The sequence below is a fragment of the Trichoplusia ni genome, chromosome 7, assembly GCF_003590095.1.
Source record: "Trichoplusia ni isolate ovarian cell line Hi5 chromosome 7, tn1, whole genome shotgun sequence".
Classification (NCBI taxonomy): domain Eukaryota; kingdom Metazoa; phylum Arthropoda; class Insecta; order Lepidoptera; family Noctuidae; genus Trichoplusia; species Trichoplusia ni.
The window spans coordinates 11,518,086-11,590,174 of NC_039484.1; the positions used below are offsets into that span (position 1 = coordinate 11,518,086).

At 33.6% G+C, this 72,089-nt stretch overlaps 1 protein-coding gene across 3 annotated transcripts; it reads left to right on the forward strand.

The window, feature by feature from the left end:
• The first annotated feature begins 21,087 nt into the window (after positions 1 to 21,087).
• LOC113495783 (ammonium transporter Rh type B) lies at positions 21,088 to 57,625 on the forward strand. 3 transcript variants are annotated; one of them, XM_026874717.1, is made up of 10 exons: positions 21,088 to 21,169; positions 25,778 to 25,925; positions 43,804 to 43,995; positions 45,275 to 45,417; positions 46,412 to 46,568; positions 49,261 to 49,373; positions 49,955 to 50,149; positions 51,115 to 51,273; positions 51,640 to 51,730; positions 56,563 to 57,625. In XM_026874717.1, exons 2-10 carry the CDS (start codon positions 25,808 to 25,810, stop codon positions 56,643 to 56,645), a joined length of 1,251 nt encoding a protein of 416 aa, XP_026730518.1. In that variant the 5' UTR covers positions 21,088 to 21,169; positions 25,778 to 25,807; the 3' UTR covers positions 56,646 to 57,625. The 3 variants fall into 3 exon arrangements, with proteins under 3 accessions (XP_026730518.1, XP_026730521.1, XP_026730520.1); XM_026874720.1 differs by lacking the exon at positions 21,088 to 21,169 and adding an exon at positions 21,213 to 21,231; XM_026874719.1 differs by lacking the exon at positions 21,088 to 21,169 and adding an exon at positions 25,578 to 25,670.
• The last annotated feature ends 14,464 nt before the right edge of the window (positions 57,626 to 72,089 follow it).

Here is a 72,089-nt window from a genome sequence, read left to right on the forward strand (position 1 = left end):
ACCTACTAGTTGGATGCAGGTGGCAATGAACCGGTCGCGCAGGAGAACGTATGGAGAGGCCTATGTCCAGCAGTGGACAACTACAGGCTGTGATGATGAGACCTACTAGTTCATGATGGCAGTAGTCACACTTTGAAACAAATCAAAATTCAATTATTTGCTTTTTGAGTTCAAAAACTATACATGCCAATTTATTGAGGTTTTAAATATATTATTTTTTATAATACACATTAAATCATACTCAATCATTTAAAACTTAAAATAATTATTATCATTTATGACCATATCTGCGTTGAACTGTTTCAAAGAATGCTCAATTCTCAACTAGTTCTATATTTCACTTGAAACTAATATTTCAATTTGTTTTCTTCCGCAGGTCCTCGTAAATTGGGCAGATTCATAGGTGTATAAGCTCCATTCATGGTTTCGAACACAAAGCCTTTTGCTTTTACGATTTTTACTCTTATTTTCATACGAAAGTAAACATGAGCAGCGCTTTTGATCAGGTTCACTGGAACAAAACGAACGTGTATAAAATCAAAGCCGAAATGCACGTAATGAAGCTGTATTTGAAATAGCCGCACAAAAAGATTGGATTGATAATGAGTGGGCTGTATGTACTTTTGAATTACACGTTTTGTTATTTTAAGGATGACAGAAATATATACAGAATTTTCTTTATTGGACCATAAGACCATTATTCCACATAAGAACAGGATTGGATATAGGATATAATCGTAGTTACATGGTGCCACAATGGGCAGTTTTATCGCTATATATGGAGCATCATATAATTTTGCATCAATTATTTTTGTCATATTTTCAGAAAAATAGAAGTCATTTTAGTAGTCGCACGTATTCGTTATGGCCACGATTTAAATTTAAAGTTATGATTATATTAAAATCAAATATTTTGACAGATGTACTACTTGGTTTATCTATTCGCGTGTGAACTTCGTGCGTAAAGTTAAAACAATGAAAATCGTAACAATGAAAATATAGTGCATGCCCCCATACTTGCATCACCATTACACAATATAGCTAACCTATTTTGAAAGGTGAAGGTTTAATACACCCGAGCGTCAATTGTCAGATTCGTTGAAAGGGATAAGAATAATAATATTCTCCACAAAATAATACTACTTTATTACGAAAAAGTGGATAACTACTATCAGACCACCAATCACCCTTTACTCCCAGCAATTCCTTAGAAGCCTTTGTTGCTAAAAAATATAGAACAATTTCGTCCTTATCAGGGTCGCGATACTGTGGGAATTAACGCCGGCTACGTGACCGGGCTTACAATTCCCGAATTATACTTACATATTTTTCCCCATCAAAAGTCCGGACTAGTATTTGCGGAGTAAATTCAGTCTCTATCTGATTCGATAGGCTTTTCAGTGATATGAACAAACATGAGGATTTTCGGAGGTGATTTTTTGGAGTTGTGTCTAACTTTGAAGAGTGAAGGAGAATTGGGAGTGTTTAGCTAAAGTGGGTTTTGTGGTTTATGTGTTAAGATAGCTTATACAATGAATGTTGACGTGCGATGCGATACTGAACTTGTCCATACTCATGATGTTATTTTTGTTCAGCTTGTATTTACTGGGTGTTGATTTACACCACGGTAGATGACTTAATAACGCTCTTTTACCTATCCTACTACGTCCCACTTCTGGAAATTTCCATTTAGCCTGGTATTTTGACATGAGTACGTAATTTCCCATGCTTTATTTTTCTGCGTAAAACCAACTTGAAAGATCCCTTTTCAACTTTACTACGCAAAATTAATTGGCGCTGAAAACCTAAATCAACAATCGTAAATTAAAGTAAATAATCCATGGAACAACAACAAAAAATGTCATTAAAAAGTCGTTTGCCGTTCTAAGCGTAACGACCCTAAAGGATCTAAAAATTAAATGTGATCACATAAAGCAGTGATAGACTAGTGACAAATGTTTCACTGCCAAGTCAAAGGCTGAAGTTCAAATCCTGGCATGCAATAACGTCTTTTCACATTCATATGCGTTTTACTACGTAATTCTCACTTGGCACAAGTAGTCAAAGGAAACATCATGATGAAACCGAAATGATACCTGAGAATTAACTTCAGTGCAACAGCAAGATATCAGAAAGATATAGTTTTAAGCAATAAGATTAATATTGTAGGTACCCTTAAATAGTACGAAATTCTATGATGTACAAAACTATTCCATTCTGTAACTAATTCAGAAGCCTATGCTCGGTTTAAAAACTCTGACATCAGGTTATACATCGACCATACCAATAAAAAGGACAACATTTAAGAAATAAAAACTCTTTTAATTCGTATATCTGGGACTTGATAACGTAATAAGTAAAGTGATAGCAGTTGTTTCCCAGAAAAGACGGCACCTGCTCGTCAACCCCTCAATTATTCAAAGAATCTTTCTCTTACATTTTGGGTAATGAAAATTTAATCATTGCTCTGTCTTAAGTCAGCACTTATAAGACTTGGAGAATGATTAATTTTTTACGCTGCTCGCATTTCGGGATCTCTGCCGTATATCGCAAGTGACAAATACAATTTCGCCAGTAAATAGATAGTTGACTAACTTCACACAATTATGAGAAGGGAATTTAGAATAGGGTATTTGACAGTAAGTCTATGTCCGTCACACAGATTAATAAGAAATATTGAATAAGTGTTTTTTTCTTATAATTCGGATACAGAGAAATGTGACGTCACTTACCAGTACATCTTTAGAGCTTTCAATCTTCTTTACTTTTAAATGAGGTGATGAGAAAAAATAGGTGGAAAATTCTTAGACGGACTAAGGATTTTCGTTAGTCAAATATCCTACTCAATTTTCTGTCCTAGTCTTTTTGTACCGTTTGGAATCCTTGTTTCAAGAAAGGTTTAACGTTCAAGACGAATTTTGGGACAAAGAGCGACATTCTTTGAAGTCAATCGCTACCGCATCAAATATTTTATATAAATAAATTAGGTTCTATATTTGGAAAGCCTTGCTTTTGTACTGAATATCTTACGTAGCTAAATTGCTAGTTTAATTAAAGCTTGATTGATGAAATTTAGTCTTCTATTAAGACTAGCATAAAACGTATTTATGAAAGTCTTTAATGCAAACATGCTATTTGAAATGAAATTAACTATTACCACTTAACCTGCAGTCCAATTTACATATACAAACTTTATCCCAGAAAAAATATGTATACCAAAATGTTAAGTTTCCACTACAAGCTTAAAAAATCAAATTAAAAGGTATACAACACAATTTTGATTACATGACCTCATCAAAAAGTGTTGCCGCTGCTACGGAACGTTTACTCTGACATACAGTTCTCTTTGTCATAATATCCCCAGTTTTTCATTAAGATTCTTAGTAGGAGCACTTTGAAGCTCCTAATAAATGTTTCCCCAAGATCTAACAAACTAAATAGGGTTCTTTTGACTATTAACCAGAATTTAATTAAGCTAATTTTTGGGAAAACACTTTTTTACTCCATTGTAAATTTACTTAAGGATTCCTCTGATTTAAATGTCGGAAATGAGGAGATTGTGAGATATTAAGACAAAAACCGCAGATCTTGCGGCCCTCGTTGTCTTTTGTCTCAACTTTTTAGGGATTCGTGCCTAAAACGATAAACAGAATGTGACAGAACCCTAGCAGTGTAACCGCGCTAACACTCATGCACCATGATGGCAAGACAGTTGAGTTTTTGATCCTATTTTTCGGAACCTCCAGTGTCGTGAGTCCGACTCAGTATTTTTCTTAAAAATGGCTCCCGCACTAATAAACTCAATCCTTGGGTTGGAGGTTTTAACAAACCTTGAAGTCATATGCACAAGGATACCCAGACTCGACCCAGGCGTTGGTGGATCACACAAAACGATTTCCTATGCGAGGATGAAAACTGTGACACGTCGAACACAAGGGTTCGGCTTGATGACCCCAACAACACCAAAGATTAAATATCGAATGAACAAGATGTAACTTACATCTGTATAATTACTATATTTCATAAGAAATGCCGTTTTCGTCATTGTGGAAGATAATATGGAGAAAAATAGTCATTTTTCGACCGTCACTTAGTCTACGCTAAAAAGAATATAACTGAGCAACCATAAATACACGAGAATATTTGTTAAACTAGCCCTCACCTTCTTTGTAGAGTTTTCAAAGTTTTTGTTTTCATTACTCTTTAAGACAATTTTCTTCTACCACTTAGACAAAAGAAAAGACTGGAAAACTGTTTTGTTTTGAACATTAGTCATGATATTATTTTAGTCTTCTTTGTTCGTCTGAATTACGTGTCAGTGTGTTGTGTGTCCAGCCTTAATATGCAAGAAATATTCTTGAGCGTTATCGACAGCAAAATTGGGCAAATGCGAGGAAAAATCTTACTTTTGAATCATTTTTTTATACACAGCAAATCGATGAGAAATAATATCTCAAGTACAAAATGCTTCAATTATGAGCTATTTTAGCTTTTCTCCAGCTTAATACACGATATTACACAATTCTCTGCTAACTTTCACATTATTACACAAACCATTCAATCCAAGTAAATAAATAACAGTTAATTAAAAATACATATTTATCAACCTAATATTATACATGCAAAAGTATGTGTGTGTGTGTATGTTTGCTACCTCTTAACATGAAATTTTGGTATGAAGGCTACTGTTGTCCGACTTAATAAAAGGGTAATATTTTAGCAGCTATACCCGAACCCTAGACGAGCAAAACCGGGAGAGTCACAATATTTGTTCTTAAATTTAGGATTGAAATAAAGGTCAAAACAATACATTCACCAATAAACAACTAGCAAAACTCATCAAAGTAGAAAATTAAATAGAAAGTTAGAATATCAAATTCAAAACTGTCATGCATAGAATAAACTAGTTTTAAATGGAATATACACAATATATCAGGTATATTCAAAATTGTAAATTTGATACGTGTAACAAGATGATTATACTTTTAATAGGTAAAGCCCGCCTCAAAACATATGAATGCCGAACTGGGATTCAAAACAAAATACTTAATTAACATTGTAGCTAAAATATCATTTTGTTTAGGGCATACGATACGGGTACGTGACGAGTTTTCTAAGAAATAAAATGTTAGAGAATTTAATGTTTGATGGCCTTGAATTTTTGAGAATGAATTTGTTGGCACAATATGCAGGTTCGAAATAGTCGCAGGTAAAGTACTAATGTGACTTTTTTCACTGTTCAAAAGTGAACGAAAACTTCGTGGATAACCCTGTGAAAATCTTAAACCGTCGATCCACAGTGAAGCACAGACTGTTAAATTATTTAATCATCAAAATAAGTGAGAAGCTTCTAACTTGAAGAAAAAAAATCGAGATTTAAAATAAACATACAATTTTAATTTTACTATTGGCTATACGCCGATACAGATAGGCTTTTACTTATCAAGTCTTATTTATTATTTCTATTTCTTTTCTTTCATATAAGAACATACATAAAAACAATGTCTATTGAGATTATGAATCCAAAAACTCAAGTCCCATTATTTTAATGAAAGAAATACGCCTCATAAAATAAAAGGAACGTACTAAACTAAGCATCACATAAACAAAGGGAGGGTGTCATTTTTACGACGCCTACACGAAGAACACGATAATATACCCCTCGATAAACAATATGTTCACCAAATAAGGGATCTTGTCCCGGTTGGTAGTACCTAATAATCGAGATCTCCTGCTGTTCTATTTTTCATCGGAGACAGCGGTGTAATAAGTTTAAAGTTTGAGAATGTAATTCATTGGGAAATATTTTATCTAATCAGATCAGCAAAACTTTTTTTTTATTGTTTTCATATTAATTAAAATTTGTAAATCATCTTGGGAATCCTATGCTCTGAAAACAACTTTTTTGTCAGCTACATTTTTATCTAACCTGGTAACGCAAAAGTACTTCAAATTTGACTTTAACGAAGCAGGATTCTTAAGCTTAATTCTTTGGCTTTTTTAGACCACCATTTTCGTTACTTACCTATCACCACTGTTCACCATGTTCTGGGCTGTCACTCTTCCACAGCTGCAATAATTTTACTACAAGACTAGGCTCTCTGAAACTACAAATGCCCAGGACTTACTTAGTTAAAAACTCGTGAAGTATAAAAGTCCTTATTCCCAATAAATAAACTCAACATTTTACAGTATAATATTAAAATAAACATGATATCGGAGTTTCAAATGTTTGCGTATTCTTTTGTTTTAATTTCTTATAGCCCTTGTTTCTTTTATATAAATTATTCGATATTAAATAAGCCCGCAGGTTTGTTTAATACGTTCTAATGTAACTTAATTAAGAGCTGTTTCAGGGGAAAATTGTTTCATCGATAGGAATGGAATGAAAAAATACTTTCTTTAAAAAACTCGCATTAAGGAATTTGATCCTTCTGTCACGGAGGCTTAGGAGACTCGTAGTGAGTGAGTTAGAAATGGTGTCGTTTAACACTTAATTATGCGTATAGTCACATTAATATTTAATCGATTTTCAGTTGTAAATGATCAGCGATATTAACTTTATTTTAACTTGCTTTTTTCTTTATCTTAAGTTCTTTCCACGATGATACGACGTACTACGGCGCCAATAACAGATAGCTATTTGGTGATTGACGGATGATTGTCTCGCTCAAGTTGTCTTGCTATGAAGCAAAAATCAGGCGTAGACTCGACTACGTATTTTTTTTCTATTTTTTGTGCTGATTTTGTCATATTAATTCAGAAGTATTCAATAGGAATTAATTCTGATTCCAGCGCGTTTTTAAACGTGATCGTGAATAAATAACAACTAGGTAAATACAAGTTGTATGATACCGTAAGGTCATTTGAAACTTCAAATCCCTAATACATCGTACATCATTTATTATTTAAAGTAATTTAACGAAAGTTCAGAATTAATAGAACAAGAACAAACTTTGAAGACCAATTCAAATCCTTCAGGAGATAAATTTTGTTCAACTTGTCTTGAAGGAGCCAGTAGAATAATAAAACAAATTCTGAGAGCTAATTATTTGACGCATTCGACAGTATGATCAAATATTAATTGAATTATTTCAATAATTAAATGATGCGCATTATTGCACAGTGATCTCGGTTCATCTGGCCCTTAAATCTTCAAAGGACCAAGTGAAATAGATAGCAGTAGTCAATGTAGAGAAAAATAACTTTTATCTCAGCAGTGAAACAATTGCAGCCGAATATGACTTTAACAGTATGTGTGCTACAAACTAACAAAAGTGGTAAATAATTAAAGTCGGTATGACTTTAACTAATAAAAAAAGCTATGACAAAGGAACATCTTCTGCAGTAGGCTGTTTAATTCTTGAACGTTACTTTGCCTTTCAGTGGGACTCAGTGGATTTGACAAATAGAAAACGTTACTTGTTGATACGTCAATGTTTATAATAACAAGACAAACTTATAAAATTGTAGAAGCATGTGATACAACATTATCTGCCTACTTTGTATTCCGTGTATAAAATTTCCAATTTAGATTTTTGAGTACGCCATTAAACCTGAACTCAGCTTAGTTAATTGAAACGCTATTATCGGAGCGTATTACCGCACACTAGTCGCGGCAATTAAGCGATAAGCGTACATCAATCTAGCGCCCGCGTCCATCTCTGTCAAGAGCGCTCATGAATCGCGTAAGCAATAATGCAGTAGCAATAATGCGATTTACGTAGTGGACCTTGCCAAAATACGATGCATCGTCAAAGCGCAAAATGATAATTAGTATTAACGCGCTATTTGAGTCGTATGGATTGATATTGGCTAACGTTTGGTTGGTCCATCCATAAGTTTTCTAGTATAAGCGACGAATCGGCGGTTCGAACCGTGGAATGCGAAATAAACATGTGTTAGACGTTTGGTACTTACGACGGAAATCGGAGTCAAGTGTTACATTTAATACAAAGACCTTTGTTCATCTTAGTTTTGAATAATAATTAAATAAATCAGTGTTGCATAACCTCTATATTATCATAGAAATTCGTCTTCTGAGTTAATTTTAACTACCTATCTATAGCAGCCTGTTGATAGACGGAACCAAACCACTATTCCAGCTTGGCGACAGACAGCAAAGCCTTTAAACTTTGATAAGTTACCGTCTTTGGGTACGGAAAAACCAACCAGTTTCAGGTGTAAACCTACTACAGCCAATAAGGAAGCGAGATTCCACGCAACACTTCTGCATTTAGGGCTCGTTAACAAAAACAAAACTTTAACACACTGTCAGGAAAATTTAATTTAAAGCCCAAACAATAGTGTATATCAAACCTAAACGCAATATGCACCTTTAACAAAGAAACGTACAATTAAATTCACTATTACTCGTAAAGATAATTTAATTATTTGATTCAAACATTGTATGCATTATGACAATGTCTGAATATGTGTGTACGTAATAAAATACTAGAAATAGTCTTATACTTTTATTTCATTGTGTTTTTAAATATTATAACATTCCCCATTGTGAGCGTGGCAAAGTCTTTTTTATTCTAAGCAGTTGCTTCATTGATAACACAACCTTTTAAATATGGTTTTATAAAATATGAATGGTATATTTTTAATTGCATTTCTAATTATTACAGTAAATTGATGGGATATAAATGATTTTCTTTTTTACTGTTCTCGACTGAGAGGTGGTGCAGTATAATCACCTAGTTCTTTTTCATAAAATGACTGCAGGCAAAAGGACCATTGAACTTCGTATTCGGGATGCATAAAGACCAAAACATCTTATCGAAGGACCGAATACACAACTTCATCTCCTGAAACGCGTCACAATAAATATGATTACTACTCACATTTGCAGCTACAGCAACAAGGTTTATATCACAAGAAGCGTATTCAGTTCATTCATAACAAATTGAATCTGGTTCAGATTGATCCAATAATACGTCGCGAGCAGTGTGAGGACTGTGATGGCGTTCGGAGTTGAAACGCATTCAATAACGGCCTTTAAGGTAGTTTATTTATGTTTTATTTTTGACTGTAGCTATTCTACGTGATGATTATATACTAATATCTATGTGTCTATGTCTCGACATTCATTGTTTAAGTCTGATTTCAACTTTTTTTATATGTTATCTGTGTCAGATCAAAAGGCAGTGAAAAAGCCTCCCAATTTTTCTTTCTGAACTTTTGTCTTTTGCGATTTCTGGAATTACAAGCCTTACGAGTACAAAATATTAATGTCTCAGTACTTACTTATTGGCAAATTTTTTAAGCACAAATAGCAAAATTCATATTTTCAAAAGGAAAACAATGACGAAAATATTAAATATCAAAAACAATCCAATGGCATTTGTAATAATGTACAGTGAAAACCATTTTAATATGTCACACTTCAGCGCAACTTCCATCACATTAAACCCACGGAACCAAATCATTTCCCAAACGTACAAAAGCGCTTACTTAAAGCGCAAAAAGTTTTTATTCAAACAAAAAAATTACATACCGAGTTTAATATACAATATTCTGTGAAGTACGTTACTCGAAGACTTGTGAGGGTTCTTAGAAAAGTCAATTTACAACCACTCAATAAAGATTACAAAAGAGCATCTAAAACTTAAGTGTTGTGTGATAATCTTTCCGTCTCTCTCTCGCTGAAGAATTGTCAGTTGTTGAGTGAAAGTTCAGATGTAGAATGGATAGATGAGACAAGGACAGAGAGAGGGATTCTATGTTTCAAATCAACTCAGCCTATTGCAGTCTATAATATTGCTGAGCATAGCTGGACACACCTTCTTATCTTCTTCTTTGCCCTTTGGGCTGATTGGATCCTACACAGCGTTCGCCAAATCTGCCTTTTGAGTTACTTTAGTCAAAAATGTTTTGGGCAATATTCTGCGCTGCGCTAAATGGCGCTCCAATTCAAGAAACTGAACAATCTTTAAGAACAGATATCAATAGTCTATTTATAGCCATCTTTTTCTGCCCATTAATCGTTAATCTTCGTTAAAGAAAATCTTAGAAATAATAATGAATGAAATTTAATTATAACCTATTAATACTCTTGTATCTTCATTACCAAAGAGAGTATTAAAGCTAATTTATTGAATAATAAATACACCGTCTTAAAATTAGATCAGATCTAGATACCAGATATCTTTGTAAACCAACGAGTAATCGACATTCTGTGTTCTTCACGCATAAATATTGTATGAGCCTGAAGCAGATAAGATGTGGCCAGCGAGAATAATCTATTTCAAGAAGCTTCTCCAATGGACCAGGGATGTTATCACCGGATTGGGAGCGGACTGGATAATATGCTAATGCTCACCTAAGTGGAGCTTGTCGTGGTGAACAGTTTTGCGACTTTTCTTGTTCTTCGATTTATTTACCTTTTATTGAATGTGTGTGTATAATTTTGCGGTTACAAACCCTCAATTATTTGTGACAGGCACACTAGTTGCTTAACCTCGATCTTAGGCTGTTATAGCATCTGCAGAAGCACATGGTCTGAGAAAATGTATACTGTCTATCACGGTTCATAAAATACAACTTGGACTGACAACTACTCCGGCTTTCGTTTTTACACTTGGTTCTTGTGTACGGAACTCAAAAAATTAATAACATAACCTTTTTGAGGCACTTTTATTATATAGACATAGTTGCTCTAAATTATTTAATTTCACTTGTTCTTTTTACTAATTTAGCAAAAAGCCACAATGAAACTTACAATTGACAGGAGCAATAAAATCTAAAACATTGTTTCAAATGAGGCTGGTCCTAATCTCGAACACAAGGACCATAAAAGTCCTCATTTCCCGTACCATTACACGCGGTACAAAGTCGTATAGGATAATGACGTCATAAGACAGGTAACTGCACAACACGTGCATGAAATGCACAGGTGCTCCAACTGTGCAACTTTGAGTGTTAGAGAAGTTTTTATATCGGCGATTAGAAAAACGAGCAGTTTTTAACGTGGTGAGGGGCGTTATCACCTCTTAAAGCAATATTGTTTAAGTTATGAAAGCAAGATGGCGCATTACTTCCATAGTGGCATGAATTAGGTCTTCAAGATATTTTTTAAATGTTGAACCAAAACTTCTTAGTAAAAGACACCAGGACTCAGGATAAGCATACGTGGATCACACAAACGCTTGTCCTACACGGGGATCGAACCCACGATACGTCACGCGCATTAAACTTGGCGTTGTGACCTAAACCAGTCGATTATCCGTGCAATTGTCTACTCCAGCAACTTTAAATGTTTGTTTCTACAATACAAACTCTCATTCATTAAGCCTCTCAGTAATCATGGACACATCCATGTTCTATTCGACCGAAAATTTTATGACCATATACCTATTTTTATTTAGCTCAAAAACTAATGCACAACGATACAAACAGATAAAATGTCATATGAATATCAATTTTCACTCAAGTCCTAAATAAATTGCTAATTGACGAATCACGAAGCACGAACAGTTGACAATCGCTCCACAAACTTTGTTACGTAACAAAAATAGTTTTGTTTACTCGAAAACGCCTACGTATTCGTAAATACTAGCAAAGAGGATTGGTGCGTTGTATCGGTGAATTTCTGCTCGATACATTGAAATAGATTTGAATTATCTTCACGCTTGACTGCACTAAGGGGTAAGTAGGAGTAGACATTTTATCAATGGTTTACTGATATTCGTATTATGTGCGACGTTGTAAGCTGATAGTCTGGAAATCGAAACAAGAACTATTTGCTTTCTTTCAATCGTTTGATTGGTAGATTGGTATTTGACATTGTTAAAGTATAATTGTATGATGTGAAGCCGATTTGTATGGACGGATGACGGTCACAAGAAATTGAAAACATTTGAAATAGTTGATAACTAAAAAGTCTAAAAACAAAATAGGTTAGAATGTTTAATGGAATGCATGTTTTTTGTATACAGGGTGTAAGGAACACCGTGACTTTTCCGTGGGACCTGAGTTCTAGACATGATTCCAGACCCCCCTGCGTTGGAATTTTTCATCGGTCTTTTCATGAAAATTGCATTTTTTTTTCGCGTTTTTTTAATTTTATGTGTCATAAAATCATTTTTCCTACGTATTTCAATAATATTTTCATAACGAAAGTAATTATTAAGCCGTTTTCACGAAAAAAGGCAATGTAAATGAAACACTAAAAACTGCTCCCGATCAGCTGATTCGTAAAGGTACTCGTCGGTCATCGCTCTCTCGCAAATCTAACCGAAAGTGACGTCAAAACCGAACCAATACATGAGCGTCAACCGTAAGAGATAGCGCAACTATTGCGCGCGCACTCGCACTCATTATTCGTAATCCTGCCTACTATTCCTTTAAAAAAAGCCGCGCGCTTTGTAGGCACCGCTAGCCGCCTTTGTCGACACCGCCAGCGCGCCGACAAACACCTACAGCGGTATCGGCGAGTGACGTACCTGTGACACTGGATAAAATAGTACATCGATTTTTGTTACACGGGTTCCATGTTATAAAATAAAAAATCACTTTCTCAGCGTTTATCAACTTATCGTACTACGAAATTTATTAAAACCTTTTATTATTAACAGTTTGTTATTGTTTAGAATTCTGTAGTTCTAAAACATGTTGTTATAAACAATAATTTATTTTTTCTAAAATTAAACTCTGTTTTGTTACTAATATCCATCATCTACTAATGAAATTCCTGCCTAAAAATTTTTATCATTTTTTTTCCTACGAACTGTTGAATAATTATTCCAGTCACATAAAACAATTATGTTCTTACACAAAAGTACATTTTGTGATTAATCAATTTTAAAGGTTTAAGTTAAGTACTTTATTGTCAAGAATAATTTTACGATATTCACTTCGACCTCATGTAATTTATCGATAAAGAATCATAGGTACCTAGGTCCAACACTACTCAAAGGTAAAACCGAAAGTTCGGCTTTTTTCAAAATAGTACCTATTTTTACTCAGTTTGTTCCTTACGCTAATCGAATGTGCATGTGCAATCGGGTAATTCGCGGACTAATTATCGTGTAGGCAGACAATTTTATTGTGTTAAGTGATATAAGTGCGTGTGTTGTGTGTGTATTATTTAAATTACGATCCTAGTAGCTCGATAGGTTATTTTACCGCCCGGGAGAATGGCAACATGCTAATGTGTTATGGCGAAGCACGTGGCAATGCAAGTCTCGCGATGAACATTTACTGGACGCGGTACTTTTTGCCCTGGGTTCAGCAGCAGATTTTTCGCCGCGCCAAAATTTGTGTGCACGTAGATGGCGGACATTTCGAACCTTATCTGGTTAGAAGTGAGCGAGATTAAGGTAAGAGTAGGTTTGATTTAATAATACACAAGACACAGATTGAAGTCAGAATAGTGTAAATTGATTGGTATTTTTTTTGTGATTGTTTTTCGTTACATCACAACATTTTTATAAAATGCGCGCGCGTTTCGAATGTTTCGATCGTGTCGCCGAGTGTCGCCCTCCTACCACATTACAGTTCGTGTAAGTACGTACGCTGAGCGTAAGGATCGCGCGGTAACCAATACTAACCAATTCATTGCGTGCTCAAAAATGACTAAATCTATAAATATTAATCTCCGACGGTAGCGACTTCTTTAATATTAATTAACACGTTATTTTAAAGTCATTATGCGACTTTGGTGGTACGGTGTTCCTTACACCCTGTATGTAATTATTGAAATGAGAGCAAACACAGAATTCCAATAGATTGTTTTCAGGGAAATATGTTCAATAATTCACAAATCATTTTGTAAATCTTCATATTGTATATAAATCTCGTGTCACAATATTTGTCCTTAATGGACTCCTAAACCGCTTAACCGATTATAATAAAATTCGCACACCATGTGCAGTTCGATCCAACTTGAGAGATAGGATAGTTTAAATCTCAAGTTATAGTCGCAATTTCTTCTAACCACGCGGACGAAGTCGCGGGCAACAGCTAGTATATAATCTGCAATAAAATTGTTGACACAAATGATTTCCTCGAAATTTCCTCGTCCTTTAAATAGGTGAAAAGAAAATGTTTAACTTTACAAATTGAAGAACACTTCATATTATGTAGTTCTGATAAATATAATAATAAAAGATTCAAGATAAAAAAAGAACCTCTTTCCTGATTTAACTATTAATACACATAGGTACACAATTAATATTGATACACAACATTCAAATTCGGCCACCATACTGCTCTTCCTGAAAGAAATATCTTCCAGTACATTTACAATAGAACGAATAAACTAAAACGTAAATTAGCACATCGCATCAAACCCAACCAAGACCCCACTAGACTAATTGGTCCGTCTTTGCCACGATAATCATCCACTAACGCTGTCAGCTGTTGACCTGTTTATTCACCTCTCGCAATCGCTAAACCAAGTGTATTAAAGCCGAAAGCGAACTACACCCTCCAGAATCGAGTTTCCCCAACGAAGTTATCAGCTCACGCCGATGCCGATTCAATCAGGTGGGTACACCTGATTTACTCCCCATTAATCGGCTATTGTGGCACCTTCGGAAAAATGTCGCCGTCTATTCTTTAGTCATTTGGAGCGACATATACTTATAGATATGTTGGTATGTTCTTTATTGTCCTTTTATGATGAAAGCTTTTGTATGTGTGTTTTGTCGTTTTGAATCCACCCTCAAAGCGGAGTGTTTTTGCACAATCTATACTTCTATACTAATATATAAAGCTGAAGAGTTTGTTTGTTTGTTTGAGCGCGCTAATCTCAGGAACTACTGATCCAAATTGAAAAAATATTTTTGTGTTGAATAGACCATTCATCGAGGAAGGCTTTAGGCTATAAACCATCACGCTGCGACTAATAGGAGCTAAGATACAATGGAAAATGTGAAAAAAACCGGGCAGGTACACCTAAACCATAACTTATATCTTCTACCCACGGAGACGAAGTCACGGGCAACAGCTAGTGTAGGATAATTTGTAATTGCGTAAAGTTACAGAATCTTTAAAAATTCTTATCTGTGCTCCTAGGTAGGCAGACACAAATAAAGACTTATAGGTACAATTAAGTTTGATCTAAAATAATAATCGTGATATCCAAAATGTGAATTCCAATAACATTATTTGTTTCAAGTAATCGGTACCATCTTCATAAACAATTCTGATAACACTGTCCATTGAGAACATAAACCCCAAACTTCGCAGATCAGTGTTGTAGTGAAACATCAGAAAATACAAGCATATTTGTGAAGTAGAGATGTACGCTGTAGTCGGCAGTTATCTTGCAAACCACAGCAACACAATGACTAAAACTTTACGCCATTATTCTGTGAGAACGAGGTACTTATTCAGTCAAGCCAGCCAGTTTACGAATTCTAGTTACCAACTGGCTAAAGCCTGGTTTTAACATGGGTATTTATATATTTGAAATGTTTGCTTCAAAACATATGTAGATTACATTTTTTTTTCCTTACTAAATTGTATTTCTTAATTTTTTTCGTTTCAATTTTCTTGGTTTTCTAGGTCATTGTATATTTTAATAGTTTTTATTCAGAATTGGCCTTAATGCAGAAATAAATCTGAATACTCTTTGTATCGATAGATTTTTACCAGATTTACGGCATTGCACTTATCATCTACCTCAGTTTTGACCTTACATGATTGGCTAAATCTACCTATGTATTTAACTCAATATCTTAAAAAAATAATTTAATTCTATTAATTATATCATATACTGCAGTTCCATTACAGAAAAAAGCTAGTACAACTTCTACATTATAGGTGCATAACTTATATCCGAACTCAGCTAGGTAGCCTGTCCATGTTTTGCGATAAACTTTTTCTTTAGTCAACTTTAAAACTTTGAGCATGAACGTATAACTCATTCGGGGCGGAACTTTGTTTGCTATATCAGGAAATATGGAACAGTGAATATTGCGAAGAGTTTTTTTTTATGAATGCGGACATTTATGCAGTTATATTTGACATCAGTTCGTTGAATTTTTGAAGGTATTTATGTATTTGGATATTTTTCCGGTTGTTTTCGTTTTATAATATCAATCAGTTTTTGATGGTTCGTTGCGAAAAGAATGGGATTAAGTGCGTTATGTTATTGCGGGTTATATTATTATGTGGCTATTATTTTTTGATGAAAACTTCAAGCTTGCATTGAGATAGTGTTTACATCAATTTGACTTTTGAACTAAATATAATAGTACTTTCAAAAACTCGAATTTTTAAAACAGCTTCACTCTTAAGTTAAACACTCTCCGATGGTCTGTCTGCCCAACCAGTCAAGTCGAGTCTGTCAATCAGTCAAGAGGATGTATTTATCTTATGTACCGTGACAGCTACAGATTTAAAGTCTTCACAGGTGGTATAAAAAATAAAAATAAAGGTCGAAGAGTAGGAGGAGGTCGTTTTATTTTTAATAATAAAAAGAAGTACGCATACAATTTTAAATGTCTCTAGGGTAACAACAAGGCAGCAGTTTTAGGAACCTACATTATAATCCTATACCTAGTTATCTAACAAAAGCTGCATTAGCCATTGATACCGCACCAGCAATCATTGGTTCGTAAATTTAAATCTCATCTCGCGAAAATGTAGTGGTAATCCCATTCTTGTGTTAATTTCGATCATAACCGCTAACGTGAGCACGAGTTATGCGCAACTGCATTAAATTCCCGAACGGTAAACCCAAAATAATTTCAAGCATTTTTAATAAAAAGCAAAATGAATTTTAATCCTTGGAATACAAAAATAATAACGGCCATTTAAAAAGCTTTCAGTCCATTCCTAATTAGAGCCGTCACAAAAAATAGACAAATTAATTTTAGTTCCAAACTTTGATCCGTACATTAAAGTGAGTGATGTGCCTAAACGAACTAAAACAAAGTCCATTCCAGTAAGTCACGTAGGCTTTTAAACTGGAAACGAGCGGAACAAACCGGATGATACTGGTATTAGTTAGACGGCACCGGTTTTAGCCGGCACAGTTAAGGGTACATATACATGTGACAAAAGGGTTTATGTTTTCGGATTTGGAGTAGTCCAGTTTTTGGTAAATGTGATTGTTTGTATGCACCGAGTATTTTTTTTTTAATGTGTAACTATGAACTACGTAGAGATTTTGAACCAAAGAATTTGAAGAAGTATTTTAGTTAAAACATAGCAAAATGTTGGTAGGAGATTAAATCAAAATGCAGGACAGATGTGATGTAGACTTAGAAGTCAACACACACTTTGATTCACACATCTAACATGGACGTCCATTGGATATTGTATTTCACAAAGAAGACGACTGTGAGTAGTGTCAAAGCGTACAAATTTCACACTAACATAGCCTTTATTATTTAATAATACAATAGGTACTTAGATCTGAAACGACTCGGACAATTCCGATAAATACGTGCGAGGAAACCTTTGCATCATTTAAAAATGAAACATCCTTACGATAAGTAACTAGTTACTTTAAAATTATAGTCATTACAGACATTCAAATAAGGTTCATTTTCATAAACCTGATAAACTTTTCTTGAACTGGTACATCAGATTCGTAAATCCGTGGATCCGGTTTTCGGCAAGTGAATGTGTACCCTTACCGATACGGTGCCGGTTTTGAGTTCGTGCGGTTAAGACTTCCATTAGCTAGTTGATTGTTTCGTATTTTCTGCACTCACTTTACTTATCGTATGTGTTTGTTTTAATTCTCATTGTTTAGATGGATTGCAAGTCCTACAAGCAATGTGATATTCGATACTTATGAATTCATAGAATCCAAGATCATTGGGTTTTTCTTCTGTCACTGTATTAGAAATTACAAGAGCTCTATTTATATTATTCTCAATTTTCTTGACAAGTCCAAGAATCCGGGATTGCCAGTTATTTTTGTTTTTATGGAGCACTTCCTTGACCATGACTTCCTTTCCATTTTTCTACTATATTTATTCTATTGAATTAAGTACTTAAAATTTTCATCTAGGGGTCTTCTTATACATGCATGATTTGAATGTTTGTGCAAACTGTGCGACACATGAACTAAACTCTTTAGAGCGAGATTAGTTTCCTAATAAAACCTTATGTACATTCCAAAGCAAAAACTTCAACATTTAAAAAAATATATATATATGTAATCAGTTGAAAAACATAAACAAAATTACTGGATCATGCCGAAATGCACGTTACACAAATCATTTATGTCTTATTTAATTCAACGAATAGTCGTGTGCGCGGCAAATACAGTTCAAACAATGTTTTACGTCAGTTTAAAAACAATCAAATATTTTTTATATCTTTATATCGTAGGTACTTCTCTGTTAATCGGTATGATAAAACTATAAAAAACCGTGTTTGTTTGAATAAAGACTGTTTATTACACATATCTTACAACATTTACGTAATTATTATGTTTTTGTTACATTTATGATATGATTCAGAATATACCTACATGCATTGTTTCTTCACATGCATTGTTTTTAAGATTAAATTAAGAGCTAGAGCGAGCACAGAACCGCTCATAAGGGTAAAGTGCTTTAATAATAGTATATGGATTTATTTTTCGATTCTTCTTTATAAGAATAATTTTGGAACCGCGCAAACTCATATGCACGTTTCAAAAGAGTGAAAACTACTTGAAATCAAACGTATAATTTTGAATCAATAAAATGTATTGAATATGGTATAGCGGTAACGGGGAATTTCTACCCATAATTGAGGTCTTATAAACGGTCTTAGAACTTTTGAAAAATATTGTATACATCGCAGTGTTAATCTCATTGAATAAGATAATAAATACCAAAGCAATTCCAAAATATTTTCCTAGATCAACAATAAGTATTAATTGCTAATGAAAAACAAAAACTTTCTAAACTCATCTTACTTCGACTTCCGAACTTAACTTTATGCGGTACGCGTATCAATTAACTGAAGCACGTCAAAATCAACTTTGAGAACAACAAAACTGAAATTGTAAACAAAAACAAAATAATTATTCGGTTTTCTTTGACAAACAAACGTACGAATCGATTCTTGTAAGCGATCGTAAATAAAACAAGTGCAAGGGCGTTCGATTTGCTAATAGATGATAAGTACCTCCGTACCTTGATACTATAAATACAATTCCTTCTAATGAAAGAGAGACATAGCATGACACATACAGATATTGTTATCTTCGTTACTCAATCGTATTGTAATCGTAATACGTTGACATAATATGTTCTGTCCGACGATTATGACGTGGGACCTTATTGCATCTCTTTCTAGGACGTAGTGGGGGACGAAGATGGTGTAAATAATGTCAATTTAGTATTTTACTGAAATGTCTAGACTGCGCATTTAATATTTTAAAGTCATTTTTGTTTCGTTCAAAGTAAATAATGTGACAGTTTAAAGTTAAAAAAGACGTCGTTTAAACGATATTTAATAATTTTATTATTATAAACGTAAGAATCAATATAGTATGCTTAATATGTATACTTAAGTAAGTTTGAAATATTATTTTGATGTAACAAACCTGCCAATATCGGTACAAGCAGTAAACAATATTTGCTAAATAAAGAAAACTTAAAAAATACTTTCCAAAAATTGCAATAACATAAAACAAATCCAACAAATACTAAAAATAAATAGAACAGAACATAAACTCGAAACGAATCCACTTTATTACTAGTTTCGCTAAGCGCCCTTCAAAATATCCAACATTTATTTTGTATTGACGAGCGCTTTAAAATATGAGAAATGTGTTTTTGTCGTATATTTAGCACTCGACCTGGAAAACACATCAATTGTAGCTGCAAACGTTATTATTTTTAACGCTGGTAAAGGCGCGACTACACGAGCAAATAGAATTGATTTATTTTCAGCAATTTGTTTGAAATATTTAATGAAAGAGTTTCCAATCGTTCGTTTCATTATTATTTTTGAAATTACAAAGCTTGAAAGAAATAATTATGTATTTTAGTAAATTTGTACGAATTTCAATACAATTTATTGGCAGTATTTTTTTGCAGTTGTTTGTACACCAGCGTATTTTCTGCGATGATTATTTATGTCAATCGCGGTCAAGCATTTCTGTGATCTTCAAATGCTTGTCCTGAGTCTGGGTGTCTTTATTCTTGTGAAATAATGTTTGTGAAACTCCCGGCGACACACGATTAAATTCTTTACTGCGGAATTCAGTCACTCAAACTTGGCCAAAGTACGACAAAGATTTAAATTAAATTTAAAGTTCATAAATATTTGCTTGTTTAAAAAGTTGCAATGGATCCTCTAAAAAATAGCCATGTAACCGCACCATAATAATCTTTGTCACGAGTTTTACTTTATTTCGAGAAAGTAAGAATACTAGAGCAAATATCATTCACAGTTATTTCTCAGCATTTTACTCGGTATTGATTTGTTTCATCGCATATAATGGAATGCGTAGAAAATTGTGATAATATTAAAAAATATATTAATAGAACGTAAAAAGAAAACTGACGATCGTCGTTCAAAAATTAATGTATGTAGTTTAATTTGGGTGATGGATATAGGTATTTTTTTTGGTATGTTAGTGTTGCAATAATCTAAAAGTGATAATTAATCGTGATACAAAATTAGTGAGATCGTGTTGTGACGGGTACAGTCGTGAAGTGACCACACCTGCTGTAAGTAAATATTTATTTTTATACAAGGAAATACGTACTTGAAATAAGTTTATTTTAAAATATTGACCTTCATATAGTTAATTGCATAATTATAATCATTTCAAAGCAATCCTTTCAACAAAAACACAATTTAAATTAAAATCAAGTTTCTATGTATACATATTTTTAACGTCAATTTGTCTCGGCAAACTACTTACCGCCTAACAGTTGATGTACATTTTGTTTATTCAATTCTTCCATATTTTAAAAATGTTTAAGCCTTTCCAGGACTGCTACGAATTTTTCAAGACTAAAATGAGCAAAATCGGTTCAGCAGTTCTCGAGTTTTTGCGAGACTAACGAACAGCAAGCGTATAAGAAAGGAGAAGAAAAAAACGCTCATCTGTAAACTAGTAACTTGAAGACTATCTGTTATCACACACTGCCTGCGACATAATAGTAATAGTTGATTGATGTTTGTCAAACAGGGGCTCGCCGGTAATCGCGGGTGTGTCGCTCGAGAGCCGTGGGGGACTCCACACGTATAAGAGGTACGTTGCTTTGTGTATGTCAAGTCAGCTGTCAGTTATATGGACTTTAGTTGGAAACTTAGGTATGTGATTGGATATGTATGTGGATATTTGTCAGAAACTTTTTAAAGTTTTTTATTATTATGCTTTCGATATTTTTCCGATGTTTTCTCTCTGTTAAAAAGGTCGAAAAAAAATAATTTTAGAAATGATAATTTCATGGAAATAAGTGATTCATTTTTTTATTATTTTAGAGTTTTTGGTCACTTATATTTTAAGTCTTTGGATATTTTTTTTTAACTTTTACAAGTTATATTATACTATCGAAATTAGAGTTGGTAATCACTAATTTATTTTCGGGCAACAAATCTGCAGCATTTTATTCCAACTACATTGAAATTAGACGAACATTATTAGGGTACACTTGGATGGAAGTTAAACTCAAACAATGAGTTTCCATTCATTTTCTCATACATTCAATTTCGCTTATTACCAAAACAGTTTACTATTCAAATTAAACATTCCGTTCACATTACTTTAAAAGGCAGACGGATAAACAAATGCAGCGCTGCCATACATCTCAAACGGAAACATTTGCAAATAGAAAAGCAATCTACGTCGGGACCTATTCAAATATTTAGCATCCCTCGAATATAAAGAGCATAAAACGTGAAATTTTCATCGAGTTAACGTGCACTCGATTGCATAATGATCGCTTGATCGCTCGTCGACCGTTCAAATGGAAATCGTATCTAAAACTGCCTTTAATTGGTCATAACTACTGTGATTCCTTTTGACTTCGTGGATTTTGCTTCATACCAATTCCTTGATTATCTCTTTAAATCGATTCCTTTATGCTTTAATCGGAAATTATTTTGCAATCGATTTCATTGAAGGACTTTTAAACGGGATGAAGGTTTGAGTGATTTGATGTTTTTTATCGAGCGTCATATTTTTTTAGTGTTGTCATATTTTACTATTAAAGTTATTAGGTTTGTTCTACACATACAGTTTAAAATACTCTAGTAAAATTGCAATAGAAAATAAATAAAATGTCAAATTTCGACGTGACTAGAAATTCAATAAATGATTTTGCCAGTTTGTTCATTAAATGAAAAAACATATGATACGGAACAAAATTTTAATAGCTTCGTGCTGAAGTTTCATTTACCTATGAAATAAAAAATAGGTTTACTACATTTTAGTTTGCAATCGGGATTAGTTTCTGAAAGTGACAAGCTTATATTTACAAGTGAATACGTTTTCTTGATGGGACTTTTTTCAAATACTATTACTTTAAATTCAATACTGGTTATTTTATTGCATACTCGAATCATGAAGGATCGTTATAGACTGTTTAAAACTATACTGGCAATTGATACCAAGACATGGCCAACCTAACAAAACTGTAACAGATGTGTATAAGTATATTCTTTAATATATACTTATATCTATCGGTTTATACATTAACTGGTTTAAGTTATATTTATTTTTCATGGATGTAGTAAGAAATAAATATAGTTTTTCATGGTTATTTTTCATAGTGAAAATCTATCTTGGTTACGCGAAGACATCAATAAAATAACTTCTTAATTTTTATCATATTAGATTTTGACCTCTTTGAAGTCGGCATTAAAAAGAAAACACAAAAACAACATTAAAACAGGAAACAAAACTGCTAATGGAACACGATAAAGTCCAAGAATTACAACATTGAACATTATTGAACAATGTGTTGGTGCGGACACAATGACTGTTATGTCAGCTATGGTACTAATTACACGAGTTCAGAAGATTGGGATAGTCGCTCGTTATCCAGTTAAACACAATATAATGACGTAGATGCAGTGTTGTTTATAATTGTTATTTAGTACAGAGGGCTAACATGAGCGCATAATGAGATTTGCAGCAGTGTAAGCGAGAAAGAAAATTATGCTGCATAGAGCGACATCCCTTTTTTTCGAGTCCAACAGTCAAAATTGTAGGAGTCTCGGTAGGTGCCCAGTTGATGTTAATAGGAGTATGGTGAAATGTTTTAATCTCACAACAATTAGGCAATTAATATTAATTTCTTCATTAGTTTAATTTCAAATGGTATAGTAATTATGTTTATTTGTTGATGAACTGCATTAGTGTTCGCTTTGCCCTTAATAAGAATACCTTCTGAGTAAATCAATGTATTCTATTATATTCTATCGGTTACTTATAAACATAAAGTCGTGAAACTAATATTTTCATTTGTACATCTATGCTCAAAATGGATTTTAAAACAAGTGACAAAAACATTACCAATTTAATACGATGACGGTTTCTCTGTTTATTTGTGAAGACAAAGTGTCCAAAAATATATAGTATTATTTATCCCAGAATATTTGATACTAAATAAAGAATGATATGATCTAAATATAGTTTCAAACGATCAGGGAGTTGGTCCCCTACTGTTTCATTTATTGATTGTGCGAAATCCCAATAATATCCCACTTATCCAATTTAACTACGACGATAGACTGGGATATGAACAAATCAGTCATAATAAAGAAGTTTGTAGCTGAAATAGATATTAGGAAATATAGTGGTTTCTTAGGTTTACGCGAATGTTAGACATTGACCTTTGCAGGTATCATGGTCACGGGCAGACTGTCCGGGAACGTCGGGAACTAAAATCTAAAATTAAACCGCGATAAAATCCGTAAAAGTAGTTTCATTTCAATATTAGGAAATATTCTTAATAGTGTTTTTGACCATTATTTTAATGTTACTTACCATAAAGTTGAAAAGGTCATCATGTCGCTAAAATAAATATCTCTCAATACCACCACTTGAAGTAAAATTGACACATTCATAATGAATGGGTATTTTAAATAAAAACCTTTATAGTCCATCAGGTAGATACTAAATGAGTAATAAAAAAAATATTAAAACGATTTGTCAAATTGCTTTTGACTGATTGATTAAATAAAATTCTTCTTAGGAATTGTAGTTCATGTTCACGTTAAACAAAAACAACTATGGTTAAAATGACAGTTCAAACAAGTATGCCCTAGAACTGAAGATAAGAAACTAAGATAAAGGATTTATACAACAGCAATGAGATAAAGAGGTTATAAGTTATAACCCTTTCCTGTTTGTCCAAGTTCTAAAAAAAACAATAATGCTAACCAGTAAGGCATTACTAAATCTAACAATAAGGCTAGATATAAAAAATTACAAATTCGTCTTTAGACGACACTTTTTTTTCTGTAACTCCTTGCTAGTGACGTCATGAACCCTACATAGAATTTTTTTAACCTCCTTTGTTAGAATTCCCAGTCTACGTCCAAAAAAAAAATATATACAAGAAAAAAAAAATATTTAGGTGAAAAACAGAATTTTATTACAGACAGTTACCAGGCTTTATCTCACGAACTGTGAAAGCTAAACATTAGAAATTTTGTAAGTATGTGTAATTCCAAAATTGAGGTCTGATGATTTTGAATCTGTGGTGTTGTGTTTTAGACCGTTATTTATTTCAGAGCTTATAATTTTAAATTTTATAATTACCAAATATGTCTATATTATAATAGATTTGATTCACAAGCTGTATGTGTGATACAGCTTGTGAATCAAATCTAGTAATATCACTGTTGCGATAACAATATATGGATGTATAACATAAAACCTATCTGTATAAGATGTTTTGACTTACTCTATTACGTCATAAGCAATCACGATAATCATCCTTATTGCTTACCTAATAAAGACCATGTAAAAGTCAAGGTGTGATAATTGGAATGCACTAGTAACCACGTGTTTTCACGACACATACTTCATTGCACTTTAGTACTTCGTATAACGGTATTGTTACATAAGTATTAAATTATTCAGTTGCTTAAGAACTTGTTGTTTTATATGAATTTATGTGTTGACTAGTCGAGAAGAATAGTTCAAGTTGACGGCCAACATAATCACGTTTTTGGCATTGTACACCTTAGTTATCAATTAGAGCATTTACATAAAATGTTTCCTGGTTACAAGTTGTACTTTCGTCATTATTGAATATAGTGCAATGTTGTTGTCGTCGGGCACGTGATAAAGCGGTCAGGATATATTTTTTTTTATAAAAAATGTTCGAACATCGATATAGAAATCCTTTGTCTTGAACTGCATAGTAAAAAAAAACATATATTTTTATTAAATCTAAACGTATTAAAATAGTATTTTTAATGCAAAATGACTTCTCTTGGGCGTCTAAAACTGTGCGTTCAGTTTAAAAGAAACCATTTTCTTTAATAATTAGGAACAAAAGGTTTTGTCTATAAAGTTTAAACATAAAAACCTATACAGACTACACTTAGATATCTTTTTTTTCTGGTCGTCTTTGATTTGACATTTAAATGTCATCAATGTTTTATTATCAAATCATGACCAACGAAAGTTTCATGAGTGTATAATAAGTAAACTAAAACCGTTATGTTATGGCTTATAAGGATTTGTTTTAATTCTGAAATCATATTGATGATTACATAAAACTAATTATAAGGAGGTACGAAAAAAATCTGTATCCAAATATCATTTACCAGATGCTTTCATTTTCTTCTCCTTGTTCAAGTATCAGCATAACTGATAAGTATATTATTTTATTTGTTTCAGATTGACAAGCAGTAATAATAATCTTTGAAAATGGTGGAGATATCGGAGAAGTTTAAGTACGCGCCTCTGATCGTGTTTCAAGTGATCCTTTTGATCCTGTACTTTATATTTACTACGTATGGAGGCGCAGACGATGTTGGTGTCAGAGGTAAGTACTTCAATAACCATTTTACTGTGACGGCATGGATAGCCGAGGGGCACAGATTATTTGACCAAACCCATTGTGCGCAATGTGTCCGTGGGTTCGATCCCCGCTTGGGCCAAACATTTTGTGATATAGAAAAAGTTCTCGGTGTTTTAATGCATGTGACTTGAATGTTTGTGAAACCTCCCGCGATACAAGGATCTTGCCTTCCATTTACTTATATTGACAAAGCAATCATATTAGCTTTTAAAACAAATCCTGTACATTTTTGTGGACATTAATATTATAACTCGATATAACGAAGATTCATTTGAAAAATGTACGAACAATTTTAGTATTTACTTATTGCTCCTTACAAGAGATTGTGACCACTGTGACACAAAACACATATTTTAGAATATTAATATAATTGCTCATCGTCTTTATTAGTATTACAACAGATGTAATATTGAGCCAACTGTATACAGAAATTGATACGGCGCCTAAGACCTAGTAACCTAGGACCGATGGCATAAACTTCTCCAATTACACACAGAGCTGGCTCATGGCAATCAATTAATACACGCAAGTCTGTCTTAATAATAATCCTCGACGTAACCAATTAATTCAAATAATTCATTCGCGTTTCCTCTTCAAATCCATATGCGTTGCTCTAATTGTCGAACAAGGGTGTTCTGTTTTAACGAATTGGACTAACACTAGCGTGTTTCATGCAAATAGTACCTACACGGTTGTTTGTGTGTGTTTTTTGTTTTAAATGGATTAAATATAGCGTTGTGTTTGTTTAGAACTAGTTTTTGTGTTATTGGGTATTTTTTACGCTGTTTTGAAGTATATTTTGATAAAACACACGCTTTTTATGAAAGTAAAATCTTTTTTTTTTGAAACACTGCAGCACTGATAGTAAGAAGTTTTAATTCATTGAACAAATTAGCTAAACTTTTAATCAGTACGGCAATGACAATCTTTAGTTAACTTTTTCCATTCTTGCATTTTGATATAAGGCACCATGAGGAAATAAAGACAAGCAAATAAAATACATAGGTACAGACAAGACACGCGCAAAAACATAACCCTTCCTTCCACTGGGGTAAAAACTCTTACACCTATCCCACTTTATAAAATACCAGTACCTGACCAGTGTAAAACGATTTCTTTAATATGCTTGTACGGCAATTCAGTTCGTTTTTATTTAAGTCTTCTCGAGTATTGTTTGTTTACGACGATGCAGGAAAGGTCAGGAGGGCCCATTTCACTCCACAAATATTTGTTGACATACATAATTATATTTGTTTCAAGTTTGTGTGTTTATGTGTGCTCATTAGAACCCCCGCTATAGGGGATTGGGTTTTGCGTTTTATCTCTGCACTGTTTGATCAATTTTCAAGCAGTAAAGTTGCGATAGTCCAGTACGAATACTTTTGGTTTAAACCATTTATTCAATCTTATAAGTAAGAATAATTATTACATTGCTAAATGGTATTAAATTATTTTTTTCACTTCTGTACCCAAAGTCTTAAAACGGAACCCTATTACTACGGCTCTATTACCGGTGTGTCCATCCGTTAAATTTTCACCAATGCGATGTTGTCGAAATCAAGTTTATGTTGATCCTTGTTTAGTACATCAAGTAAGTGTTGGTACGGTCATGATTTTGTTGGGTGGCTAAATTTTATTTTTCATCGGCCTATTTTATCGAAACCCCAGCACCACGAGCTAGACTCGCATTTTTGTATGCATCCATCCTGTTATTTTATCTAAAATGTTATTGCTTTATGTATTAGGCATAAATAAAACGATAACATTTCAACCACAAAATATATTATTCAATTCAAAAATAAAACAATAAAGAATAAAACAGAACTCTGTGTAATTTACTGTCATACCACATAGTCATGTTACCATTACCAACCAAACGCGTGCTGAAATATCAACTATCAAATTACCAACACCGGTTTAATGACATGAAAAATGACTACCGAAAAACAGCACTCAATGTGAGAACAAAAATTACCACGGTGTCGTATAACACGCTAAATTGTTAATGTCATCGCGCTCGTTGTCAATTAAAATAATGTTCACCGTGTGAATAAGGACTGGCTTACAATTAATTTGCTTGAAATTCCACATTAATCCGGAGTGTAGTTGAGGCCGGTAACGAGTAGCTACGGATACTGGATAGGGTTGCTTCGGTTTTAAGATTTTTTGCTTTTTTTTTAACATAAAGTCCCAAATACATACCGACCTACTTACATACGTTCTTATCTTTTTACTGGACAGTTTTTTTGAGGAAAGAGAGAGAATTGACCGCGTGCTATGCTGTGGAGTTTGAGACACCTAGAGAGTACTTAGGAAGCGGTGAAAGGTGGACGTTACAGGGTGCTGCCTATATCATTTTTGCCGCGCGTCCTTATACTTTTCAATAAATGGATTGTATTTTTTTTAAGGCAAAACTACAACTCTCAATGAAGTGCGACATTATCGCTTTCGACCTTTTCATTATACTATCTATTGATGCAGTTGACTACGAGTTATAAAAATTGGCTTGTCCAAAAAATACTGTCATAATTCGAAAAGGGAGAACTCCATGATGCGTCCAAAAACATAATACTTTGATACTCTTAAATTAAAAAGTATTTAATAATTAGAAGCTACATCCTAAGTCTAAAAGTTAATAGCAAAATAATCTTTCAAAGGGCAAGAAAGAAGATGTCCACTTTAGCTATGAATTTATTAACATCACAGCACAGCCCTATAGCTGACTACGGTAGGATGTACCTCAAATTCAATTCACGACACGAGTGAATATTATTATAAATATTATCTAATTTAGCTGGTCCCTTATTAACAAGACTGTATTATCTTTCACACAGATTTCTTCATTCATATTACAATGCTGTCAGATGTCAGTTTCTCCTGATATCGTATCGTGATTCCATTGTTTCTCGTTTGGATTATGAATAGATTTTATTATATCCTCAGCATTTCGATTCTAAGCAATATCAGTTTCTTCTATTCTGTTGGTCTAACACTCCAGGTATTCTAGATTCAAGCCTGAAGGATGTTTGTTCGTAAAACAGATAACGACTTAAATTCTCGCATTACTGCTATCCAATACGTTGCTGTCCAATGTTCATGTATCGGCAGCTAACAGCCCTGCGGGGTCTGACAGCGTACAATGTGGTACGCCAGAGCCAATCAACGCAATAATACGGCTGTGACTCGTGATTGGAGGAGCGGAGAGCGGACGAGGTAATTTGACAATGCCGTCTGGAGTCGCATTGTTCTAATGGATGCTTGCCAAAATTTAAAGTTTGGAGATCGATCTCTGGTAATTAAGATGGTGGTTTTAATGAGCACTTTAGGATTTTGGACTTACTGCTCTTTTGTACTCGATGACGTTAGTTTTCGTTTTACTTGAAGATACTTTACCGTTGGTGAGTCTGTGTCCTTGTTTGAGGTGTCTCATTATAAGGTAGAATCTTCGTTTTCAGCTTATCCTGTTAATTTGTATGTATACACTTTAGAAATGTATAATGATTTTTGTATACCAAATAACTAGTGAACTATTCATTCATTTTGGTCTTTAGTAATCTTAGTAAATTTGAATTCACTTTTCAGGGAATTCAAATTCTTTACATAAGCATAAATCTTCAAATGAATTAATAGTACATCAGTTTTCCAATCCATCTAAATCATTATACGTTTCTAAAGTTCACTAAAACAAATGAACAATAAGAACAAACACAAAACTAGTTTCCCGATACCAACTTCTGTTGAGCAATTTGTTAGAATGTTGATATCAATAAGAGCATGTCGCCATCTTTGTATGTCAAGAGTTAGTTGTTACAATTTAATTCACAAGAATTCCTCTTCAATTTTAAATGTTGGATTGTCTTTCAATTAATTTTCAATAAATATTTAAGAACTAGGAGATATTTACCAAGTCTTAAGTATTATTGTTTTTACTTTTTGATTAAAGAGTAAGCGGTCAGCTTGTGAGTGGTTCATAACTGCAACATCAGACGATGTCTAAATCGGAGTATATTCTGCTTATTGCTTCTTAAATAACTTAAAAAATGACTAAATATCAAGAATTAAGAAGACTTTTTGTAGATAATTTATGAAGAAACCTCATCAGTTAAGTTCGTTCGATCCCTTCAAATTCCCACGTCTACTAAAATACACTGAAATACTAGAACATTTCATAAGAATCGATGTTTACTGAGCGAAAGGGTCAAGGGCAAATGTTTATCATAATACGATGCCTCTTGAATTTTTCAGTGCCGTTTACCTGGTTGTTACAAGCATACTTTTGTAGAAAAGCGTCGCAGGTATTTTTATGAATCGGTCTAATCCATTTAAGTCAAGAATCCCCATTGTTCATTCGGAAAGAGGGTAAGGAGAAAGGGGCATGTCGGAAAAACTGTTTCAGTCGTTTATGTCTATGTACGTATATTTTGGCAAAGAAAACATCTTTATAGTAACTATCGTAAGACTGATTCATTATTAAATGATGTTCGACTCGTGATCCCGCCGCGTCAGCTCATGATTAAGGACTCCGGTTGGGACCGAAACTAGTCCGGCACTCCCGAAAATACGCGTGAGTAAACCGTTGCATCAATTAATGAAAGAAATATCATTTAGGTTTAAAAATTAAAAATGGTGAGTTTCCATATTTCGATGATTGGATTTGAATTCTATATAGAGTAAGTTTACTTTCAGATTTTTTCATAATATTCGTATAAGAATTCATTTTATTTTACTATGAAGATTTCATGAGCTATTTAATGTTATTGTTAATGTTCTACCATATATTCCACCAAAAATATGAAAATAAGCTTTCGCGAAATACTGACCATAGAAGAAATACTTCAGAAAGTTGTCAGAGGCATAAAAATAGTTACTTGGGTTTTTGAGCTGTAAGCTATTGGACATTAAACTGTAGAATAAACGATACTATGGACATTCGAAACATGTTTCAAGAAAAAGTATTGGCAGGAAACTTCTCAAAACTGCGTTATGAAATCTATTCAATAAACAGTGGTTGTAAACTTTCTTGTATCTTCATAAAGATTCTAAAGAAACTTGGCAGCTAAAGTACTTTGAAACTAGCAGATTTTACTTCTTAAATAAGTTTTTGTTCAATTAAATATTGATATTATCAAAAGAGGTTTTTTTTTTCATACAGCATAGACGCGATAGTCTGCGTCCATTGGTAGATTAAGCATGATGAGTTTTTAAAATACATTTTTATCATAGAGTTTTCATATAATCTTGCTTCATCCATGTCAGTTTTGTCTATAATTCCTTCCGACCAACGAAACTCATAACAGCGAGCCTAAATCCATCGAAAAAAGAATAATCTATTGGAAGGATTATGCTGAAACACGAATCTCACATGAAAATCTCACGTTCAAAGCATTCTGATTCGAAATGGAATTGAAAGCACTGAGTATTCCAGAAGTATCGTCCTCGATATCATTTTCCATAGTTTCTTTTTCCCCATTCAGCTTTTCTCCCTATTTCATCTTTAATCGCGCATTCGGTGCAATTTAAATGAGTTTCGTACGTCCAAATAATTAAAAGTAAACACAAATAAAACCAACAGACACTCGAACAAACAAACAATAAATAGCACATTTATCTTGCAGTTGAAGCTTTAAACCTCGTGCCTGAAACACTGTTTATTTACTATAAATAGAGCTGACGCATTCGACATGTTTGTTTCACCGTGATATATGCCCAGGCGCGATCATTCGCATGCATATTGGGAATTAAAGACTGACAAAGTGATATGTCTTTGTTTACTCGTGTTGTTTATGTTACGTCATCATTGTTTTTCCCAACCCTGCAAGTGCCTTATGCATTATCCAGTAATCAAAAAGCAAATGTTCTTTTTCGTATTTTCGGTTTTGACTATGCAGTGGTATATTAAAGTTTGCATTTAATAGGATCCTGTACAAATAAACACCCTCAGCTACTCAATTATAAATTATACTGATAATCAATAATACCGCTTGTCAGAAATTTAAGCCCCTGTTAACAATAACTTAATTTCTGTTTACTGAACCTTAAATGGCCTTCGTAACACTGAAATTGAGGAAATCAGATTTGTTATCACTTCGGCGTTAATAACGATAGCACGTGCATCCGTATTGTTTATTAATCTTCTTAAATTTGAGACAAAAAGACACGCAAAAACGTTTTTTATAATATCGGAGCATTCAATTGTAATATGCTGTCAAATACAAGCGCTCAGTAGAAACCGATTAAGTTGTAGTCGGACTCGCGAGTTTAGCAAAAATAGGGTATATAAAAATATATAACTTGGTTTGAAAATGAATTTGAGGCTGGTTATTAGATCATATCTTGTTATAGCGGCAACATCAATAATAACTGTCTAGCTATTACAGTTGATGAGGTACAGACGTGACAGACGAATGGACAGACAGCTTCAGAAAGGGGGTCTTTAAGTATCGCATCAAAATTAATCTCCCTTTAACCCAGATATTAAATTATTAGAAGTCGATGTCGGATGTTGAAGAAATTTTGTTCCAAATAGGTATCTGAATTTGTATAAGTTTTAAATCTAAAAATACCTATCAATATATTACTCTTTATAAATAATACTAGTACTTGTGAAATCGAAATAGCAAGAGGTTAATCACTTGAAAACAGCTGAAGAGAAGAATGGTGTGATTAACCGAGCAGGGGGCAACGTAGCTGTCGTCATTCGAGGAGATTCTCCCCTTGCTACCCGTGAAGTTACCTGAAACCCAATCAATCCACTATTGTAAAAGCCTTTCACAAAAGCCAATGAACCCAAAGTTCAAATATACTCGTACTACCATTACTCCTTATAACCCCTCTCGAACCCTGAAATGAATGTACTCAGAATTGGTTCTCGTACGTCTAAAGCCTAAGCGTGTTAATTTATAATTAGAGAAGCCAAGATAAACACCGATTAATCAGCCGCTAATCTCGATACCCTACTAATGATTGTAATTGGTTAGTTGTATGAGATACAAATTACTGATGAAGAAGCTTTTAGTGTGATAACAGTATGATTCACTAAGTGACGTTTTTGGGAAGAATAAATTTGTGTGTATCGAGTTACTTAATAATTTTATAGTAATAATTAATTTTAAGTTTTGGTCTGAAACAGTTTCCATTTGTTTTTTTTTTCCTGGATTGCCTATAGTTTTTTCCCGAGCAATGATAAAGTCAGAATCCAGCAGATTTAGCTACCCTAGTTTCCATGCAGCTACTTTTTTAAATCCATATTATTTTCAAATATCGGTATTACGATTACGAATAAAACCTACATTAGACAGATTTCCGTTCTAATTGGACACATATCACAACATTAGCAAAACTTAACTGATCTTGATATAAAAGGCACCAATCAATCAGACAGAAAGATCAACGGCCTCTAATCATTTACAGTACAATTGGGTCTACATGTTATTGACCTTTCCACTTATACCAATATAATGAACAGTCCCGTAGAGATAATGCCCTAATCACTACGATTAGTAAGGGTTTGTGATCTCAGCATAATGTTATTGACATAGGAGATGGCTCATTTTCATTCATCATCAACTAAGGTAGATTAATTTATTTTTGCTCAATAGTATACCGTTGTTCAATGATGTTCTATCTCTATGTATCCTGGACAAGTATCTACAAAATTATCAGTAGAAGCAAGTCTAGTCTACTTCCCAATTATTTTTTGGAACAACGTTATTAGTTGCTCTTCCCAAAGCCTGGATTAAGTTCGGCGTCTCCCAGAGAAATGGTGAACTGTTTAGGAAACCGCAACGAAATTAATCAGAATTGTAAATGGATAAGGAAAATCAATTCGAACAGATTTGCGTTTTGCCTATGCATTTGTGGTCAATGCTTCGGAACCTAATGTTCACCTAGATTTAACTCGGGAACTTTGTCTTTGACAGTGTATTTCTGCCCATATTGGTGTGTCTCTGTATTTAAATTTTGATTTACCTCGAAATAAATGTTTCCTATAATTTTATTCAAATAACAATAAGCATTCCCGTCTATAACAAGTCCCATCCAATTAGACCCGGCATATAACATCCTAACATTAGTTCTCCACCATGTTTTCATTAATACCGTTATACCCGGCCGTGACGTTAGCAGTCCTATTGACCCGGATTGTGCACAAACCCGGTTATCAATAAACGCGATCGTTCGACGTTCTTAGTGCATTTCAATTAACCGGATTATTTGCGCTTGACTGACGTTGTTATGATATCCGGGTGAATGGGATTTAAATTTAATAACTGGGTATTTGTAGTTTAGATTAAAAATTTCCGGATGAGATGATAGTGATTTTGTTGAAATTAAAATTTATTTTTTGTATTTTGAGGCAATCCTTCCATTTTTGTTATTATTGCCAAATATACGATTTATCGAAGGGGGTTGAGATGACTTAGCTCAAAAGTGGAATAATATTGACTAAACCTAAAAATAAATACCTAATATGAGAACTTTATTGAATACAAACCTTTTTAGTCACGGATGAGTCGACTTCCATGGAACAGAATAATTTTGTTTAGCAAGGAATTTGATGTGCATTTTTCCAATCCGTCAATTTCACAGAAAATGATGGAAAACTAGGTAGATAGATAGAATTTCTTTACTTTTAACGTGTCCCTTATTACAAAGGATTATAGTTCTATTTTGAAATTACATTATAAATAAACAATAGCGTATTACCGCTCACATCATTGTAACGTTTTTATAGAAAATCATAAACATTTTGCTATTTGATACTTTTTTTGCTAATTTACGCTGTTTTTGCAGACATTCATTTTAATCTAAAATGCTACTGTAATACTTACTTTGAAAAGAGTAACTTATGGAGTTTCTTGCCGGTTCTTCTCCATAAGAATGACACTTTAGAACCGTGCAACTAGAGTCAGTAATGTAACGTTTTAAAAGTGCCTGAGAAACGGCCTATTTGAAATAAAAACTTTTTGATTTTGATTTTGACTTAACTGTTTCATCTGAGTGCTGTGCAAATAATTAAATTTATGCAGTGCTTTGAGTGTTTCGTTTAACAATAATCGCGTGCCAGAGTTTCCGAACTTGGTAACAATGTAGTGAATACATGTAAATGTGAATACAAAGCTTATTTTATTTTCAAGTTGTTAAATATGTTTAAGGTAAAATTTTAGTCAACTTTCGGGATATACTTTTTTTTTCCTGGAGTGTGTCGAACGACATCGCAAATGTGCGTAGATCGTTGACTGTTTCAATAATATAACTATTGATGTGATCAAACTGTACTACTGGAGGCAATTGGTAAATAATCTGAAATCGACAAACATTTAAAACAAAATGGTGGTTGGAAAAAAATCATAAATTATATCTTAATCGCAGTGGTAAAATTCAAATAAATAAAGCAGTCGGCATAATTATGCACTAGTAATTCTTGACAGATGATAAACTAATTAGTTAAGACAACATCTATACATATAATAAAATTGTAGAAAAGTGAAAACTGTACATTGAATATTTTTAAAAAAGAATAATTGCAGGGTGGTCTGCGAACGATTCCGATGCCGAAAATATGATTTTTAGAATTTTTGTCTGTTTGTCTGTTTGTCTGTTTGTCTGTATGTATGTCCGGAAAGATCTCGGAAAGTACTGGATAGATTTGATTCATATTTTCAGAGAATATCAACAAGAGGTCCGGTCAACATACTTTTTACTTATTATCCCGCTTTTCGTTACAGGGGGTGAGCAGGAGCCTTTTATATCTAAAAACAAATATCAAATTATCTCATAAACTACTGAATATATTTCGTTTAAATTTTGCATGAACCTTATCGTACACATGATACAACAAATATACAAAAACCATAACGCTACTATGCAGAGGGCATGAGCAGTAAAGTTTTAAATTTTTGGACTCACCCGTAACATCGTGTAATACAATTATGAGGTGTATTTTCACCCCATTGAGTAGTAGGCAGCACGGTCATCAATTTACATAAAAAAAACATCACGCTATTTATCTTAAGACTTTTGGCAGAGCAATAATAGGATTTTTCTAAAATAAATCTTTTTCACAAAATTAGTCATTTTATTCTCTTTCAAGTCTGATATAGGCCTACCGCGACTATTTCACAAATAAAATAAAAGAAACATAAACTAAAACGTTTTTTTTTATGCAATTGTTACCGGTAATCGGTACATTCTTGAAAGAAAGGAACTTAAATTCTTTTTATTTTTATTGATGTACTAAAATTACTCAAGTTCAAATGTGGAATGCCGTAACATGATTTTGTATTTATTTACGATAGGTGTACCTATGTTTTTAGCTCGGTTGGCGATGCTACTTCAAGATCAAAACACTCGTAGTGACACTCAACCCAAAGTTGCATGTAGTTCACATTGATCTCATCTATAATTATGCATAACAAAAAATTACTGAACGACACAGTCAATTATTACCTTGGTTCATCTGTAACAACTACCAACAATTTTTTTTTCTTAAATTTGCAACATTACATAGGCCAAAAGTATTTCGGATAAAAAAGCCCAGAAAACTTGCATAAAAACTGCATAATAGGTATGCAATGTGAAAGATCTATAAGACCAAAGCTATCAATGAATAAACATTATGTATCTATTGATAGAATAATGTCTACTGATACCTGGGATTTTTCAATATTTTAACGATTTGATCGGTCTACATCCACCATTATAGAGACCGCACACGTGGTCCTTCCAAAAATTCCTTTAACAATTTATTGTAATCTCTACTTCTTTAAAATTTTCTTCTTTCGTAGCCTGGTAAAAACAGGGGAAGGAACGAGACTGAATGAGTTTCTGAGATCCCTAAGCCGACGAGGATTAGGAACATATTTTTGGAAATTTCCCCAATAAGGCTGATAATAGCGTGTAGCTATCAGCACTTACATCCGTCATACAATGTCTGGAAAATTCATTTTGGCTGTCGGTATCGACAGCGTAACCTCATAACCAACCTCATGTAGTCTTTATTTAAGTTCCATTTATACAGTAGGGATGACGGTATTTTATTTCAATGATCGTCAGGTAGGTTAACAAATAAAATACGTAATTTTTCTTTGTAAATTGATACAGTAAATAGAACTCATGCACATGAAGTCACTTTTATGTTCATATTTTGCTTTGTCGTAACATCACAAATTACACATATCCTATACTTTAGATTTTTGTCATTGTCAATTTTAAAAAAGGGGTGACTGATATTTTTTTTAATATCACGCTATTTATTTATCAACAATTTAAAGGCAAATCATGATCAAAACACCAGGGGGCCAAGATAACACGTTTACCAACTTTTTTATTTTGGAAATATTCCAAATGTTTGTGAAGAAGACCAGTTTTAATATTAAGAGGACAATCAAACATAAAGTGTTTCAGGAAACCGTTTATCTGGGTGCAATTTTGCAAAATCTTATGTCTTATGACACTATGTAAAATCCACAGTTACCGAGCCCGACTCTCACTTCACCAGCTCCGTCCACAAAAATAATTTGACATCTTCTTTATATCGTCAGAAAACATCGTGTGTGAAAATTACAACTGTCTGGCTATCACTGTTCCTGAGAAACAGCCAGGTGACAGATAGACAAACGGACACCGGGGCCTCAGTAATATGGTTCTGGTTTACCTCTTTGGTTACAGTACAATAATAATTTTATGTTACCTCATAATGAACTGTCATAATCCGTCTAGCAATTTCAGGTGTAGGCCGTCCCAAGAACAGACGTGCTCGAAAATCATAACCCACCCAATTAGTAAATGGAAAATTTCGAAAGTAAAACATTTTTAGCAGAAGTGCTAAGACTGGGTTATACCTTCTGTTATTTTTTCCTACTTGACCCCCCCCCCTCCCCCATTTTTAAACGGCTCGATTTGTCAAACATGTCTAAACGAAAACTAAAATAGTTCAATTCGTTCGGAAGCTATGATGTCACAGACAGACAGGCAGGCAGATATGTCAAAGTTATAAACCCCTCTTTTTGGGATTAAATAAGAAAAAGTCATTAAAACAGCTGTGAAATATTTAGTTTAGAAATAAAAAAGCAAGCTTAAAATATAAAAAAGCGTTTCATTTTCAATATTGCATTACATTTTTACTATGATCGTTATTATTAAACTTCATAGTTTTTCACATCTTACGAATCACGCAGACAAAGTCGCGGGCAACAGCTAGTATTGAAATAAGATAGAGCCAAGAATTTGAAAAGATAAATGACATGGCACAGATAAAACAATAAAATTAAAGTTATATCAGTAATTTTGCATCCAAATATTACGTAGCGATAAGAAAACTCTTGATAAAATCTTCTTTATCACGTTCAAGGCTCTCCAGAAGTTTACAATCATCATTATCTTTTTAACTGACTTCAAAAGAAAGAGGTTCTTAATTTGTACGCATTTTGTTTTTTTTTTTTACCTTAGAAATGGTATGACATGGTGGTCTGGCGGATCAAAACGACTTTTTACAACAGTGTTTTTCCATTCCCGTATAAAAATGTCCGTCGTGAGCTACAAAAATATTTTTTTTTACTATATAAGGATGTGTGTGTATTGCTTACATTTTCCAAACGGATGCGAGTCTTATGGTTCTGTTGTGGCATTCCCATGAAAAAATATTTGGCCCGCAAAACTGCAGTTTTATCAATGATTTTTATCAATAGTAAAACTTTAATCATCATACTATATTAATTAGTGAATCGAATGTATTGGGAATCACTAATTTTTTGTTATTTTATGTGTATGAAATATTTTAAATTCGGAAACAATGGAATTACAATGGTTTGTGCTGAAAATTAAATATCTGGGTTAAAAGGAGATTAATTTTGATGCGATAGTCAAAGCTTAAAATAAATTGGAAATAAATAATAAAAATTATAATTGCAAGTGTTTTTAGAAACTAAGAGATTTAAATGACGAAACTTGGTTCACAGAATAGCAGGTATTAAAATTTATAACAAGGATTAAGACATGGGATAGTTTTTATCCCGAGTTTTATGTTCCCGTGGGATCATTCCTGGCTTGAAATAAATTATTTTGATGATATTGGCTCTAAACTAAGAAAACCGATCAATTGCGGATTGAACTCGCGCACGAATGGTTTTCTGTCATCATCTAACGAGTAGAACGACAAATAGATAATTCATGTTTTTTCATGAAACAGTCTCGTGACAGATAGACAGACAATGGAGTCATAATAACACGGTCTCGTTTTACCCTCTGCTTATGGAACCCTAAAAAAGAAACGCGAATGCTAACACGCACTTGTATTATTACCCTGAGATATCTTCGTCTTATTTATTTTGCCGTTTCCTCATCCGTCTTTTCTGTCGTCACCCAAGATTTCCGTTCACACGGTCTCAAGAGCGATGCTAATGATTGTTAAATCATAAAGGACTCTTTCACAATGTATTGTTAGCTAAGCGAATTGAAATAAAATTGTTTTTGAATACAATTCAATTCTACATCTTCGTTTCGATACTTTTAAAGAAATAATGTTCGATTTTAGACTTGAAATATTTCTAATTTAAATAATATGATTGTGTCTTAGGCATGTGGTGTATGCGATAGTTTCAAAATCCGTTATTTCACCAGTGCGCAAAATCAACTTACGGGAAAAGATATTTCAAGCGTTTTGGTGTTTATTGGATTTTGATCGCCAATCGCGGATCACGATAAAGATTGGCCTGTATTAGGTGCAATAGAAGGAGTTTCTGAAGTTAAAAAAACGACATTGCTGAATTACAAAGTCACATACAGGCAAATGAGCAACCGTTTCTTAAATGGCATAAGGTATATATGTGATTCAGGAATTAGGCACTCATTATTAAAAATGAAATAACAATCTTCCTCCACATATACTAATTTAAAACATTCACTTATTACATTACTTTGGAAACAGCAGTTGTAGAAACTTACACGTGATATAATCCCCAGCCGGCCTACACGGAAGCTTGCACGGAACCGACACCGACTTCATTATAACTTTCTTATATTTATGTTAATGTTCAAGGAGGTTCAAATGGAATACTGTTAAGTATTATCATATTATTACTTCGCATGGGATTGGTGAAAACGTATGAGAGATGTCATTAATACGTGTTTGGTTATGTTCTTTAATCTCGAGGACTTTTTTGTTTACAATCGTTTTTTCTTAGCCTATGCTCTGCTATTACTGGCAAAGCTCTTGTGGTAGGTATATGTCAAGTCAAGGCAATAATTTTTATTTTCTTAAAGTGGTATTCACGTATCAGCAATACATTTGTTCAGTTCTTTATTTGTATTGTCATAGTCTTAAAACACTACTTGCTTTTCTTCTTGTTTAGAAATTAAAATAGTATTTAACTTTCTACAAATACTAAACGTGGGAATGATTGCACGAAAAAGACATTTTATGTGTTTTTGCTGATTTCATATTTCATCTTTTCACATAAAATTCAAGATATAAAACGATCTTCTGAATAACGATAAAGTAAAATATGTTCTTACAAAGGCACCAATTATTTTCTAATTAATTGGAGTGGTCTCACGATTTCAGACTCAGATTAATTGCACTGCGACAGACAAGAGTTTAACTAAATAAATGTATTTGTTTACTATTATGTTCTGAAGCGTTTATGTTGGCGACTGTTAATGTACTTATAATTCTATTTTCGCGTTAAGGATGTGCTTTTATTTCTACAGTTTCTTTAACCTTTTTTTTGGTTTGTTCCGAACCAAAAGGGTAAAAACAGAACCGTATTACTGCGGCTATCTATCTGTTTATCTGTCACCTGGCTGTATCTCTAGAATTGAATAGCTAGACAATCGACATTTTCACAGATGATGTTTCTCTGTTGCCACTATATCGGTTTTGTGTTGCGTTTAAGCAGCATAAGCATTTTTATGGCTTTTATTTTGTTTGCCTTTAACCAATTTGTACAGAAACCACAGGATGGAGAGTCAGAATAAGGCATAAGAGCGGTTTTTTTTACTGTAACTTGCCAATGAACAGGTCTCCTCCAACGTCTAAGATGACTACTTCAATCAATCAATGATTTCTTCCATTTTGCTTAATTAAGATATCCTGAAGTATGACAACATTATTTCTTCTGTTGACTTCTTGATTTCTAACTTTTCTTTTATTGGTTTCTTTAACCTGCCTATTAATACTGGCTATTGAACTTTTAAGTCAATGAACTCAGTTATTTGGAGTACTTTGGCTTTGATTTCCTGTTACACGTGAAGACATAATGACGAAAATTATTCAATACTAGCTGTTGCCCGCGACTTTGTCCACGTGATTAGAATTTTCCCCATTAATTCAAAAATTTCCATTGTATCTTCGTTCCTACTAGTCGCAGCGTGATGTTATAGGTATAGCCTTCCTTGATAAATGGTCTATTCAACACAAAAATAATTTTTCAATTCGAACCAGTAGTTCCTGAGATTAGCGCGTTCAAACAAACAAACTCTTTAGCTTTTTATATTAGTATAGAAATCTAGCTAAAAATTACATAATTAAAATGAAGTAGGAGTGAGTTACGGTTAGTAATTCTAACGTTTTAACTATTTCACTTAGGTATAAATCATGAATATGCAATGTTTAAAATTAGTTGATTTTAGAATCGGATAGGTATGCCTATTATCCAAATTTCATGCTATACATAAAACTTCGTCGTCAAGATTGTATTTGCTTAGATCAAGTGCTCATTTTTCACTAATTAAAATAAGCCAACCCTTTGTAATCTATCGGAAAATTGTAGGTCAGATAGGTACAAACAAAAAGGGGTTTTGGCAATCAGAGGAAAAAAGTAGTATCTATATAATGTTTCACGTTCTATTTATCCATTTGAAGTCCTATTATCCTCGCAGGGCCCATTCTGTGCCAAAAAAAAAACAATGAATTGTGTAATTTCATTTGCAATTTTTCATTTGACATTTTAACAATTACTGTTGGGTAAAAAAATAAACAGATAAAAGAAAGATAATATAGAAAGGTCGATGTATTGTTCTCTTTTCGTGATGGAGTTCATAATGGGTTTATTTGGAGCTGTAAAAAAGTTATGGAGACTTCAATAGCTGTTAGTCGTAAATTTTGTTTATTGGTTGGCAATTGTTTTTTTAGTTGTGCATTACTCTTTTGAAATGTTGGCAAATGATGTTGGATGGTTTTCGAACGTCAAAGTCAATGTATTATCAATTGCCATTCATTTAAGTGATTTAATGAGTGGCAAAGTTTATCAATTGAAAAATCGTTGCCAGATCATTAGTTTGCCAAAGGCCATCTGTGAGAAGGATTTTTTTTTTATGAAATTGGTTTTATTTCAGTGATGATTTTTAGCCCCCCAAACCATATTTTCATGTAAAATTGGTTAACCACAATTAACTACCGTAAGCCTCATAACAATGCATTTTCATGAAAATAATCTCATGGAAATTAAAATTATTGCATTGTGAGCTTATAGTGGGTATCCGTTTCCAATTTACTGATTTAGTAAATTAATTATAATTCCAATTTTCATGTTCAGATTATGACACTTAAAGCCGCAACGTGGAAACTATATTAATTTTCGATTGTTAGTACACCAAAAAAGGTTTAAATTTTGACAATTAACTTAGAAATATCAAACCTCACAAATAATTATTCTCAATTACCTACACTCCATAATCCACAACCCTATCACACAAACAATGTACCCCTCTCATCTACTCACTCTCAGATAAACACACTTTACACACTGTTTTATATATATTAATTATCAAAAATGACAGAAATTAACTAGACGCATATTTTATACACGATTTTCTTTAATACGTATTAAGGCGAGTTTCTAACCCCTCGTTTTCACCAAGAAACAAGTTAAATACTAGTTTGATGCAAAACTTGTAGAATAATTTTAAAAACATAATTATTTGTTTTATACATGTATTAAGACTGTCTCAAACATTCTTTCGTCCACACTTTGTATCCAACAAGTATTTATTCATGTAGAAGTTTACTGCACACATGAAGTAAAGTTCTTCAGCATCTTCTCTTTCCATTCTCACAACAGTTTTTTTTTATTAATAGAAATTATAATAGTAGGTACGACAGAATTTGTCTCGAATTCTACAAGTTTTGCTACAACAAAAACATGAGATCATAAACATGTAGGCAACTAGAAGTTTTCAACCAACAAGTTTCATAGAAGTTTTATACATGTATAATAATTTTTGTATACAACATGTATCTGAGAAACGAAAACATTGCATAAAATTTGTATAATATACGTACATGTTTTAAAACCCTAGTGTAAACGAGGGGTAAAAGGGATGTCCATGTGTGATGAATTTCAATGCATTGCCAAGCACCAACCAAACGCGGGAGTAGTTGCACTTCAGTTTAAGTTTAGTCAGTAAGAGTCTTACCCACTTTCACTTCTCTTAAAGGGGTGGGTAGCTATGTTAAAACTGGGGACACTGAAAAACAGGGGTGCCTAGCTAGGAAAGAAATTTCAGTGTGAGATTAGTTATGACCCGGCATTAATACACCAGCCAACGTTTTTATCCAAGGATAGTACTTTGAGATGCAATGCTCAAAGCCGAGTGGTTGAGCTACCAAAAAACCACGCCAAACGTGTGTGCGACGTGTCGCGGGTTCGGTCCCCGTGTATGTCAAGCATTTGTGTGACCCACCAATGCTTTTGCTGAGTCTGGGTGTCCTGTGTATGTGATTTGTATATTAGTAAAACCCCCCGCGACAAAAGGATTAAATTCTTTACTGCGCGAGTCGTTTTTTAAAAATAAAGAAATTTTTAGCTAAAACCATATTTTATCAAAAATGTTTTTTTTGTTTCAGGCTATGAAGACACGCACGTCATGATATTCATAGGTTTCGGGTTTCTTATGACCTTCCTGAAAAAGTACTGCTACAGTGCGTTAGGATTCAACTGGCTCTTAGCGGCGATGGTGATACAATGGGCCCTGCTGTGCCAAAACTTCTTCCATATGGAGGACATGCAAATCAGAATTACGAAGAAGCTGTTGCTAGGTAAGAGATTTATGTGTTTTTTACTATTAAACAATTTATGTTTATCATACTGTCCAGCAGTATAACCTGATGTTTAGGAATAGGTGCTGACATCTCCAGTACTTTTATGGTAATTTGTTTTATATAGATGGAGTCAAGTAGTCCTGTCAAATAAGACACTGTAATTAAACAATTTGCTAGAGAACTAGAATAATAATCTTTGCAATAGAGCTTGCCCAAAATATGTACAGTGAACTTTGAACTTCCTCAACTTTTTTTATTTATTCAAAAACCAGTGATCTTTACAGGGAAGTGATACAGTTTTTTCACCGAACCTAGTTTTATGGTAAAGCTTTCGGTTTGGAAAAAAAACGAATTTTGATCTTCATTTTTTCCTGACTTGGTCTCGTTACTATCTTCTTGCAATCCATTTGTTCAGAGAACAGCATGTTGAACATCTTTATCATCTTTTAGATCTAACTCAAATTTTGGACTAAATTGACTAACCTTAAGTAGATTATAAACTTTCAAACTTTCAAAGATCCAATGTTTTAGAGTACGAAACAAAAATGGTTATAAATTCAAAGACCTCGAATGAAAGGAAAGGTTCCGGACAGAACAATAAACTCTTCATTTGTTTAAGACCTTACTTTATTCAATCTCTAAAGTTGATTTGTTTCAAACAAATAAGTATTGTATCTTAATAGCGAAGGTCTTAAATTTTAATTAAAGGAAAATTTTAAATGCTCCGTACAGATATACAAAAGAAAGGTTTTAGAGCGTCCAAATTGTTTTGAAATTGTATGAAATTTAATTACGTTTCGAATAAGTTTTGATTTTGTTCTGGCCACTCTGTTAATTAAATTATCTATTCTTTTGCTTTCGATGATCAAATCAGTTGTATCTTAGTCGAAATAAAAGTTGTCAATTTATAGTGAGAGCTAGAAGATACCTACATATTTGTACAGACAGATACTTCTACTAAAATAAAAAAATAATAATAATTGAATTATAGTTCAAGTTTCGTGCCAATTATTCTCTGAACATACATAGTTCGTGTGTCTATCCATAAATAATTGAAGTTTTGATTTTATATACACATGATACATCTGATACTTGATAGTTTTAATTTTTGACGGTTAACTGACGCGTAGTTATCGGAATCGCCCGATTAGTTTTCTACACATTCTAAATCCTTGATCATGAGCTGACGGGGCGGTATTGTCGCGTATCGAATTAGGCGCAACTAGGTCTAAGGTTATGTATTTTTTAACTTGTGATTTATTATTTTACATTGCAGAGGCAGACATCATGTCAGCAACGGTTCTAATAACATTTGGAGCTCTGCTTGGATTGACGAGTGGTCCTCAATTGCTGTTCATAGCGATCATAGAAACAGCTCTCGGGTGCACCAATTTGTATCTCTGCGAGGCCGTATTTCAGGTTTGCAAAGTTTAACACTAATTTGCAAAGATATTTGTTTGTTATTCCTGTGTGATCAGTATAGGAACGTACTAAAAATTCGGTAAAAATCGAAAATGATCCCACGGGAAAATGAAATCGGGATTTAAACTAATGTTAATGAACCTGATTATAAACTATCTGTGTACCAAGTGACGTATGAATCCATTCAGTGGCTTTTGCAGCAAACGGGAACCAAACATACAAACTTTCGAGTTTTTAATATTAGTAGGAACCGGATACAGCTAAGTACCAGTGCTTGGAAAGTCAAATAGATTTTTACGTTCCCAAAAATGGGTAGACTAACGTTAACAAAACAGATCTAAATAATCACAATTACTGAGATTTGCCAGTAATACTGTTAACTTGAAGATACAACATTATATTTTTAGAATTCTTTGATGATAAATAATGTTAATTTTGAAGGTTATATCTACTTAGGTGTTTGACAAAATCGTGTTTAACACATTTTGTACGGAATTATGCACTATGTTTACATAGTATACGTAATGTTTGATTTACAATATGATAATCGCGTTAATAATAGATTTTTATCAAAAGGCATCTTACAATTTCTTTATAATAACAACAATTACAACTTTTTTATTATAAAAGACATCTTAAAGAATATAGTTTGAGAAATTACTCAGGTTAAACTACGCGATCTCTCGTTTAGCGTTTTCGTTAGAGAAAAAAAAAATGCTTAAAAGATATTTCCTAAAAATATTCACTGGCATAGCTAGTTTTAAATAAACGTAACACACAGAGCAATTGAAATGCTCTATAGACATTTACATACTTTATAAAAATAAGTGGAAGCATTTGGTAAAATCTCACGATGAAAGATTCTAACGCATTTTCCTAAATGACCGTGTATGACATGTACCTGTATAATAACATACTGCCATCCATTTTATCCCACGTTCAATTTTCTTATATTAATACTAAGATTCTGTATTTTACGATCGTGTTTCAGGTGTCAGATATTGGTGGCTCAATAGCAATCCACACGTTTGGGGCTTACTTCGGTCTCGGAGTGAGTGCTGCCCTCAGGATGAAGAAGGTTGATCCGCCGCAAGGAGTACAGAGGTTGGATGGGCCCAGCTACGTCTCTGATACAACTGCTATGATTGGTGAGTAGAAAACTTCTAGAAGACTGCGCGTCAAATTTTGTGTTTGGAACCTAAAATCTGAATAAAACCAATAGTTGTTTCATTAACATAAAATAAATATAACTATTTACAAAAATCCTAAGCCATAAAGTCCCAATGCTGGGCACAGGCCTCTTCCCAAACAGGGTTTGAGCATCGATAAGCACGCTTGCTCACTGCGGTTTGGTGGTTCCAGATTCCAATATTTGGAACCCAGGTTTCCTCACGATGTTTTCAGAGGCCAGTTAGTAGTGACTAAGAATAATTAATAAAACATAGATATTTTGAAGTCACTTTCGTACTTTGCCTGTTTCGTCTATTGCTCAAGTAAACAACCCATAAATTCAGCATATTCAAGTTTCGTAACTTTCCCAAAAAAATAGCACTTCCTTCAATGTTATACGAGCAGATCTGAAAATGTTATCAAGCTTTTAATTCAACGTCCCAGCTAGAAATGTTCGAAAAAATCTTGAGTACATTTACGAAGTGCAAAAATAAGTAGATAGTCAGTTCCTCATGCGCTTGCTTCCAAAGCCCGCTTCGGATTTAGATCCGAACCGACTTTGCAGATACGATTTACGAATAAAGTAGATAAATATGTTAAGGAAATTCGGCTGCAAATAATATGTGCTGACATATCGCAGTCCTTAAACTATTTCCTATTCTTGAATAGAGACGTTTTTATCCGTTTAAATGTAGCTCAGAGACGTTGATCCATGTACGATATATTTACTACACGTAAATGTTCTAGTGTGCTAATATTAGCCTGAATTCGCTCATGCTGGCTTGACATGATACTGCGATCTATGGATTTGTAAAATAAAGAGTGCAAATATACAAAAAAAATCACGAACGTAGACGCGCATATTATTATGATCCCACCATAAAGTGTAAAAACTAATAAATCTTTCTATATTTAGGCAATTTAACACTTCGGTGCTGGTTATATATAAAATGCATTACGTTTATTTCTATAGATACTACGTAGAGATAAATGTTTTATGAAACAAAATAGTTAGTTGCCCTGATGTATTCCTGTTACTGCTTTAACAACAAATACCAAAAATCAAGGAGTTTTGTGGCCATAAATTAGTTGTATGAGAAATTAATTTACCCCACCCACAAATTTTACTCCTATTTAGCACCCAACCCATTGGTTTTTCTTCAGCTTTATTGGTCCGGAACTAGCAGTGTCACCAGTCAGATTCGCACTTGACCGGCCCTATTTTGTAGAACATTAACCATGATTTTGTCATAAAAACATTTCTCATCTTCACATTCTAAACTGCACATTAATGCAGCTCAACTCCACAGAATAGCGTACGTAAAAGTGTCTTTTAATATTATTGAAAATGTTCCCTCCAACGTTCGCTCCATTATACAAGTACTGACGGAATGACCTAGATTTGTCTAGATTGTCTCTGACGCTTATACACATATAACTTCATAAGTTCAGGATTTTTCTCGCTTTGTAAGGATGGACATTGGACGTACATACCGCTTATGTGTTCATGCTTGAACAGAAAGCTACGTTTCTTTTGAAATTGATTCAGTAATGTTGGGTAACTGAACTTTTTAGTGAAACTATCAGTACTAAGTAATGAGTACCGTAATAAGTTGTAATACCACGGTACTATTTACCTTTTAATAGTACCTGAAAGAGGCCAACTCTAAACTAGAACCTCTTTTTGTGAGATTGGAAAACATCAAATGACTCCTTGCACTTTCCGTTGAGCGGATGGGAATGACAGATTTCTTTGACTAAAACCCACACAAGTTCCTTCATTTGCCCTTCATATACTGGGGCCACGGTTGCCCTTTCGGACAATCCCGCTGCAAATCCTCTGATTTTGATTGGTTGTCTGCCGTTTAGCCTGACCTGAAATTTAAATCTTAATCTTAAATCTCACTAAGGTCACACAACTGATCATTAAATTTAGCGAACAAAGAAGAGAAACATAAAATCATTTTTCTATAAATTACCGTAAATTCTACTTAGATATATTGTTCCCAAAATAAAATAAAACATGGTTCAGATATTAATGTCCATTGTACTAATGGCAAACTCATAAATATCAAAGAAAGCATTACAGCTTTTAAAAATAGATCTAGCCACAAAAATACTTTATTACTGAAGAAAACCTTTTGTTATACATATAGACCTTATAAAAATAAAATTACTCGACAAACCATATATGAAGAAAAGGGTTTTGAATAGTAAGTCAAAATTTGTATTAACCATATTCTGATGAACTTTAAAAACAGTGTTTTTTGTAGCTGTCGAAGTGAGATGCCGTTCTACTGCGTATATTGCGCTGTCTCGTTCCCACACCTGCAAAAGTCGCACATTACCACCAGAAGCACTAAGACATAGTACAAGGAACATTACTGACTTAATTTTAAGCTATATATTTACAATATCTACTTATACAACATCTATATTAGTTTGTCGGTTTATATAATATTTGCATGAGCCGTAATAGGTCAATAATAAAATAAAATGATTTATTATTATTAAAATGAACGCTCAGTGTTAAACACCTTATTTTAATTGAAAGTTAGCTTAACTAAACTTCTCAAATTCATTGTATCGAGTTATAGTTATTGTTCAGACCAACCGAAAAACATAGCCGTCAATATTCTCATCTAAAATAATATTTTTTTTTTGTTTTAGGTTCAATATTCTTGTGGATTTACTGGCCATCTTTCAACTCGGCGCTATCGAGTTCGGACGCTGAGTACCAGAGAGCGGTTGTTAATACGTACTTATCGCTTGCCGCCGCTACGGTAAAGATCTGATATTAATATGTTCGATTTGAAGTGAAAATTACAATTTAAAAATTTGAGATTTTTGAGGTGTGTGTGAAACACGAACGTCCGTTCGGCCTTTTCCTGGTCGGTCAGGGGCTACCTATCGCAAATTGCCCACAAACTGGGCAACAGTCTCAATTTAAAAAAAGTAGCAGCTCTTCATTTTTTGTAAGCTTATGTATTGGCTTTGGTCTAACCTGAAGACCTTGTTGTGAATTATTTGAGTCAATTATTTATTGGCTATATACAAAAAAAAAGAACAAACATAAACAATAATTAAATCAATGCAATAATTATTTCTTTATTAAAAGTCAAGTTTTAAATGTATTTAATAGCTGTGACTGTGATTACACGGATAGCCGGTTGATGCCGGCCGTACTTGCCGCGAATTCGATCTCCAAGGCGGGCATTCAATTTTGTGTCTTAAAACCTCTTATCTGTACATACGTGCGATTTGAAACGCTTCAAATGACATGAATAACGTAATGCCAAAATCTTTGAAAAAAAAAATAGCATGCTCACATTAAACAACAAAGTAACGGCCAATATTTCTCCAGGTCACAGCCTTCATCGTCTCCTCAATAGTGAACCACGAAGCGGGCAAGTTCGACATGGTGCACGTTCAGAACTCGACGCTCGCTGGTGGCGTGGGAGTGGGTGCCGTCGCCAACTTCTTCATATCTCCTGGCGCAGCGATAGCCATTGGCATAGGAGCTGGCGTGCTTAGCGTTTGTGGGTACAAATATTTGACGGTAAGTTGTTTCTGGGTATAAACTAGGACAAATATATATTGGCATTATGGAACATGAATGTACATGCGCCCTATTTATGGCACGATGTTATTTCTCGTCAATTTTGCTGTGTGTGTTGGCTGGCCTAACATTATTGGGAAAAGAGTTGTGTATGACACAACTTGTGTATTAGAAACATCATCATATTATTAAAAAGTAATGTGACATGGTGACATTTTAAGGGTATTTTGAGATACATTTGGTTTTTTGAAATTCCATATGCAGAAAACCATACCTACTTCTAAGAAATTATATTCTTTTAATGCCTGTAAGAACTTAAGGCCTTCCGCCCCACAACCAATGATTTTGAAAAGCCAAGCACTAGATGCCGAGAAATAATATACGTATAAAGCATAAGAAACTGAATTTCAACGGTTTCCTCAACAGCTAACTTAGTTGCAAGACAGTAGCTGTAAAATCCTGGCCTTTTCTTACCAAGCCTACACAAATGATGTTAGTGCTGTGAAAGTACAAAGTTTATCCATCTAGAGACGAAATTAGTTTGAAGTTCCTTGAAAATGTTTAAGTGTTAAAGAAGATAATATTTTTGTGAAAGTTTGCGATCTTGGTCTCTTGAGGTAGTGTGGCGACAGAATTTTTGCTTTCGGGTGGTCTTTATACATGTTTTGCAGAAAATTTTATTCACTTACGCATTTTCCTTTGTTGTGGCTTAGTCTTTTCTTTGAAGATATTTGGTTACCACTATTATGAGTACTTTTACTGTATCAAAAAAGCAGATTCTAGCAGTACCTTATTCGGTTTCAGAACTGTTTAAAAAATATTCTTACACCATCGTCTTTTTTTGTTTTGCAATTTTAATCGTAACTATGCAACGTTCCTTCCCTATCTTATTTACCCGCATCTTTTTTCTATCCTTATTTTTTTTACTTTTTATAAAATTTTACCAAAAAGTTTTTCATTTTCAGCCTGCAATGGAAAAATTCGGCATCCAGGACACATGCGGTGTAAACAACCTTCATGGAATGCCTGGAGTCTATTCCGGTCTCCTCTCGGTCTTTTTTGCCTTTTTTATAACTTCAGAAACCTATGGATCTGAGATGGAACATATTTTCGAAGCTATGGGAGTAAGTCTGACCAACTGTTTAGCTTGATAAGAATAACTTTATTTATTTTATCAGGAAATACTCATTTCCAGAAATCATTCTTAATTTATTGGTTTTTTAATACAAGGTATAATAAATCAGACATAAATTACTTATCATTACTTTACCGTATTTGAATTTTATTACAAAAAAAATCTATTCAATATATTAGTATAAAAAAAAATAGTAGACAAACTGATCACTTGGAAACGTTATCCAAAACAAAGATTTCTGCAGTCGCAGATTCATCTCATTTTAAAGATCCCAGAGAAATTTTCACCGACAGCATATAACATTTTTAAAGTGCAATTTCTAAAAATAAAACCTTTTAATCCCCATTGTGTACAGGAAGGAAGGTCGGCGGGGGTTCAGGCGCTGTTTCAACTGGCAGCTCTGATCACGACAATGGTATTGGCAATTGGCGTCGGATTTGGTACCGGTAAGCTTGTTATTTTATAACTAAGAATGGAATTTTCTAACATTCTTTCACTTTACCACATTTTTTTCGTACTTTCTTTTTAAATCGATTTAAATTGTATTTTATGTCGGTTGTTATCAGGTTTAAAAAAATACATATCATCCTGAAAAGATTAGATTATGTTTATTAATGCCGCGTGGTATAAAGTTAAGCTTTAAAGTCATTCCCAATTCATAGGACAAAAATGATTTTTCGAAACCACGATTTGGTAAAATACCTTCTTTTAGTTAAGTCTTTGAATTCCAATAATTTAAAACATATAATTTTTGTTGATACCTCTACATTGATACCTATTTTACAGCTCACATCCACCCTTCTATTTGCAACGCAACCTAATCTGACTGTATCATTATTACACAAAATTGGATTCGATTCTAATACAAAAAAACGTTATTTGGTATGCGAGTGAACAGTGATACAAAGTGGCATATATTGGGCAGGAACTCATAAATATTAATGTTGCCATACACCGCCCATAAATATTGCGTTGTCGGGCTATATCTGATTCGTAACCATTTTGCGCACGCTAAACTAACAAATAAACTTCACACTCTATGATGGAGGTATGCTCGATGTGTATTTGTTTTCATCTATCAAATTCTATCCTGTTTGATTCGGTAAGTTGTCGCATAACTATTTTCAATGTTAAAAGATGTTCATAATCTACGTCCTTGGACCAAGTGTTGCCTGCAAGTGATGTTAAACACAGATAATTCTGTTCCTACATCAACAGAGACCTTCAAATCAAAGCGCCCCAAACTCTCTATTGGGTCTTAAGAGAAAAATGCGTTTATTAACAAAAAAAAAGAACTACATTCAAGAGTAAAATCTCTAATGTATCGTAAAGATGGAGTTCATCTTTTCGAAACCAAACAGTAATACGAATTACAGTGACTAGGCATAAATGTACCTAAGGCTATAAGCTTATTCGTGGAAGAAATAATATTTATTGAATTTTACTGAGAACCATCGAAAGTGCTTACAATCTTTTATCCTCTTACGTTTAAAACGTTATCGATTTAAGCCTTTTTTGTATTCTGTTGCCAAAATGTTATGGAAGTCTTTGTGATAAGAATCGCGATCTTTGTTAAAAATAAAAGTACCTATTATTAAAGGTTGAACAGCATTTACCGTTATGAGCTTCGAAACGTCTGGGGATTTGTCGGAGTATCAATAGCTGTTGCTATAGCACTTTTATTTTCGGTATTGCCATCTTGAAATAATGTTTTATTGTTTCAACCTTTTTGTATGTCTAAAAGTTATGATTTGAACAAACACATACGTAGCTTCATTTAAATTATTTTACCGAAAAAAGCTACAACTATTTGCTCTGAAAATCAAAATCATGTCAATATTCAAATAAAATTGACTTTATAATTTTGAATTTGCAAAATAACATTCAATCAAATTTCAACCTTAACTCATACGCATAAGCTACCAAACTTATCACTAAATCTAGACGTCGGTACAGGTGAATCAACGAGCTCACTCATATTGAACAACGGGTTGGCATCCGAATGTTTGGCCAACAAATTTATTTAATCCTACCGAATCGTTTGATTAACAAAGCTGGTTTGATTAAAATTGTACTGAAATATTTTTTTTCTAAAATGTTGTTTTTTTCTTAGTATATAGGTGATAGGGTCTAAATATTAGGAAAACCTAAAAAATTAAAATCCTGAAATAAAAGGGTCTGGGAAATAGCCGTACCACATATGGTACAGTAGGATTTGGAGTAAGAAAAATACCGTAAAAATGAAAAAAAGTGTTTATTGTTCATAGTTATTAAAATGTAATCAGAATAAAAAAAACCGCAGCAAATGAAAACTTATTAAAAATACAAGAAAAACATACACTAAATTAGCATTTTGTGTGGTAAGCAAGAAAGCATTCAACATGCAATCCAACATTACATTTGATGCATCTTGCTGGGCTTTGTCGGTGGCAATGTCCACATCTCGTTCTTTTATTATCGGGCTGTTTTATTATATAATGACCCTTGTCATCAAATCGGGAATCCATAGTTAGAGATGATTGTCGGCTAGGTCCAGGCTTGCTTCGAGACTTATTCGATTCAATTATGGATATAGCTATGCGACGTCTAAAATACAATAAATCTTGTTTGCCACCATTGTATCTATAAAGTAGCCAGGCATTTTGCACTGACATGTCAAGACAATGCAAAATAAGGGCATGTACCACTTTTTTCCCCGGATGCTAGTTCTGACTGACGAAATATTTTGATCAGATAAGTCGACACCACCCATATTTTGGTTATACTTCTGAATCAAGTGAGGCTGAGATACACTAATTTTCTTTTTTAGTTGTTGTGAGTATCTCTCTGCCTTATGACACGGTAATATCCCCGTTGAATTTGAGCAAACTGTAACAATGCTGTTGTCATGCCATTACAGATTATAATGGAGTCACTAACACGATAATCATACTCTCCTCTTTCCTTCTTCTTCATTTCTTTATTAGCTATCAAAGGACATTTTCCTGTTCGATTTTCTCTTATAGTGCCCGTTACACCCATATTCCTTTTGTTAACTCTTCAACCAACGGTAACCCGGTAAAAAAATTATCAATATATAAGTGATATCTGGATCCAAGCTCAAGTTTCATTAGTTTATCTGAATATGTCAAAACTACACTAGCCCCAAGGCCTAATTCAGCATATCTGGCGTTCAAAATTGTAGTGGCCCCTTGGTAAGGCTCAAACCAAGCTATATAGCCCCCCGCAGTAGCTCCTACCCACAGTTTGAACCCATACCGTATGGGTTTGCCACGAATAAATTGTTTACATCCATGTCGACCAAAATAAGGCACCATAGCTTCGTCAACACTGTGTTTTCTTTGTGGGACAGTGGTCTAGAAACTTGGCAGATAATTTGCTCATAAGTGGCCGAACTTTTGCAAATTTATCAGAAGAATCTAACTGATGGTTGTCCATACAATGTAGATTTGAAAATATGTAGGAAAAGCGGTCTCTCGATAAAGCACTAGCAATGAGCTCATTCTTCACGTCAGGCGAGTTCTCCCAATACATTCGTCTTCTATTTACCGAGGAATAGCCACTTACTAACAGAACACCAATCATACACTTCATCTCTTCTATTTTTATATCAGCAGCAAGGTTTTTTCTTCCTATGTACCTGTTCGTCTCAGTGGTCAATAAATCAAAAACATCCTCCGAAAAAAACAAAGAAAACCATTCTAGTGGTGATTTTTCCTGAGGACGTGGTAATCAGGTCGCCATAATGATAGTGAGCCTTCGTAATCCCGTTTCCTCCAGTTATATTTTTTTAAAACTTTATGAAGGGGCTCATCATTCGTGTCCGGATCCCCAATGTTGTCCAAACTAACTGTAGCGGGTTGACGTAGCTCTGCGTCCGCTCTGAGCAAGCTGGGAGGTAGATTATTGACATTGACCTGATCTTCGTCTCCAGAGTCCTCGTCTGTCAGTTCTGCATTCGCATTATCAGGCGGAAGTATGAATACATCATTTTCACCTTCGGTTGTCTCAACATCCCCCTCTTCCAATAAAGATAAGATGTCATTCAGGATAATGGTCTGAAAGCAAAAAAAAGTTAATTGAAATGGCATATAGTCCTACCGTACCAAATAGGGTACACCATTATTCATGTCTAAATAACTAAAAAATAAATAATAATTAGGATATTCAAATGTCACAATGAAACAAGAAGTATTTAGTTTTATAAAAGATGGAAATTATTTGTATAAATTATATAATTGTAGTATATTTACCTGTTGGAAGCCATGTCTCCGCAGAAAAAATAATTTACGAAACTTGTCAATAAATCTGCACTATTATCAGCATTCAATTGCACTGGCGTATTTTTTCCGATGAGCACTATTCTTCTTTTCGACATAAATACCAAATAATATTAAAAATATTATGCGAGTACCTGCAAAAAAAAAATATAACAAGTGTACCGTATATGGTACGGTAGGTCTAAATGGGTTAAAATCTGTACGGTGAAATATCATGGTTGCATCGGCTTTGCCTCAAGTCCCGAGTGCCGTAATTTTATGGGTCTGTAACATACAAGTGTTTTCTAAAATGGGCGAACCAGCTCGGGCTTTAGTCGAGGGTTAAATTAGAGAATATCCCGTCGCCCTCCGTTCAATTTGTACAATTTGATAATTGTGGATATTGGACGATTCGGGTAGGTTCAGATGGCGTGCTAAAGGAAAATAGTTTTGTGATTCTAAATTAGCTAACGCTCATTGAGATTGTTGTTGGTAATCTTGAAACCTTCTCTCAAGGGTTTCTGATAGTTTTTTTCTCTTTTGTTTTAGGATGTTAGCATTCTTTAACATTCCTTGTCTATGGTGTTTTCTTTGTCTTTCATTAGGTTGTCGTCTGTTTTTCGGTCTTATTACTTTACGAATATATGAAAACTAGTTAAAACAAGTTACCAAAAATGTGTTCGTCTCACTTAGGTGGTTTAGAGTACTTTTGAAGTACCATTGTTCGTGTAACTCACACCACATTCAACGAGAGAACACACACCTCTCCTAATAAATTTATGAAATACAATACACTAATTTTATCATTGTCTATTATATTATATTTTCTTTCATTGGTCTCCATTCCTAGGGAAAAAAATAGTTCTCTTTGTTAAGCAATTTTCATGACCCAGGCCATAAATCCAAATACCTACAAATCAAAACAACTCCAAAATTGTTTACAACATCACTACTTAACCGTACTCCAATCCAATTTAAACACAAAAGATAATCGAATAACTGAAAATGTTATTTTACAGGTATTATATCGAAGGCTCCAATATTCTCGCCCCTGAAGGAAACGGAGCGATACGACGACAAAATCAACTGGGAGCTGCCTTAACTTAACATAACAATGACGTTTTTATTCTCAATTCAGAGAAATTGTGAACATAATGGTTCCGAAATAGTAGTACTTTAAGGAAACTCCTTTATTGTTCTCCGAATCAATTATTTTCAACGTAGGTATAGCAGAAAAACATTTAACAAAGTTTCGCGTTCACGTTTCAGCTGTTACGTGGAAGCGAGATGCCACTGTCATCCTTTAGTCTTCTGGGTTTGCTGTCTCGCTTTCACGATGTCAAGTGACCATGCTTCTAGAACTTTTAAAGGCATTTGTTTTTTTTTAATTCGTTCACATCAAACTTTTTAAACTTACAGTCGCTCACTACATTGATCGAAAAGTTTGTGTTAATAATTAAGATTTAAGTATTTAGTACTTTTAAGTAATAATATAACGATGTACTTGTTGCTTTTAGTTTTATAGCCATTGCCAATTATTGTCAAAAAATAAATTAGGGATTGTGTGTTTCAGTAACATCACTACATTTCTAATTGCATTTAGTTGTTAAGTCTTTCTCTGAACAAATTTTATATTGTTAAAATAATCAAAATTTTACGCCTAAGATTTTAAATGTTGATATTTTTTTGATTTTTCAGTGCGTCAATAACTATTGATTTAAGTATATTTTCGTAAGTCAAATGTATGATAGTGTATTTTATTTTGTGTTTAATTATAGGAATAGGTTTTATGTTATTTTATAAAAAAAGCGAAATAAAGAGGTTATTATGAAATATTAACAACCTTCAGTATTGTGTCGTTCCAAATATTTTTAATTTGAATAATTAATTATTTCATAATAATAGCTCTCTACCAAAGGTGCTAAATATAGTCGATGAAAAATACGAATTCGCTAAGCTTACAATAGTATAATACGTGTAACTACAGTACATATTGCGAACAATGAAAAATATACCTGCTGCTAGTAGGATTAAGATCTATTTTTCTATGGAATGTTAGACCTCAATAAAGATATTGGAAAAAAACTATTGTTTTTTTTTTATAAAAAGAATCTGAAGACCTTATTGTAACAAGAACGGTTTCTGTTTTCGTATAGTTGATGTACTCTGTAGGACTGGAAGAAACTTAAAATCTTGAAATAAAGTTTAGATATACTGGTTTCTTTATAATTTCGCTCGCTTTCATTGATTATACGAAAAATAGCCACCAAAATAACGATTACTTACACCAAATTAAAAAGTCTGAAAATTAAATTCTATACTTAGTGCTGAAATGACTTTCAAGCGACTGCGTCCAATTTTTCCTGAAAAAAAATCACGTCAATATCATTACTAAGCAAAAGGGACAAAATGCAAAGTGTAAGTAAGGTACTCTAATCTCTGTTTCATTTTCAAAATGGATTTTCTAAATAAAAAAAAATCATTGAACAAAACCCAATTCAAAAGGAGGTTTATTATCACCCTATCACGAGACATTGCGTTAAAAGCATCGTTTATTAAATAAAACCTGTTTCTGTATTCGAAAAAGGTGTTTGGAATTATTCTTCAATTCTTGCTCGAGGCGAACACCTGAGACCGTGACAAGGGATATTATGTAAGACTTCTATTGCGAAGACATAAGGCTCGAATTTGTTTAGCTAGCGCGTTCGAACAAACAAACAAACTTATTTAATTTATTAGTATAGATATAGATTACTCAGCATGCAAAAGAGTACTCAACTCTCTCGTAATAAATAAATTAGTATTCATTTAGGAATACAGGCTTTGAAAAATTGTATTTCCACGTAATCAAATACGAAAGAAAAACAATTGCTAGAGTTATATTGTAGCATGGATTTTATTGATACTCACCTACTTTTAGTTTTGAATATGATTATAAGCAAAATTTTTGTCAGCTAAACTGTGGCCTAGATCAGATCTGACTCACGCAGATCCACGCGATCGCCACATGGTTGCAAATCACAAAACCACGCCGGGTTTGTACGAACACAAAGCCTCTTGCAGGGACTCACTGTGTACTCAAACACGAGCAAGTTAAGTGGCTGAGCCGTGTTCTCGTTAACCAACAAAACCTTTAAGAAAACATTTGCCTCAAACCCAAATCCTCGAATTGTGGTTTCCCACGGAATCTAACAAACCAAATCCATACCCATGAATTAGGCGTTAAATGTGTTACGTCTCAACAAAAGACGAAGTAATTTATTAGGCTTATTGTAGGCCAAGGATTTAGGATTTAAACGATAGATACTTTAATACTAAAGGCTTTATTTGATGGGTACTTAGCGGGCCATCTGAGCTTTGTTGTGCAAACGGATAAGCTCACCGAACAATGATACCGTTTGTAAAAGGATTTAGTGACGAATTTATTCTGTGGTTTAGGATAACACAATAATACCTTTACGATTACGTTTATTTAACAGCCGAAGTTTATCAAAGGCTATTTAGAGTTTCATTGAATGAAATTCGAACGAGTACCCTTTGACGAATAGCGTAATTGAGATGATTGACGATGACAGAGAGATTTACTCAAATTTATTGATAATTCTAATTTGGGAGAATGTACTCTGATCCAAAACTTTCATTACTCTGGCATACCTTTGCTTTAGTGTCAATAAGCTGAAAAAAATATGATTGGAGCCCTACTGTTACCCTCAACGGTGCATGTTCTTGAACAGTGTTAAAACATTAACGTAAATCAAAACATACACTTTATTCTTGGAGTCCTATCGCAGCCGATGCAGTAAATACGTATCGATCAAGTATCAAATATTATTCATCTATAAATTGAAACACGACGTGAAACAATTGAACGCTGACTTGCTCAAATACACCAATAACTAATATATACAATGTCATGAACTTATTGGTTGCATTTATTTTAAGCGACTCCCGCAGTGAGGAATTTAATCCTTGTGTCGCGGGGGTTTCAAAAACATTTAAGTCACATGCACAAAGTCACCGTAGCGTAGTGACCTCAACTATCCGTCTGACCGTGCAGTTAAGTTAAAGTATTAATTTAGCTTTGATAACGATAACAGTGACTACCTAAAGGTATGACTAATGGACTGCCAAGTTGAAAGTGGTAGATTCGGATCCACGCGTGCCTTTTTGTATCCACGTGCTTACAAATAAATCTAGGTATCAAAATAAAAAATAAAAAGAAAGCGAGGATTTTATACCCACTCTATGTCCATCACTCAATTAATATAAGAGAAACGTCAAAATGGATAGTAATCCATCAATGAATGTTGAAATATGGCCAATGTCGGTTTGTTTTCCGAAGCAATATAGAAGGCTAAAGATTTTTATGTGAATTTTATTAATTTTGATTTATGTCCTTTTGGATATTGCATCTGTGATAACTAATTTAACTGGGCTAACTGCGTAGTTTTCTCTTCAAAAAAATTTTGGCTGGATTAAAATTGGTCCATTGCAAGTCGGACTGGAGATACTGAAGGCTCTAAACACATAGGCAAAATAAAAAAAAAATTGCAGAAGAAACTGGCCACCATTTATATTTATGATCATACCAATCGTCGCTTGATATCGATCCTATTTTTGCTAATGAAATGGGAATCAGTATACGTCATCTGTGGAAATTTCAACTGTCTAGCTATCACAGTTAATGAGGAACAGCTTGGTGATGAATGGATAGACAGAAAGTGGATCCTTAGTTATAGGATTCCGTTTTTACCCTATGGTTTCAGAACCCTAAACATTGAAAAAGAACAAAAAGTCATTCATCAACTTTTTTTTTGACGACCTCCGTGGTCGAGTGGCGTACGCACCGGTTTCAAGGTGTCGCTATCTCTGAGGTCCCGGGTTCGAACCCCGGTCGGGTCAATGTAAAAATTCACATTTTTACATTGTCTCGGGTCTGGGTGTTTGTGGTACCTTCGTTGTATATGAATTCCATAACACAAGTGCTTTGGCAACTTACTTTGGGTTCAGAACAATGTATGTGATGTTGTCCGCATTTTTTTTTTTTACGAAAGTCTGGAAATCGCTGGCTCTTGGGCTATAATTTCTGTATAGACAAAACAGTTAGTCCTTTCCAGCGCACACAATACAGATACTAAGAATTTGGTAATGCAAGTCAACACAACTGTAATTTGTTTTGTTCTGGACATATTAGTGTTTGTAAAGTCGTGCATGTGAGATTTATTACAACAAACACTAAATTGTTGAACACACTTTTGAGTTAATTTCGAAATGGAGAAAGTGCACAGAGCACAGGGTTACAGGGTAATATTGGTTACTCCTTTTTATAGTTTGCCAATAAATCAAAATAGCACTAAGGTATTTAATCTTTGGGTCGCTCGAACTTTCAAGTTACATGCACAAGGACACCCAGACTCAGAACAAAGTATCCATGGATTTCACAAATACTTATCCTACATAGAGATCGATCCCCAGGTGACCGGTATCACTAGGCTATCCGTTCTATCAAACATTGGAAACCAATTCCAGGATACCTACTTTTCCTACCAAGTATTATTTCTAAAGATGAGATGAAAGGTCACAGTCACAATTTTAATACAGTCAAGCGTTAAATTATAGCATAAATATCATTTGGCTAGGGATACTAGCAGCCTACTTCTTCTACACGCTGCCTGCTCCGCACCCTTTAGAGTGCTGCCTCACTCGTACAGCTAGTCTCACTTTACGAGCTGCTAGGCCTCCTAAATTATGCATGCTTATATGTTTTAAGGTTATAATTCTAGAAGATTTGCCACGAGTTATACTGCAAGGTAAGCAAAAATCCAAAGAAACGCAGCTAAAAAGCTGTCCAAAAAGAATAACCTGAATTCTGTCTAAAAAAAGGCTGGCTGAAATACAGCGTACAACACCTCCCTATTTCAATTTATACATTATGTTTGTTCCAGTTCATCGGAATTAACTGGTCAATATATTCGCTATTATGTCACGTGAAAACCGGGCAGGGAGCCAAGGGGTTGCTTAAAATTAAGAGCCAATAGATTACATGGATGTGGGTTTTCGTGCTAGGTAGGGATATATTTTGTAATCTTACGAGCTCAGGCATTACGGGCAATGCATATATAATATGTTGCGGCCACAAAAATAATATGGTATATTATTGAAAAAAAAACAATTTTATTAAAGCCATCGTTACTTATTATTATCAATTTCAATTGCCTGTCATTGTGCCTGATTCTCGATATATTTGAATTAATTCAAATAGTAGTCGTACCTATTACAATTGTAGGCACTTTTCTTTCTCTCTAACTACATAACTTGGACATCTTACACAAAAATCTAGCACTATAGCAAAACGTAAATCACATTGCAAAGTAAAAAAATAAAACTACGGGGCGTCGAGTAAAATAAGAAAGAATAGAAAAAGACTAATAGACTGCCGACGATGCTTGCTTCGGGAACAGAAATTCATTATTGAACCATGGATTTTATTTTGCAATTCAAATGTCTCATTTTAAAAGAATTTATAAAGGATAATCTTGTAAATATATATAAATTACTTTTACTTTCACTTAATTAATTTTGTTACATATAAATTAAAATAGAAAGTAAATGAACTTTCATTGATTTAAAGTTCTGATAGTAAACTAAAAACATGGTAAACATAGAAATTACACATCAACCATGGTTTTTGACGAATAGATTGAAGTTGTTCCAAAATAATTGTTTTACTAGAAAACAAAATAATTGGGGAAAGTAGGGCTTAAACTAAAATTTCAAATAAAAAAGATGTAAATTACTTTTTTCCAGGAAAACTCTATTATCGTACGAGGAAACCAGGAAAAAAGACCCATAATTTTCAAATATTAACACGCCGCGTAAAATGCTCACTTGGTTCGAGATTATATCAGTACTCCCAAATTCCCGATTCCATTTCCTTTATTCCAATTGTCAAATTATGCATGCTTATATGTTTTTAAGGTTATAATTCTAAAGATTTGCCACGAGTTATACTTTGCCACGCAAAAATCCAAAGAAACGCAGCTAAAAAGCTGTCCAAAAAGAATAACCTGAATTCTGTCTAAAAAAGGCTGGCTGAAATACAGCGTACAACACCTCCCTATTTCAATTTATACATTATGTTTGTTCCAGTTCATCGGAATTAACTGGTCAATATATTCGCTATTATGTCACGTGAAAACCGGGCAGGGAGCCAAGGGGTTGCTTAAAATTAAGAGCCAATAGATTACATGGATGTGGGTTTTCGTGCTAGGTAGGGATATATTTTGTAATCTTACGAGCTCAGGCATTACGGGCAATGCATATATAATATGTTGCGGCCACAAAAATAATATGGTATATTATTGAAAAAAAAAACAATTTTATTAAAGCCATCGTTACTTATTATTATCAATTTCAATTGCCTGTCATTGTGCCTGATTCTCGATATATTTGAATTAATTCAAATAGTAGTCGTACCTATTACAATTGTAGGCACTTTTCTTTCTCTCTAACTACATAACTTGGACATCTTACACAAAAATCTAGCACTATAGCAAAACGTAAATCACATTGCAAAGTAAAAAAATAAAACTACGGGGCGTCGAGTAAAATAAGAAAGAATAGAAAAAGACTAATAGACTGCCGACGATGCTTGCTTCGGGGAACAGAAATTCATTATTGAACCATGGATTTTATTTTGCAATTCAAATGTCTCATTTTAAAAGAATTTATAAAGGATAATCTTGTAAATATATATAAATTACTTTTACTTTCACTTAATTAATTTTGTTACATATAAATTAAAATAGAAAGTAAATGAACTTTCATTGATTTAAAGTTCTGATAGTAAACTAAAAACATGGTAAACATAGAAATTACACATCAACCATGGTTTTTGACGAATAGATTGAAGTTGTTCCAAAATAATTGTTTTACTAGAAAACAAAATAATTGGGGAAAGTAGGGCTTAAACTAAAATTTCAAATAAAAAAGATGTAAATTACTTTTTTCCAGGAAAACTCTATTATCGTACGAGGAAACCAGGAAAAAAGACCCATAATTTTCAAATATTAACACGCCGCGTAAAATGCTCACTTGGTTCGAGATTATATCAGTACTCCCAAATTCCCGATTCCATTTCCTTTATTCCAATTGTCAGACAATTGAATCATCAACATTATTTAGGTAAATTGATCAAAAAAGTTATAAAATTGCGCGCCTGTTGAAATCAAACGTTTGATGAAGATATTCAGTGTTCCTACATCGAATTATTTGAACAGCTTTGCTTTGACTTTCTTTGATAATGCGTTAAATTTTTATCTATGTGCATTATTTTTTTATTTCATTTAATATAAAATTTGCTCATTCCACACTAGTATTATTGTTGGAATTTAAGTAAAGGCTCAAAAGGTCTATAGTAAAATACTGTATTAATAAAATTTACAAGTCGATATCAGCGAAACATTGCTTTTCCTACATAAATAAACTATATAGAGTCACTCAATTTACCCACAAAATATTCTTCAAAGAAAAACAACACTTCAAAACTCATAATAAACTGTATTCAGAAAACTTAATTTAATATTACTTTTAATAGTCCCACATGGATAACCTATAACTATTCACAGATAAAATCACATAAATCCAAACGAGAGTATAAAAAGCATTGATTATTGACGCCACCACCGCGTGCCCCATCCCGTGCCCTTGAAAACACTTATCTTCAAATAAACAGTAAAAAAACATAACGACAGTCATCAACCAGATGATTCCTAAATGTGAGATAATACACCAGGTATAAATGTAAAAGAGGATCTCAAATTCCCCGATCACCCCTACAATTAAAATGATACTGGCGACGAAAACGATGATCATTGACATGAAGATGAAAAATAAGTACATTAGTAAGTCGAACCGGTCCGTGTAGATATCTTTCCAATGCCCAAAGTGCACACATACAGACATAAAGAGATAAAGTCCGATGAAGCCGTAGATGATGCCGATCACTGCGACTATAATGGTCCCTGGTTTTAGAGGGATGCATTGCACAAACTCGTCCACGATTTGTCTGTCGTACCATGCTGTCATATGATTCCAAATGCTATAAGCATAATCAATTATTCGATCCATTCTATTAAACGATTTGATTATTGGTTTCACTTATAAAATATTTTTGCTTTTCTAACATGACTTTGGCATTAACTTGTCAGTTATGTTTTTTCTTGACTTGATTTCTGTGTCTTGGGATATTAAACGGCCGAAGTTAAAACTTTTTCGAAGAAATTTTTCCAATTCAAGGAATAACAAGCATGATAAGTTGCATTAAAAGCATTGAGATGTCAAGCGGCTGGTCCACTTGCTTATAGATATCTTCTATCACCTTGAGAGATCAACTGATAAGTGATAGGAATGATTGACATTCATTGAAATGAAATGTTATCATACACGGTGATTTTTTAGTTGTCTTACAAAAGGAGCCCATTTCATGTACCCGACGTAAAATACCCCTAGGCGCGATTATTATTTTTTTATCATCAACTAAGACAATAAGTACGAAGAAAAATTAAACAAGAGAAATCTGAAAAAAATCTCTTAAAAATGATAAAAACGCCGCCGCCCGCGTCCCTCACCATTGTTACAAGGCTCGGACCGCGCTCGCAACAGAGCTGTGTTTCTAAAAAACTACGAATTGCATCATAATATTGAATAAAAATTGCATTTTAAATTTATTTAAATCTCTTAAATACCTATTTTTTTATCATGAACGTGTTCTAGTCATTGGATACATGAACTGGGCTGCTTTTGTAAGACGACTAAAAAATCACCGTGTATATTCTGTATGTAACCTAATCATCACTTAAATAGCATTTTTTGAAGTAAAACCTCTATAAGCGCAACTCGAAGGTATAAAGACGACAATGCAATGGAAGTCCCTTACGTTTCTGTACCATCCGATTTTGAAACGGCGCCATTACCTATGCGAGTATTTGAAAAAAATGTTAAACGGGACGTGGGCTATTATTACTATTAGTACTATTTAATATCCATAGTTCCATATTCATAATTATTATCATTGAACATAGATTCCACTAAAGATTTGCAATTAACCGCGTCAAAGCTTTGAAATGGACGCTGCAATTAGTTTTTGCATGATTTCACAATAGAGTGGACCAGTGTACTAGCCTGTTGTGAACTGTAAGCGGAAACGATTTACGTTCAACGTCCAAATGAGGTTTAATTAGCATCAATCACTGGACACATAACTTGATTTACAAAGGGATATAATTACAGACGCGTAACAGACAATTTTGGAGACAAATAACTTTTTAAATGCATCCGGGCATGCTGCTGAGTGGTTGAGATCATCACGCCAAACCTAACGAGAAGTAGTGAGTGAGTGTTGAGCGAAGTGGCGTGGGCTCGATTCCCACGCTGGACAAACGTTTGAGAGATCCCCGAATGCTTGTCCTGAATCTAGGTGTCTGTGTCGACTTGCATGTTTGTTAAGTTATTAGTGTAAGTTGATAAAAAAAAAAATTGCGTCATCATCGTCATTATCAGCCTGTAAAAACACATTGCCTTCTTTTGTTAATGCGAGATGCATTCACCCTTTCCTTTTACGATTTTTTTTTATTAGAGTTGACTAAAAGATCAAACCAAAACTGTTTATTATAAACGCATTTATGATAATACTCAGTGAATATTGAATTACACCCAAAGCACTATCGGTTACGACAACAATGAACCAAGTTCACTTATAGGGCCAAGTTCGGTTTTTATGAATATATTCAATTTGATGCACGACTAAACTTCGATCTTAGTGATGGGACCCCAATATCGATAAATTATTATTGCTGAGTGCGACGGACGGCGAACTATAATGGGGGGTCGGATATATAATTTTTTGTTGAAAAATATTGAATAAGTCCAAGTGCTTTTAAGTTGTTTTTTTTTGTTTTTTTTTTATGACCATTTTTATGATACAATTTGTATGTAATAAGAAAGTCCACACAGAGTCCTCTATTACTTCTTTTATTTTGGTAATGTACGCATTTTTTACATTGCCTTTAGAAAGTTTGTTAAAGAATATTCAAAGCGTGAAACTTTTACATTTAGATATATGTAAAGTATAGGAGTAAACGCTATGAGGCAAAAAATATGATTTTAACCGATTTATTCACTAAAAGTTAAGCAAAGAGTTTTAAAATCATCGAGGAAAGTATTTCAGTAGGATAACCTTATCATTAAAGACGATTAACTTCATTGGTTTCACAGTCTTATATGCAGAACCCCAAAAAGCAATAATACACGCATACATATGCATGAGACAAATCCTCTGCTGAGGCGGACAATTGTTTTGCATATCATTTGCATGCATGGTTGCATATGTGAACATGGTTTACTTTTTAATGCCGTATTAGCTAAATGTAATGTCATGGTTAGTTTAAAAATAATTAGCTCAAGTGGAATAATACTTTATTTAATTATTTTCATTTACATTTCGCCTCTGTATTTCTTAATTCACTACTACAGAGTGAAACTTATGTTAATTTTGTGACTGTTCTACACACAAGATGCATTTTCTCGACTTCGGATCGGAATTAGGTCAAGAACCGAATTGAGTTTAATATAAATGATAGTATTTTAAAATATTTTAATTACCTTTTCCTCAGAAACGAACAAACCACTACGCAACTCCTATGGTCTATCAGCAAAAGAACTAAGAAGTAATTTTAGAACATTTCTGGACTAAATAGTTTACATTTATTATTATTCAACTTCATAGTTTCCATGAAGATACACATTTCTAAAACCACACGGAAAAAACACGGACATGAACAAGTAATTTTGACACACATTAATATGAAGAATACCAATCTATCGATATAAAAAATATAAATTCTTTCATCACTACAACTTAAATTTTCATCTGAGAAGATGATGTGGAGTGAAAACATAATAATATTGTTACTGTTACGATATATTTTTTTACTAGGATATGAATACTTTACGATGTAACATGATACCAGCTGCAAAGGTCTATGAGATAAGAGTGGCATTCTTCTAATACAAAAATTTAAAGACAAAATACCATAATGTTCTGCTTTGTGGCAACAAGATCATAAGATTATATCAAGAAGGTTGAAAACGAATGTAGTCATATAGTTTCAGTGATTCAGTCGTTCCTGTATATGTCGAGTTGTGTTTGAAACTTTAAAAAAAGCAAACCCTTAGAAAGGCGGTTAAACAAGTACAAGCTTCCTACAGTGAATTTGGTGATGGTGACCATTCGGTTATCCAATTAGTCAACTCAATTTGATAATATTGAAATTCCAGTGTGTTTTTCTTGTACTATGCTTGTAGTAACAAGAAATAGCCTCTATTGTTCATCAAATAGATCTATCTGAATACACATGAATAGTCCACCTGCGTTAAAACAAGCAAGAAAAATACAGAAAAAAATAAACAAATCAAGAATAGCTGTTGAAGTTCTTTTCAGAACGTCACCTTTAAATCTAAAATTATTAAAACAATTAGACGACTGACAAACTTTATAGAATTTTACTTTAGCGAAAATTTGACTTATTCGAAAAGTTTCCAGCCAATTTTCTTTAATTCAAGTTGAAGAGATTGAACTTTTTGTCGACAATTATTATAAAAAAGTCAAAGAAATTTGCATTTTATTATGTACTTAATGAGGAGGAAATTTTAAAAGTTTAAAGTATTAGCAGAACAGTCAACCTCATTGATTAAAAATTATTTAATTTTAAAATGACATATATTACTTCTTGCTAATGGAAAACCTACATCGTACTAGTCGATTAAAGCAGATTGAAACATAAAGCCGGCTCAATGCACTGGTTGTGGTATTAATAATTTGAATGAATATAATTTGGCACTGGTCAACTAACAACACACACTGGCAGACTATAATCAACACAACGAGAAGCAAAAGCGTAAAGATAATGGTAGAAAAAACTATCTGTAATGGTCGTGCATATCACCCAACAAAATAATGAAGAGCAAACAAAACAAACTATTGAATAAAACAAATAAAATAATGAAACCGCATCACGCCCCCAGCATACATTTAACAACACTAAAAAAATCCAAGTACACAAAGCAGAAAATGTTACAACTCAACCATAACGGCATAATGAAAATCACAGCGCACACTTATTTGGTCGACTGTACGTGACGCGGGTCGCGAAATTCCGTCATTCGAAGCTTCCATTACGGTCCAATCGATTGGTCGATCCGGGTCAAATATGTCACCCTTGTACATGAACGATCATAAAAATGGACGATATTATTTCATGATATAGAAAAACATTGGTGTTATTGAATCTTTATGAATTGACTGGGACCTTGAAGTGTATAATATTATAGTTATTGGGTAGTGAAAGAACTTTCCTCTTTCTTAGAAACAAGATACTTCAGATTTATTTACTGGTAACGTAAACAGAAACCAACGTAAGGAAAACATTAAGAAAATGAACATAACCAGTCTTATGTTAAACGGTCCAATACACAACCCAAACTACATAAAAATTGCTATTTCTGCGTATTCATATCTATTAACTTAATATAAAGTGCATTTTTAGTTTTTGCTTGTTCAATCAAACCAATCTAATTTGCCAGACTTGGCTATCGCAATATACTAATTGATAGCCTTTAATCGTTGTTAGATTTGCGTGATGTTACTCAATATAATCGAATCGCTTGAAATGTTCAGATAAGAGTATGAGTGATTATGTCAATGGGCTTAATTCTATGGCACAGGTCAAGCTGATTAAGTTGAATCATATATCAGTCATTTCCTGTTAAAGGCTCTAAATATTCTTCTTCCACGTAGTTGTGGATACACACTAGTACAATTCTGGGTAACGCGAATTGTGCGAACGATTCGAGCTCTGCTCGGCAAAATGCGCACTGTGAATCAGCATTTACCAGAAAGATTTTATTGTTTTTGTTGAAATGTCGTGATTTGCGTCGCTTCACCGTGATCGTCCAAAGGTCAAAAGAACATTCAAAACGTTATATTGTTTGTACGACCACATTAGATTGCAATTAGAACTGCAAGTATCACCAAAGAGAAGATTACCAGTCTAAAAAAACGTAAATCTTACCATGATCACGGCAAAAAATACAAATATGCAGTTTTTGCGGTATAGACATTAAATGACGCAGTCTAACATAAAGGATGAAAGCCATACTAAAATAATGACAAATATAACGGATAATGGGTACACTCAAGGAAAACCCGAACGAGAGATAAATGAATTTCGTAAAAGATCATAATGTATGAGTATGATAGTATACAGGCAGGCTAAGATGATGGAATGAGAAAAATTGTAGTAATGAACAATTAGCTAATTTTTTGGCAAAATGTCTATCGTTACCGGTTTGTTTCATTGGGTTATGGCTATGAGTATACGTAACCTTGCAATTGAAATATGCAAAGACGTCGAGGTAACGCAACAAAAAATTGAATATAAAGCGAGAAACTAAATAAGAACTGTATCTAAACGCCTTTTTATTTGATCCAAAGTTAACAATCAGAGCATTATTATGTTTACTCCATGTATCCGAATTGAAACATTATTCGAAGAAAAACATTTCAAAGAATCTTGCTATTGAAAATATAATATCAAAGCATCTTTTATCCAGGTCACGCATCAGCAAAAACTATTCAGACACTAAATCGTTGACTTCTTTAATATTAGAGGACCCGAAATAGTAAAGGAGATTGAATGTTATGTTAACAATGGAATTTTTCATCCCGTTTCTCGTCTGTTAAATAGGGTAAACGCGACAGTTCCTGACTGATACAAATTGCGGCTTAATCCAACGATTGAGCGTGAACTATGAGAGTCGTTACGCGAATCCAGCCGCTGTAATAGTCCTTCTTTGTCGCTAATGTGCCATAAAAGGAGCGCTGTCCTCACGGCAAACGCTTTTGACGGTCAATCGGGTTAAGGACGACAAATGGTAATTTTACCCTACCGCTTCGTTGTATCGAGGGTTTGATGCCGGCGTTAATTTACTTGTAAATAAGTGCTTGCTGCCGCCAGAAGCTTTCCAAATCAAATTGTGTTTCCCCAGATAGTGAGTTAATCCGAATCAAACCTTTTTTACGAACCTTTATCGTTTTCCGCTTCCTCCTTCGGTTCTCTCTATAACTATACGTTTTTTCTTTGGAAAACTGATTTTGGGAAGTATTTTTTACACCATATAACTTTTCAAAAAGTACTTACAAACATATTTGAATTATAAAGGATTTAAATGTCACCTACTCGCACGATATCAAAAATTTCACCCATTGAAGATGTTAAAACATTTTACTTATTTCAATTTAAAGGTTCCTCGTCCTCGTAATGGCACATAGCTCCTTTGATTATTTTCCGTGTAAGTCTGCTAAAGGAAATTATTAAGGAAGGAATGTTCCGCCGCTCAAAGGCATGGCACGACATCACTTTTTGATTTATAATAAATTATCACGACGTTACGAAACCATGTCGACTGTGATTCTGAGCCTTGTTAGCAGGTACATTTCAAAGGATTGACACAAAAGTGGGTGACTCATAACATTTAGGCAAACGATATTTTATTACTGTTTATTTGACTGAACGAGTACCCAAGTGGTAGTTAATTGAAAGTGAAAAATCGGAACCAAAATTCATTAAAGAATTGAGTCTAGTTCTCGGCTTCATTTAATATAATAAAAACAAATTGTAATTAAACGTCACATAACATTTAACCTCAAATTTTCAACATGAATACAGACCTAATTAATTAAAATCCACTGCACCAACATTTGCCACAAATATTGGTAGCTTGGCAATGTTTGTCAAACACGGCCATTTGATAAACACGTTTGTTAGTTTAAGAGGCCCTTTATGTACACAGTATAAAGTTATTAGTAATACAAGTAGATGCCGCCAACCATTACTCTAATAATTTAATCCTTTAGTCGCGTCTCACGACACCCGCGGGAAGTAATTTGGTGTTCTATAACGTGAACGATGAAATAACTTAACGTTGCGTTGTTATTGTTATGAAGTGTCATTGGCGGTTGAAATTATAGCGGGTTGTCCTTATTTTTTTGTGGGATATGGCTTTCTTTCCTGTTCTTGGCACATTTACGTTGGGAAGTTTGTGATCTGTCGGATTCCGATGAAAATAAAATAACCAATCGACTCAACCACAGCGCGCTGTAAACTGAAGACCACGGAATATTGTTTTAAATAGTTATTTTTATTTTAAAGTACATGCAGCATCATTCATTTGTTTTAGTAACACAATTTTCTAATTTTTCAAAGAGTGTAACATGTTTGTATTTTTTTGTGTTTTTAATATATTTCGCAAATAATTTATTTATTTATTTATTTATGTTAAAACGATAGAGACACCAATTACATTAACATAGACGTGAAATTTAAAATAGGAAGAAAAACATAATATAAACTAGAAAAACCAACCAGCTTAAGTATAAACATGAGAAACTTAGTTACATCAAAGAATAAACTATTAATAAACAAAACAA

Excerpts from the sequence above, each read along its gene's own strand:
- LOC113495783 (XM_026874717.1), top strand. The coding sequence starts at position 25,808 with ATGGTGGAGATATCGGAGAAGTTTAAGTACGCGCCTCTGATCGTGTTT. Across the intron at positions 25,926-43,803 it reads AGACGATGTTGGTGTCAGAG|GCTATGAAGACACGCACGTC; the intron begins GTAAGTACTTCA and ends TTTTTGTTTCAG. Across the intron at positions 43,996-45,274 it reads TACGAAGAAGCTGTTGCTAG|AGGCAGACATCATGTCAGCA; the intron begins GTAAGAGATTTA and ends TTTACATTGCAG.